At 37.0% G+C, this 72,089-nt stretch overlaps 2 protein-coding genes across 4 annotated transcripts; both read right to left on the bottom strand.

The window, feature by feature from the left end:
• Window positions 1–12,811: 12,811 nt before the first annotated feature.
• Window positions 12,812–40,518, bottom strand: csrnp2 (cysteine-serine-rich nuclear protein 2). 2 transcript variants are annotated; one of them, XM_053482277.1, is made up of 5 exons: window positions 39,762–40,518; window positions 26,331–26,501; window positions 24,891–25,153; window positions 24,207–24,503; window positions 12,812–17,378 (listed from the first exon to the last, which is right to left on the bottom strand). In XM_053482277.1, exons 2-5 carry the CDS (start codon window positions 26,485–26,487, stop codon window positions 16,509–16,511), a joined length of 1,587 nt encoding a protein of 528 aa, XP_053338252.1. In that variant the 5' UTR covers window positions 26,488–26,501; window positions 39,762–40,518; the 3' UTR covers window positions 12,812–16,508. The 2 variants fall into 2 exon arrangements, with proteins under 2 accessions (XP_053338252.1, XP_053338251.1); XM_053482276.1 differs by lacking the exon at window positions 39,762–40,518 and having other exon boundaries at window positions 26,331–26,520.
• Window positions 40,519–48,010: 7,492 nt separating this feature from the next.
• On the bottom strand, window positions 48,011–66,417 carry tfcp2 (transcription factor CP2). Of its 2 annotated transcripts, XM_053482451.1 has the most exons (17): window positions 66,349–66,417; window positions 66,110–66,221; window positions 65,583–65,784; window positions 65,230–65,381; window positions 64,956–65,032; window positions 64,763–64,868; window positions 64,404–64,510; window positions 64,149–64,301; window positions 63,791–63,901; window positions 60,139–60,224; window positions 57,252–57,300; window positions 52,280–52,373; window positions 51,980–52,070; window positions 51,618–51,724; window positions 51,378–51,520; window positions 49,397–49,448; window positions 48,011–49,303 (listed from the first exon to the last, which is right to left on the bottom strand). In XM_053482451.1, exons 3-17 carry the CDS (start codon window positions 65,702–65,704, stop codon window positions 49,266–49,268), a joined length of 1,488 nt encoding a protein of 495 aa, XP_053338426.1. In that variant the 5' UTR covers window positions 65,705–65,784; window positions 66,110–66,221; window positions 66,349–66,417; the 3' UTR covers window positions 48,011–49,265. The 2 variants fall into 2 exon arrangements, with proteins under 2 accessions (XP_053338426.1, XP_053338425.1); XM_053482450.1 differs by having other exon boundaries at window positions 66,110–66,401.
• Between the last annotated feature and the right edge of the window lie 5,672 nt (window positions 66,418–72,089).

The raw sequence follows: 72,089 nt of genomic DNA, 5'->3' as shown, positions 1-72,089 counted from the left end.
GTTTGATTCTAATCTTACCCTCTACTAAAATATGTGCATTCTTACACAATAATTACATTGTAGGAATAAACCATTTCTCATATACATTTGCAAAAGACACAGATTGCATAGTTTTGCAAAAAGTTGGATTAAAAGATTTACAAAAACGAATAAATATTTTAATTGACCAAGAATGTCGGACTATATGACCATTTGTATTAAGGTAATAAAGGGTCATTATGCTGAGAGTAAATGGCAGAGAATGAAACAGAAATATCCTAAATTGCTCAAAGTTCATAAGTCACCCATCAGCTGGAAAATGAATACTTACAGATTTCTGGAACTCTCACAGGTCAGTATGGTTCAACAATCAACAGTGCTCGTTACAGTGAGAGGCTCATTAAAGAGCTGAAGCCTAAACTTTTGATAAAACGCAGAGGACTGCTATCCTGAGGGCGCTTTGTTTTCAGGTGTTTGTTTCATTTGATTTCACCTGTTTAGTTTCCCAGAAATAAAATAGAATAAAATAGAGAATAGAATATCTTTATTGTCATTGGAACTAGGTCATGTTCAATGAAATTAGGTCCTTTACACACATTACACAAAATACACAAATTAAACATTAAACAATTACAGTTTTTTTGTATTAAAATTTATGCATACTGCACCAAAAGTTACATATATCGCACTTTCCCCATATTGTACAAATAATGACAGATATGCACAAGATTTAGGTATACTGCAGAAAGAAATGGGCATTTAATGCTTGTACTGAACTAGGGTAAAAACTGTTCTTCAATCTATTTGTTCTGGTTTTGATTGTTCTGTACCATCTGCCTGATGGTAATAATTCAAACAGAGGGTGTCTTTAATAATACTTTTAACATTGTTGAAGCAGCAGAAATTGTATAGTTCCTCCAATGAGAGGAGAGGGCACCCAATGATCTTATGGGCCGAGTTAATTACGCTCTGGAGCTCCTTTTTTTGTGCGGCTGTAAAGTTAGAAAACCAAACACAGACACAGTATGTCACAATGCTCTCTACAGTGCAAAAGTAGAAGGACACTAGTTTTTTCTGAGAGATGCTATTTTTCCTCAGGACCCTCTCATCTGTATCGTCTTCCCCAGTGGCCCAAGTCACGTCTTCCATGATGTGGACGCTCAGAAATCAGGAGTCTGTGACCCTCTCACAGTCTGTATTCATGAATAAGGGTGTAATGTCCATTCTGTTTTTCCTAAAGTCGATGATCAATTCCTTTATTTTAGACTTGTTCAAAAGCAGGGTTTTGTCTGTGCACCACTGAAACAGCCTAATTACCTCAAAGATGAGCACTATCACTGTGGTGTCATCTACAAATTTTACTATACAAATAAAGAATAAAAAAAAGAATTTGATTTACTGGAGTTGAGTGGGGTGCAGTTTTCATGTATAAAGTGAAAAGAGCAGGGGGCTTAACACACAGCCTAGCGGGGATCCAGTACTAAGGCTGAGAGCTAAGGAGATGTATGGGCCTACTCCAACCCTCTGTGTGTGTCCTCACCAGCGGCGTCGCACCCGTGGGGGATGTGGGTGTTTTAACACCCACACTTTTCCCAGTGAGAGGGTTCAACACCCACACTTTTTCTACAGTTTTCCCGCAGTTTTGAACAAACGCCTTGGCATTCACTCCTCCGTTTCTCCGGCCGCTCTGTGTCTCCGCTCGCTTCAGCTCTTCTCTCCCCTCCCTCTCAAACATGACACCGGCTGATGATTGGCTGTTCTGCCTTAAGTCCCGCCTCTCTCGGTGTGTTAGATTTATCGGTCAGCTCGTGCAGAGGAGGCGGGAACTTATGGTTGTTATGATTATTTACATCTCCGTTTTCCAGCTACTTTGAATTTTTATGCTTTTGAGGGTTTTAAATAATTGATATATGTTTGGGAAGATGTTCTGTTTATGTTTTGTTGACATGTCGAATTTTTTCTGTATTATATTTTGTTTTTTAGACTAATGGTAATTGCTAATTGGGATAGTGTTCAGTAGCTAACTTAGCTAAATTCGGTTATCTGTGTGGCATGCAATGCATAAAGTAACTGTGATGAAGAAGGCGGGAAATTGATGAGGAGGGACAAATTGACAAGGTTAAGCAATGTATTTATGGGTTTATTGCCAGTGCAATTGATTTTGATATTTTGAGCATTGTTTGTTCATTAGCTGACTTGCCTGTTGTGTTTGATTGGATCTGTTGAGGAGAAAAAAAGGGAGAAATAATGTCAGTTTGCATAGCTGTTGACTATGGAAGTGTATTATTTTAATGTGTATATTATTTTAATGTTTAAAAACAGTAAATTGTTAAATTATTTATACTATTATTTATATTATTATACTTTTGTTTATATTATTATCATTATTTAGAAAAAGCTTTTTTGTGAGGACTTTTTTTTTGTTTTATACCTTTAGTCCCAGTCCTGTCAGACCCATGTAACAGTCCCAGTCCTGTCAGACCCATGCCACTATCAAGCTTACCACTGTCCTTTTGTCACACAGTATCATTAAGATGCAGAAAAGAAAGAGGCAGGAGAAGATTGACACATTTTTCAAGAGAAATCCTGTAAGTGAAGTTGAGAGATGAGAAAACATGAGAAAAATGTTGACATTAAACAACAGTAGCCTATTACCATTAGATGCTGTTTGCATTTATTTCATTGTATTTCTTTTCAATATATACTGACCCAAACTCGCCTCAACAGTGTTGCTGTGTGCCGTGTACATAAAGACAAGCTGGACAGGGAAACATAAAAAAGGTTGCTGAGCAGTTTGTCTCTTGTAAGGAGAGCAGAAAGAGCACTTTTGGTTCTTTTAAATGAGAGATATAGTTGGTCATATATTATTTGGTCAGTTGTTGTTGGTTGCATTTATATATGTACATAGTTGTTTATATATATTTTTCTGAATATACAGTATGTTGTTTGTATGAAATGTTGTCTGTATGTTTGGAGTAACAAAATAATTTCTCAGAGATTATTAAAGTCTAGCAAGTGTGTTCTAAATGTGTTTTTAGTATCACTCTAGTATCACTATCACTCATTTAAATTGAAAGCTTTTTATATCTTCTATGTTAATACCTTTTGTACCCTTCTGTCATTGTATTCATAATTTTTATTCTTAACAAACAAACCACATTCATCCCCCACACTTTTGAAAACCTTGCTACGCCCCTGGTCCTCACAGAAAGTCTTTGATCGATAGACGTGTTAAATGGCAGACCTAGGTCCGACAGTTTACACACTAGTCTATGTGGAAGGATGGTGTTAAATTCTGAGCTATAGTCAAAGAAGAAATGCATAGCTTCCTTGCTGTTTCAGATGTGTTAAGAGTTGTTTCTATTGCATCCTCTGTAGACTTATTTGCTCTATATGCAACTTGATGTTGGTCAAAGTTGGGTGGCAAGAATGATGTGATGTGACTCTTTACCTGTTTTTCAAAACAGTTCATAACCATTAGAGTGGCACTGGCTGATAGTTGTTTATGCTAGTGATGGCCTTATATAGAGAACTATAGTGGGGGACTTCTGGCAGGATTGGAAAGCAGACAGTGATAGTGACCAGTTCAAAATCTTAGTAAAGACACTGTGGCTTTTCTTTCCTTTCACTCTGAGGGTGGAGTTACTATTTTCTGCTTGATATAGTGTACCCACCCATGCTGACTTCACCTCAAAGTGAGCAAAGAAGATGTTCAGCTCCTCCGGCAGCAATGTATCACCTTCAGCTGCTTGTAGATTGGGCCTCCCACACCTGCTTTGCGAATACCATTTTGTGTTGTTGCTGTCCAGGTCTTTCTGATCTTTCTCCTATACTCCATTTTGGCCTTCTTGATGCCTTTTTTAGATTAGCTCAGACTGCACTATAGAGGGCTCTATTGCCAGATTTGAAGAGAATGTTCATCTCCTTATGCCACTCCTGTACCTCCTTTGTCATCCAGCGTTTCTAATTAGGAAAATCCCCAAAGTGTTTTTCCACTGTGACACAGACCATGCAATTGGACTAAACATCTCAAGGTCCTGGTGTTCAAAATCTCACAATCAGTTCTGCCAAAACAGTCCTACAACTGCTGATAGGCTTTGTCGAGCCAGATTTGAACAGTTTTGATGTAAGCAGGAGCAGTTCTTCTCATGTATATGTATATGCAGGGATTAAGAGCAGGGACTAGCGGTCAGACTGGCCTAGGTGTGGTAATGGTTTAGACCTGTAACCCAACTTTATCTTCTGGTTGCACATTTTACATGGCGGTGGAATTTAGGGAGCACTGCTTTCAAATCCACATGGTTAAAGTTTCCAGCTGAAATTAACATAGCATCGAGGTACTTGCTTTGCAGTAAGCTAATACTGCTATGCTAATGACTGAGCGCTGCGTTAGCATTAGCATCCGGTGGAATCTGCACAGCAGTTAGCATGACCACATTAAACTCCCTGGAGAAGTAAACAAGCCTGCATTTAATAATCACAACCTCCAGGTCAGGAGAGCAGTACCTGGCTAGTGTCACTGTGTTAGTACACCAACTATTAGTGACATAATAGTCAAGATGCAGTCTTCCTCCTCTACTCTTACCAGAATCTCTGGTTCTGTCATGACACTCTGCTGTGAAGCCTGCTAACTCAATAGCAGAGTCTGGAATGGATGAATGGAGCCATGTCTCTGTAATCAGAATGATGCAGCTGTTCCTGACAGTATTATTTGTTGCAGCTTGTAGCCTCAGTACATCCATTTTATTAGTGAGAGATCTGGCATTATTAAGGAAAAGGCTGGGAAGTGGTGGTTTATGCGCCTGCTCTACAGCCCCGCTTTTGTTTCCTCTTCAGACACTGTCTTTCGGAGATGATGATCATCCATGGAAAGCTTAGGGGTTATCGCTTTGTCCACCACAATGTGGTGTGAAGTGAGAGACTCTACTATAATGCTGCAACCCATTGTAAATCCTATATTTAGGAGACCCTGCCGGTTGTAAACATTGTTTGCCCGATAGATTGTGATTAGGCAAGTGATACAACACACATACACAAACAAACAATAACATGAAGATACATGTAAACACCGCATTAAACTGCTGCGTCTGAGTGCACCACGATCTTGGTATTGAAGTGAAAGCAGCCCTACGATGCACTTCTGATAAAAAAGTGAAGACAGTGGTGTATTTGAGGCTCGCAGCTCAGCCTAAAACATTTTTTATAAGGGAATATGAAAAATTGTTATGATTGTTGACAGATGGATAAAATGCATTAAAAAAAGCAAGAAGATTATGTTAAAAACTTATGTATTTGTCTTTTCTAAAAGTTAATTTAAATAAATTCTACAGAGTGCGGATATTTTTTTACTTGCCCTTATGTATATACAGACTGCCAGTCAAAAGTTTAAACACACCTTTTTAAACCCCATGCTCTTTGCTGATTTATATTTCTTTCCTTTAATGCCAAAGATATCCAAAATGGCCTAATTTGATGTGCTGTTAAATAATTATTTTTTATCTTGTCCAAGGTATATATTATCATATATAATCCCATGACGTGTCTCCATTGGCCTAACTGTAGACTGATGATTTTTTTAAGTCTTGGAAATTACTTTGGTACCCCTTCCAGCTTTATGGAAATCACAATTCTTGATCGTAGATCCTCTCTGTAAGCTCTTTTTGGTGAGGCATGGCTTAAATAATGTATTAAGTAGTGTATTCATCAAACTCAAAAAGTGGTTTTTATTAGTCAAATTAGTCACACCTCCAAACTAATTTTCTTAGCAAAACTCAAGGTATGATAACACCTGACTCCAATTAACTTTTTTTGAGGTTATTAACTCAAGGATTCACATACTACACTTTTCCATTAGCACTATTATTCTCAATAACAACATGAAAGATCAGATTTTTTGGGAGGTCATTATTTTAGCCAGATATTTGTCAATACTTTTTACTTAGATGAAGATCAGATCACAAATTAATGCAGAAAACCATGAAGTTCCAAAACGTTTACATATTTTTGCTTGCCACCCTGTGTGTTGGCAAAAGTATTTAATCACCAATTCAAGTCATTGAATTCGGGTGTGCTTCAATAACTTTCATGGTTACAGGTGTATAAAACCAAGCACCTGCTCAATAAGCCCAGTCATAAAGTTTCTTCGATACTTAATATTCCACAGTCAACTGTTAATGATTTTATAACAAAGTGGAAATGATTAGCAACTCAGCCACGAAGTGGCATGTTACATAAAAACTCAGAGCGCTGTTAGCGGATGCTTAGACGCATAATGCACAGAGGTCGGCAACTTTCTGCAGAGACAATATCTACAGACCCCCAAACTTCATGTGGCCTTCAGATTGGTTAAACAACAGTGCGTAGAAAGCTTTATGGGATGGGTTTCCATGGCCGAGTAGCTGCATCCAAGCCTTTTATTACCAAGTGCAATGCAAAGCATTAGATACAGTGGTGTAAAGCATGCCACCACTGTACTGTAGAGCAGTGGAGACATGTTCTCTGAAGTAATAAATCACACTTCTCTGTCTGGGATTGGCGGTTGTCAGGAGAACAATATAAGTCTGACTGCATTGTGCCATGTGCAAAGTTTGGTGGAGAGGGGATTATAATGTTTTTTTTTTGTTTTTTTCAAAAGTAGGGCTTGGCCACTTAGTTCCAGTGAAGCGGCCCTTAATATTTCAGCATACTTAGACATTTTGGACAATTTCATACTCCTTGGGGACTTTGTGGAAACAGTTTGGGGATGGCCCCTTTCTGTTCCAACATTACTGCGCACTAGTGCACAAAGCAAGGTCCATAAAGATATGGTAAAGCGAGTTTGGTGTGGAAGAACTTGACTGACCTGACCTGATAGGACACTTTTAGAATGAATAAGAGTGGAAACTGTGAGCCAGGCCTTCTTATCTAACATAAGTGTCTGCCATCCATAAAATCCAATTCAACATTTGGAGAGAGGCTAGACAGAGAACAACTACAGGCAATAGTTATGAACAGTACTGTACATGTAAACCCAATCAGTCCTGCAAAACACTAATAATTGCATCCAGCCATGCGCTGGTGTCAAATGAAAATATTCAAATTCTAATTCTAATTTTATTTGTCACATACACAGTCATACACAGTACGATATGCTGTGAAATGCTTAGACAACTGCTCGTGACCTAAGAATATAAATAGGAAATAAATATGAAAATTAAAAAAAAGGGTAAGTTTACTAGAGAACTAGAGAAGAATAAAATAAAAATAAAAATATACAAATAAAAGTTAAAAATAAAATATCTGTACACAAAATACACAATATAGAAAATATATAGAAAATATATGAAAAAATGTAAAACAATAGGAGCAGCCGAATAAATGGTAATAAAAGAATGGAAAACATGCTCTATTCATGACCTAATATGGGTTCCCTTTTCAAATAAGTTATGGACAACATGGGTCATTGACTGTTTTTTACAGTAGACTTTATTTTTAACAGAGAGCAATTGAAAGTAATTCTAGAATACTGGCTTATCTTTTGAGAACAATAGCATTTTTCCTCTGGCTACAAAACAGCAGGAAGTAGCTAGTTGAGTAAAGTGACACAATGCTTCTGTAACCTAAAGATCTCCCTGCTTTCAGGACATGGCATTGCTAAAAAAATGATTGGTTTTCATGGATAGGTAATATTGGTGAACAGGAAAGGAAAGATAAAGTTGACCGGTTTTAAAATATGGCCTGTATGTGTCACCACATCACATGTCATGTAGCGTACCAAAATCCTTTTAGTATGGTATAAAAAATGTTAACTTGTGGTTTTCCCATGTTGCTGCCTTTGTCACAATTACACCAAGACACCACCGTGAATGTTTGCAGTGGGCACAAGACTATGTGACCTGGACAATGCAGCAGTGGTCCTCATTGTCGTCAGCATTGCTGGAGAAGGTGAGGTAAGCGATACATGAGGTGGAGGTGGTGCAACAGTCTGGGCAGGCATCACCAGTCAGCACAAAACAGATGTGGTTATTGTACATGGCTCGGTCACCGCACGTTCTAACCTCAGAGACATCATAAAACCCATCATCATCCCCCAATTCCGCCAGCACACCCCCGACTTTCTGTTCATGGATGATAATGCTCCACCACATCGTGGCAGAATTGTCACAGCTCGCTGTGAGGATAGCTAGTGAGGAGCATGAAACGTCGTTGTCAAGCTGTCATTGCGGCAAATGGTGAAAACACCCGCTACTGACATTGTCAATTTTTGCTATTTGGGGCTATCCCTGTTATTATCTAAATTTTTGGAGTAATAAATATGTTTCTCTTCTAAAAATGTTGTTCTTCTCATACATTATTAGTAATTTCAAAGGGAACATTTACTTATTTCATTCAAATTCAGAGCAAATAGAAAAAAGCACTCATGTAAAAAACAATATCCCTAATTTATTGTGAGTAGTGTATTACACATTGCTTGCATGAGTCACAATACAGAGAACAATTGTAGTAGAGCTGCACAACTGTGGGTGCTATTTCTCAGCTATTCACGCTTCCTGTCCTCTACTTAACATTGTGCTGCCCACCCAAAAGCCGGAAAATCCAAAGGAACACAGATAGCATTATAAGTGACGAGGTATAGCAATACCGGAGAACTCAAAGGAAATGCCATGGCAATATGTAGACAGACGGAGTAAATGTGGAGTGATGGTATACTTGCTTGCTTTAAAACATGTTAAAGACGTATTCCTGAGTAATGGAAGTGAAAGATTAAAACAGTAGTACAGTGGCGGTTTGGCTGATAATCTATAGCATGTATCACTACTACACATTGACTCAAATAATGAAAGTTAGGTTTCATCATTTGTGTTCCTGTTCAGTTATGTTGAAGAATCTACACCTGTTTATTGATTGTGAAATGCTAGGGAGCATTTCTGACCTTCTTACCCAATCCCAACAGCTTGGGAGTCATCTGCCAAGGCACAAACATACAATTCTCTTTTGCAACTTTTTCGCTGTGACACAATCCTCCTGGGACAATCAGTGCTCTAAAAACATTATCAGTCCCTGAAAAGGATAAATTTTTCCCCCCAAAAATGCAGTTACACTGCATGACAATGTACTGACTCCTTTCCTGATAAAATACACCAGTAAACTGTCATTAAAATGCCTTTTTAGTCAGAAGCACTATTAAATAGAGAAAAGTATTGCTTGCCCCAAAATTGATGCTTGTCCAGTTTTGGGGTTTTTAAAATGTAAATTGAAAATTATTTTGTTATCCCTGCTTTGTACTATTATAACAGCCCTAATGTAAAAATGTTTCTTGTAAACGACCTGGCAAAACAACAGTAATAATAATAATAATAATAATGTTTTGGGTTTTTTTTGTTGTTGCCTGAAATCTTGTCTGGATGAAAGGAAAGAGTCCTCTCTGTAAAGTCTTCCCCAACATATCCCAAAGACTGTCAATTAGGTTAAGATCAGATCTACAGCATGCCTATGTCATCAAGAAAAATCTGTTGATGGCCTTTCAGTATGTTCAAGTAGTCAAATGACATCTTTTTACTGCCACATAATATTGCAGAGGCTTGACCTGAGCTACTAAAGCAACCTCAGATATCACTGCCTCCAGAGGCTTGTACAGTGGAAACTAAACATCCGATAGTGTCAAGCTGGACTCATTGGACCTCATGACCCTTTTCCATTGTATAAAGTCTTTTTGCTCCTTGTCTTTTTACTGACTAATTAACAAGTAGTTATCCATTAACAATGTTTTCAACATTAGATTTTTTACAATGCATGATTTTTTGCCCCAAAAGCAAAATTCCACGAAGTTCTTGATTCAGCATTATCCGTCTTCCTTTCTATCCTTGTTTCCCTAGTTGTTTTCTTTGCTTAAAGCAGGTTAATAATTTGACATGACAGGATATTTTTTTTCTCATGCTGGTTTAAAAAAAATATTTATTGCATCAGTTAGTGTTGAAGTGCTGTCAGATGAAACACCAGTCATTACAGCAATATTCCAATTAAAGCTATTTGCTTATTAGAATTTGAATGGTGACTTTACTTTCTTGTTTTTCAGTGGGTAAAGAGTGAAGCAGTATTTCTCAATTATTCATTACTAATGACTAATAGGAGTAAGAAGAGTGTAATACATAAAACCAAGAATAAAAAAAGAACAGAGAAACCAAGAATAAAAAAGAATACAGTAAAACCGAGTAACTTGGTCTGCGAGCATTTTGCAAGACAAGCAACATTTGAAAATAAATTTTAATAAAATTGTACTATTTTTACTACTATTCATACTGTTTACTATAACATTGTGACGATGTGTGTGTGTGTGTGCATGTAAAGCAATTTTTGTCAAAGTGTAGTGACTGTTCTTTAGTAACTGTCCTGCAACAACGGTCCCTGTTAATGCTTTAATGTCTGTTAAAAATGCTGTAGCAGTGTAGGAGGTTAATTCCTTTAACACCACAATGTCACATTTCCACAAAATACTCAAAAGGCGGCAAAAGCAAGTATTGTTAGAGACATTCCTGTTTCCAGAGTCTCTTACTCTCTATCAGAAAGCAGTGATTCTGTTATTGCGTGTGTGTGTGTGAAAGTCGTCCTAAACAGTAGCCCCCTTTCTCCCGTCTCCTGTCTCTGGTCTCAATCATTACACTTACAGTTCTTTTCAAAGATCAAGTGCAGGTTCATTTGTTTTATTTTTACTTATTTATTCATCATTTACTTACTATTTCAGAGGATTTCTCTGCTTTACCGTAGTCCTTAAACACAGCCTTTAACACAGTAAATTACAAGACTCTCTTTTGTTTTGTGCATTCATGAGTATTGGAATTTATGTCAGAATGGCAGTTTTTTTTTAATTAATTTTATTAGATCATTTGAAATTAGAAATTTGTTAAGTATCAAATAATTTAATAACTATATTCACAAGCAGCATGATTAAAAAACCTTTGATCAAACCCAAAATGAGATCTTCTTATATTAATACCCATCAAGACGGGAGATATACTATATTAGGCAGGAAAAGTGAACAAGCAAAACCGTAGGTCTTCTGGGATGTTCCTGGCATGTACAGTAGATACTGCTTAGTACCTACCAAAAGTAGTCCAAGAAAGAAGAACCAGTGAATTGGTGACACACTTCTGGGAAGCCAGGGCTCATTAATCTGCATGGGAAGCAACAGCTCGCCTGTTTGAACCAATCCCATGGAAGAGCTACTGTAGTACAATTTGCTGAGAACTAAAAATATTTCTGGCTATGATAGGAAGGTGTCAGAACCCACAGTGCATTGCAGCTTGCTGTGTATGGGGCTGAGTAGTCACAGACTGGCCGCATGCTGACCGATGTCCACTTTGTCCATGTGACTTTACTGACATACTGTACAGCAACAGAAGATCACACCGGGTGCCAATCCTGTTAGCTAAGAACAGGAAACCAAGGATACAGTTTACATGGGTTCACCAATAAATGTTGCCTGGTCTGATGAGTCTCAATTTCTGGTGTGACATTCAGCATAAATAACATGAAAGCCTGGCTCTATCCTGCTCTGTATCAACTGTTCAGGCTAGTGGTGCTGCAATTGTGTATATTTCCTTTCCTACACTTTGGGCCCCATAGTACAAAATAAGTGTCATTTAAAAGTCACAGCCTTCCTGAGGAGATTGTTGCTGACTATATCTATTGCTTTACGTCCCGCAGGATGAAGTGCCATTTAACAAGGCTAAAATTTCAAACTGGTTTCTTAACCATGATAATGAGTTTACTGTATTCAAATGTCCTCAATCACTAGACCACAGTCCAAAAAAAAAGAAAAAAAAAAAAACACCTTTGGGAGGTGGTGGAACAGATTTATGGATGCAGTGAGAGAGGACATGAAGTTACTTGGTGTGAGAGGGTGCAGAGGATAGGGTTAGATGGAGGCAGATGATTCGCTGTGGCGACCCCTGAAAGGGAACAGTCGAAAGACAAAGAAGAAGAAGGAGGGAGGTGGTGGAACAGGAGGTTCCCGTCATGGATACGCAGCAACTACAGACGCTATTATGTATACGCTAAACGTTTTCAGCACCTTGTTGAACCTATGCCTTAAATTAAGGAAGTTTAGTGGGTAAAATGTGGTCCAAGCCAGTACTAACAAGATACATTTAAGTAAGTGGCTAGTAAAGGTTTCTCTTTCTGGATTACATTACGAAAATTACACTCATCACAATATACATTTTTGATACACAATGTATATTACATAGACACATTTTCTGCACATTTAAGCACACAAGATATTGCTGCCCTCTAGTGCCAAATCATAATTACAGCTAAATATACATTAACACTAAACATTGAGTGTGATCAGTGGTAGCTCCATATTTATCTTTTTTTACTGCAACCAGGTTGCTTAATTTCAAAGCTGTAAATTAAGAGTTTCCTGTTAATGCGCTAGTCACTACAATTTAATTTCTACTGCAACACCTGCGCAACACAGCGACCTGCAATACTCTCACTGTGACAGTTAGGACATCATTCTGTTTTTATGCTGTGTTATGACTGAAGGTTTACAAGACAGCCTGCAAATTATAAAGCTGTCCTGATAGTAGCAAAAGCATGCCCAATCTCCTACCTGGAACCACTCATGAAAATATAAAGCTTTACATTACCCATGTAACGACCATTGCTAAAAGCACTACTTTTATATAAATAAAATTAAATTGAAGGTGATGAGCTCTGCAAACCCTGCTGATTCAATAAAATAATAAATAAGCAGCTTTTCTTTTTTTTTTAATAAAGGGGGAAAAATTATTAGCCCAACAAAATACATAAAGAGGACTGTGCTGGAAATAATAAGTGAACAAATTTTAATTTCATTTCACTTTATTTTTTCACATTTTCATATAAAATGGATATTGTCCTGTTCCTTAAGCAACAATAAGCATTAGTCTTGCAGCTATTAAGTCTGACCTCATTCAGTTTCGTTTATCGAGCATCTTTAGAACGCGTCGCAGACACACATGCTCACGTGCACTCATACGTACACACGCACACTGGATTACATTTAATGCAGTGGTCCCAGAACAAAGCAAGCCTAAAAGAGGAAGGCAGGAATAACAACGGCAACATAAAGGGAAATCTTTTCACATCTTCACACAAATAGTGTTTCCCCTCCAGGCCATGTTTGAGACCACTGGTGTAGTTCATTTTACATCAAGAAACATATCAAACAAAAACACACACATACCAGACTGACCCCACGAGTCCCCCTCACTGCCCACTTCTTCCCATCCCCCAGTGCACTGTGTTTTGGTCTGTAGCAGTTCATCACCCCACAATCTTCAGTGTAATTCATCAATTTGAGGCTTATAATTCTGCTACAAGAGGAATCGCATAGGTGTGTGACACTTCAACATGATTGTACACACAAGGACTCATTGAACATTGAATCAGTCACAGATACAAGACAGGATACACAGTAAAAGGACAAAACAACAACAAAAAAATAAAACACCATTTCAGTTTCGTTTTCAGTTACATTGTGACAGTACAAAGCAAATATACTTTCTTTTATGATTAGTCATTTGCAAAATGGTTATTATTGCAGTTCTTGCCTAAAATGTAATGCTTGGCTCATTACAGTGTTGAGAAGCTGCTGTGAGATGAAGCAACAGTTCTATATGATCCCAAAGGTGATGATCTTCAGTCAAGTTACTCAACAGGAAGTACCGAGTGGTAAATTGAAATAAAGACTCACTATTATCCATGCATAGCTCTATGGATAATTAAAGGAGAATAAATACACAAAGCAATCTGTACGATTAATCCTTCTGCTTACAAAAAGTTTTGCAGTGCTGACTAAAGTGTAGTGTAGTATTCAGATTATTCGATTAGGATCTGCTTGTGACCAGGAAATGTGTTCTTTACACAGCATTTGTACGAATATGTAAACCTAACACAAGAGCACCTTTTTAAACATGATCCATCATACAAACATAAGGTTGAATACACATTCATACAAATATATGAAAAAAAAAACAACAACAACGCACACACACACACACACACACACACTGGTGTATCACACATTCTCCTTCTCTGTATAGTGTATACAGACATTTTTTAAAATGCATTTATAATTTAACACCTTAATCTAATGTGAAATGCACCAGTATTTATATTACAAGCTATGGTATGTTTTCTGTAATAAGGGCAAAAAATAATTGATACTGTATAAAATCTTGCTTGACCATTATCTATTTTTAAAAGCACAATACAAATAAAATTTAGCTGAAATTAAATTTTTTTTCTGCCAAAGTCATGAAGTGGCAACAACCTGAAAAGGCATAAGAAATATATTTTTTGATGAGTTTTTATTTTTACCCTTCTCTGCTTAAACACCTACAGTACATTTCGCTCACTTAACCAAAAATAACAAAATTCAATGCTGTGCTATGGATCCATTGCTGTTTCCCAGCTGTTGTTCCAAGTTTTCACACAGACAATTATTTTACATTTCTGCAGAATAGGCTTATGATGACCAATGACTGAAATCAGTGTTTGCACTGGCACGATGACTTCAGAAAGTAGGATTATTTTATGCTAAATCACTATGCTTGAAACTAACCCTCACAGAGCTTAGAGTTAATGTGAAGTGATGTCAAAGGCAATTAGGCTACGTACACATTACAAGCCAGATTGTTCAATTCCAATTTTTTGGTCGGGTCAGATTTACATAATCATGATGGTTCAAATTTATAATAGAAGTCACTTCTATTGGACTCTGATATGGATGCATCTGCCCTCTGAAATAGCATGTTTGGAGGATGGCAAGTTGTAGCTGTAGGGACTTTTGCTGGCAGTGCTATGAAATCCCCACGTTGCCGGTGCTTGTGCCCCAAATGCCCTACAGGCCAAAATTCGTATTGGAGTCAATTCATTAACGCAGTCAACGCAAATGTGAACATAGGCTTACTTTCTATGACACAGTTTGGTAAAAAAAAGTATATTGAGTGATATATATTTATAATAGCCAAGCTGTGAATTCACAGCCTTTATTTATAAATATTTACTATGATTTAAATCTGAAAGATTTGCACCATTATCGAAAACGTGCATAAAGGTGAAAAATTCCCCCAAGATGTGAATGTGCGCAAGCAGCTAGTTCATTGCGATGTGCTACAAAGGGGTGAAATTTCCACTTCAAGCCTAGCATTGCTCAATGGGCTCCTAATGAGGATACAGTAATTACTGAAAGTGAGAGCATTAGCTACTTAAAAGAGGCAGCACCCTTGTTGGGAAAGACCTTGCATTACAACCTAAACCTAAAAGATACTAAGCTATAAATCACTGTTTTAGTTATATGTGGAAAATGGTGGTATTGCAGATTCTTCCTTCCTTAATTTGTTTTTAGTACAGTAGTAATATTTAATCAATTTCAGAACCTTTGCTCATTTGGCACCAGTTCATACCTTTGCTCTAAGATCTGTGATTAGTTCCATTAAAGGCATCCATCCCATAAATACACTATATTCCCAAAGGTTTGTGGGCACCTGACCATCGTACCCCTGTAGGCTTTTAAAACATTCCTTTCCAAATTTAGTCTCCCTTTGCTATTATAGTACTCTCCACTCTTCCGGGAAGGCTTTCTTATTGATTTTGAAGCATGGCTGTGTGAATTTCTTCCATTCAGTTTTAAGGCATTCATGCCAGGCAACGAGGCCTAGGGTGCATTTATTATAGCTATTCATACTAAATGTATTTCAGTCGGATTGTGGTCAGGGCTTTGTGCAGGCCACTCGAGTTCTTCCCCTCCAGCCTTTCATGGACTTGGCTTGGTTATAGAGAATTGTGTAGCAATATTGATATTCAATTTTGTTTTTGAAGACCCACATATTGGTGTGATTGTCAGGTGTTCAAAAACCTTTTACAATCTAATGCAATGCTTGTGCAAAATAATTGCACATTTTTTAAACGGGTTGCTAAAAAACACTTAAAATGTGCATGATTCTTCATGTCCTCCCCCACCCCCATTACTTGCTCTTAACAACTAGTACAGTACATCAAAAATGTATTTCCAGAGTCTGTTTATAAAGATCAATGCTATCAGCAGCCACTGTTCAGCTTCACTACTGAAATCCTACCAACACCCATGGAGCATTTCAAGCTACTGCGTTATAATTAATAGTCTGAATGGACCAGTGGGTTAATTCACTGAAAAATCAAGGCATCAGCAAAGCTGCAAGGACCATTCTATTTCCTCCTAGACATAAAGGCCACAATTTCCACCAGTACCAAATAGTGAATTGATACCGCAACAGAAAAACTCTGAAATCCAAGGTTATCGAGTCTTCCCTCTCTGCTTTATGTTTTTATTTTAATGTTAGATTATTTATGAATAATTTATTATTCTATTTTTTTTTCAATAAAATTTTGAAAATCCTACATCAAATATAGTGCATGCTTATTTCTAAATACAAACCAATGTCAGTAACTTAACATCTCTCTCAGTTGGTTATCTTGATCTTTACTACAAATCTTGTGCAAAATATCTGCAGCATTGCAAGGCTTTAAACCTCTGGAGGAAGTTTTATTGCCTCTTCCTCCCCCAGTGGGCAAGTATATTGAAAATCTGTGCCATTCGCCCCATGTTCTGAGGTGGGGTTACCCTCTTCAGCCTCTTTAATTATCTCTGGACATAAAGGTTGCTCAGAAGTAGAGCTCTCAGCATAATCCTGCCTGCAGGTTTGGGATTTGTGACAGTAGCTCCTGGCATCTCCTTCTACTTGTCCTGCCTGGAGCTTTTCACCTTTTCTGGGCTCCTCTTCTTGCTTGTCATGTGTCTTAAATGTTTCGGCCTCCACATGGTCTATCTGATAATAAAGGACAGAACCTGGCGTATTGAGACTGTGAGCATCCTCCTGGTTCTCCTTGATGCATAGCAGGGTTGCCCCTCCTGGAAATGTGTCCTGAAAGAACATTTGGTCTACCTCAACCATACTCTCAACCTCCTCCTGGCTGCTCAGCTCCTCGTGCAGAAGACACAGTTTTGGACTAGAAGTCTGCACCTCCTCTCTGAGTGCCTCCTCCTCCTGTTCCCTTCGCCTTTCCTGCTCTTCTGCACTCTGTAGGTGGAGCACGGCTGTCTCATTCTCATGCTCCAGGCTATGACAGTGCTCCTCTAGGAGCTCCTGCTCACTTGAGGGCTCCGTTTTCACCTCTAATGCCGAGCGGGCACATGAAGGACCGGGGTTCAGCTCGGTTTCCTTCCCACATTCTTCTCCGGGTTTGGAGCCTAGTAGGTGCCTCTTCTCCCGATCTAGCTTCATAATTGTGTGCAAAAAGTGAGTGCGAACACGGATAGGGTTGAACTCAATCCGTCCTGCTGCATTATGGCAGCCATCTCGAGAACAGCCACATGGGAATGACATGCGATCCACCTGAGATTGAGAGAGAATAGAGTGGAAAACTAAGAGCATTGTTCTGCCTTTTTCTATTTTAGTTATAAATGCTACAAGACACATTGACATTAAAGTCCCCCCCCCAAAAAAAGTATTAATCGAGTTAGAGCAGAGAACACTTTCAATGTTGTATCTGCTTTATGTTAAGTAATATTAAATGCAGGACTACCATCCAGCTAGAGACAGGGAGAAGAGAAAAACAAACAATATAGAAAGACATGTCAAACAACGAGAAATTATTTGTAGCATCAGGTGAAAAGCAATCGGATTACGAGTATAATTCGTTCCGAAAGCAGGCTCGTATTTCAAAACACTCGTAAATCAAAGCACATTTTCACATAAGAAATAATGGAAATTAAAATTATTCGTTTTACAGGCCAAAAAAATAAATACATAAAAATAATTAACACAAAATATAAAGTAAAAATAAAACAAATTAACCTGCATGTTACCTTAAAAAAAGTAAAAATAAATCCCGACCAATAAGTTTTTCCATTTATGCACACTGGCGCTGTGTGCGCGTGTTTTTCTCTCTCCTGCGCTGCTGAGTGTGTGTTATGTGTGTGCGCGCGAGTGTAATTTGACACCGTTTTGAGACAAAAGGCGAGAGAGAGCGAGAGAGAGAGAGAGAGAGAACCGGCACAGCGTCAAAGTACGCTTGCGCACACACAACACACACACTCAAAAACTGACGCACACTCAGAGAGTGTGTGTGCGCAACCTGCGCGGTGTCAAATTACGCGCACACACACATAACCCACACACACTTTGCAGAGCATGAGAAAGAAAAACACACACAACACACACACTCAAACACTGACACACAGTAAAGGCGAGAGAGAAAGAGAGCGCGTGTATGTGTGTGAGAACCGGTGGTGTCAAATTATGCACGCACACACAACACACACTCTGCAGCGCTAGAGACAGAAACACACACACACACGGATTGATTATACCAGTAAGAGACGAGCGCTAAGACCCAGCAGGGGAGATGAACACCTGCAGCGCCAGAGAGAGAAAAACCGTTGGCTCAGCTCGGTGTCAAAACAAGAAGCGCATGCGTTATACATGATACTCGGAGCTCGTAAACCACGACAACGCTCGTTTTTTAAGTCAAAATTTATTAAAAATCTTTGCTTGTCTTCCGGAACACTCGTAAACCGCGTTACTCGTAATCTGAGGTTCCACTGTATTTATTATTATTATTATTATTATTTATTTATTTATTTATTTATTTATTTTTTATGTATGCACTTGCTTTTATCCACCATTGTAGTGCACTTATTGGTTTGAAATGTTTTAAGATTTCTGGTTAGCTACTCCTAGCATTTATTTAACATTTATTCATACATAATATTTATACTTATAGATTTAAAGAAAACTGGTACTGCTCATACAAAAATAACAATTTCTCTTGAGCATATGCAGGTGGATCTCAATAAATTAGAACATCAAAAAGTTGATTTATTTCAGTAATTCAATTTAAAAAGTGAAATTGAAATGGATTCACAGACTGATTTATTTCAAGTGTTTATTTCTTTTCATTTTGATGATTATGGCTTATAGCTAATGAAAACTCAAATCTCATACCTCAAAAAATAAAAATATTATTTAAGAGACCAATGGAGGTAAAAAAGAAAAAAAAATACTTTTAAAACAAATGTTGGTCTACTGAAAAGTATGAATATGTACAGCACTCAACACACAATGCAGCATGGCAGTGATCAGTCCTTCACTGCTGAGGTGTTGTGAAAGCCCAGGTTGTTTCGATATCCACCTTCAGCTCTTTTGCGTTGTTGGGTCTGGTGTCCCACATCTTCAAATACATAGGTTCTCTATGGGATTAGATCAGGTGAGTTTGTTGGTCTTTTGGCAGTGGGGGCGTGTGCCAAGTCCTGCTGAAAAATGAAATCTCCCAAAAGCTGGTCAGCAGAGAGAAGCATGAAGTGCTCTAAAACTTCCAGTTAAATGGCTGAGCTGACCTTGGACCTGATAAAACACAGAGAACCAACACCAGCAGATGATGTGGATCCCCAAACCACAACTGATACCATTTAAGTTTGCAGTCCAGGTGCAAACTTTACACTGGACCTCAAGCAACTTGGATTCTGTGCCTCTCTTCAACTCCTCCAGACTCTGGGACCTAAATGCAAAATTTACTTTCATCTGAAAAAAGAACTTTGGCCCACTAAGCAAAAGTCCAGTCCTTTTTGTCCTTAGTACAGGTAAGATGCCTCTGAAGTTGTCTCAAGTGTGACCTGACAAAATAAATGTGTTGTAGCCCATGTCCTGGATACGTCTGTGCTTATACGTCTTGTGGCACGTGAAGCAATGACAAATTCTTAAATGGCCTTTATTTTACAGTCCTCTCAAGACAGTCTGTTGCCTGTGCACCTCTTTCTGTGCAGGGTATCAATGACTATCAGGACAAATGCCAAATTAGAAGTCCTCCCCTTGATTGTGTAGCCTACTGAACCAGACGGAGACCATTTAAAGGCACATTTAAATGATTAGATGATTAGTGCGCAACACCATGAGTCTCCAATATTGAACTTTTTCACAATTTAAAATTTTCTGAGACACTTAATTTTGGGTATTTATTAGCTGTAAGCCATAATAATCAAAAATAAACTAAATAAACACTTGAAATATAATCAATGTGTGTAATGAATCTATATACAGTGGCGCAAAAAAGTATTTAGTCAGCCACAAATTGTGCAAGTTCTCCCACTTAAAAAGATAAGAGAGGCCTTAATTTTCATTATAGGTACAGTTGTTTTCAAAATAATAGCAGTTCAACATCAGTATCCAGATCAATAATGGTCTTTGGGAGAAATTATATTTCTTCATGGTAAATATTTTACTTGTAGGTGTAGTAGAGTAATAGAAAACCAACAGACCCAACAGTCATGACTTGCATGCAGTGTGAAGTTCAGTTGGAGAGGTAAATTGTTTTGTGAAAAACAGGTGTCAAACAAGTTCCCCCGATTAAAGGATAAATGCAGGGTTGTCCTGTGCATTTCTCTTTGAAAATCAGAGGAGAGTTTGCCAAAGAACATACTTACTGGCCTAAAGAGAACTGGCGCAATATTTTGTGGACTGATGAAAGCAAGATTGCCCTTTTAGGGTCTAGAGGCCACAGACAGTTTGTCAGGCAACCCCGAAACTTAAATTCAAGCCAAAGCACACTGTGAAGACAGTGAAGCATGGAGGCACAAGCATCATAATATGGGGATGCTTCTCGAACTACGGTGTTGGGTCTATTTATCACATTTCAGGTATCATGGATCAGTTTAAGTACATCAGAATACTTAAAGAGGTCGTGTTGCCTTATGCCGAAGAGGAAATGCCCTTGAAATAGGTGTTTCAACAAAACAAGAACCCCAAACACACCAGTAAGCAAGCAGCATCTTGGTAGACCTTTCTACTCTACTCTTGGTGGATTAACGTTATGGAGTGGCCAGCCCAATCCCCAGACCCTAATCCAATAGAAAACTTGTGGCCTGACATTAAAAAAGCTGTTTCTGTGGCAAAAACAAGAAATGCACAGGAACTGTGGCGTGTAGTACAATTGTCACAGATATGAAGCAGTTCTCAGTTCTCACACACACACACATTTTTTTTAAAGGTAAAGTGCTTTTTTTTTTTTTACTTTATATCTTGTATTAATTATTTTTATGTATTTATTTTTTTGAGCTGTGGAACGAATAATTTGAGTTTCCATTATTTCTTATGGTAGAATTAAATTTGGTTTATGAGTGTTTTGGAATACGTTATGATCGTAATCCAAGGTTCCACTGTATAACAAAGTATTGAGATGAACTTTGGATTTTCTGGATTTTTCTGGATATTTTGTCTCTAATATTTGAGGTATACCCATGATAAAAATTACAGACCTCTCTAATCTTTTTATGTGGGTGCACAATTGGTGGCTGACTACAGTAAATACTTTTTTGGCCAACTGTAATACAAATTTCACTTTTCGAATTTGATTACTGAAATAAATAAACTTTTCGATGATATTCTAATTTACTGAGATTTTTTTTATTTATTTAACATTACCATAAATCAGAGTTAAACTTAGCTATCAAATGCGATAGGACCTCTATCTGCACCCTACTAATAAAGAAAGATTTAACTTTGATAGAGAGATCAAGATAGAGAAAGAGAGAGAGAGAGAGATCTAAAATCTTTTTTTTTTTTTTTTGCTTTGTGAAGACAAGCCCTGTCCAGGACCATATCCAGGGTAGTGTTTGGACTCTGATATTCCAGTGAAACCTTTGAGGCAGCATTATTTTAGGTCAATATAAGCACACACACAAGTACATTATACTGTCTTGTGTGTGTGCTTATATTGACCTAAATAACCTATACATCTTTTTCTGAGGTCATCTTGATAGTCCAATGGTGTCTAGCGTTCATAAACAAAAAACTGTTGCAGCCTTGTTTGCTGTCCAATATATCGGAGACTGAGGAGCTAGCAATCTAATATTAGCTACAAATGTTCAAACCAATAGCCTCCAGAATCAAACAGCTCCTTTCACAATTAAGAGATCTTGACACACTTGCCAAACTGTCAGTCGTTCCAAATTGATGCATCCATTTGTTCAAAATTTTCCACTTTTATTTTCTCCTATTCCTCAAGCTAAAATGTGTAGCTTCTACACAAAATGCTAAGAAATATTTGACAAAATTGAATGGTTCTTTATATCACTAAAAAAGAAAAAAAAATCTGTTCTTAATCCCCTCTCTCGATTTTTTCTCTAATTTAGTCAAAGACGAACCAATTCACAAAGAATAACAGGTTTCGTCCGAGCAACGTAAAATCACCAACTGAACTGTGAGCTCAAGTGACGCAATGTGATGCACTCAGAGGACAGCAATATCCGCTCCTTCTACTTGGGTGAGCTCAAGGCCGTTCTTGATTGGCTGTAGAGCCATGACTGATGTGAGGGCACCTGATGACAGGGTGAGAACTTTACCACTGTGGCCTTATTTTATTTAATTCATAATGGCAACAACTATAATGGTATTATTCCATTTCTTTGCACCAGAGACAAAATATTTAAAAATCCAGTAAGTGAAGTTGTGAAAATTCTAAAATATGTTTTTTTTTATAGTGCCTATGTTTAAAGAAGAATGTACAGTTGTGGCCAAAAGTTTTGAGAACTACATAAATATTGGAAATTGGAAAAGTTGCTGCTTAAGTTTTTATACTGTAATAGCAATTTGCATATACTCCATGTGATATGAATGTTATGAAGAGTGATCAGATGAATTGCATAGTCCTTCTTTGCCATGAAAATGAACTCATCCCAAAAAAACCTTTCCACTGCATTTTATTGCTTTCATTAAAGGACCTGCTGAGATCATTTCAGTAATCGTCTGGAGATCATTATGCCAGGCTGACTGGTTAGAATGGCAGACTTGACATGTTAAAAGAAGGGTGAAGCTTGAAATCATCGTTCTTCCATTGTTAACCATGGTGACCTGCAAAGAAACGCATGCAGCCATCATTGCGTTGCATAAAAATGGCTTCACAGGCAAGGATATTGTGGCTACTAAGATTGCACCTAAATCAACAATTTATAGGATCATCAAGAACTTCAAGAAAAGAGGTTCAATTCTTGTTAAGAAGGCTTCAAGGCATCCAAGAAAGTCCAGCAAGCGCCAGGATCGTCTCCTAAAGAGGATTCAGCTGCGGGATCGGAGTGCCACCAGCGCATCTGCACGCACAGTGAGGCGAAGACTTTTGGAAGATGGCCTGGTGTCAAGAAGGGCAGCAAAAAAGCCACTTCTCTGCAAAAAAAAAATCAGAGACAGATTGATCTTCTGCAGAAGGTATGGTGAATGGACTGCTGAGGACTGGGGCAAAGTCATATTCTCCGATGAAGCCTCTTACCGATTGTTTGGGGCATCTGGAAAAAAGCTTGTCCGGGAAAAAAAAGGTGAGCGCTACCATCAGTCCTGTTTCATACTAACAGTAAAGCATCCTGAGACCATTCATGTGTGGGGTTGCTTCTCATCCAAGGGAGTGGGCTTACTCGCAATTTTGCCCAAAAACACAGCCATGAATAAAGAATGGTACCAAAACACCCTCCAACAGCAACTTCTTCCAACAATCCAACAACAGTTGTTTAAGAACAATGCATTTTCTAGCACAATGGCGTACCGTGCCATAAGGCAAAAGTGATAACTAAGTGGCTCGGGGACCAAAATGTTGAACTTTGCGTCCATGGCCTGGAAACTCCCCAGATCTTAATCCCATTGAGAACTTGTGGTCAATCCTCAAGAGGCGGGTGGACAAACAAAAACCCACTAATTTTGACAAACTCCAAGAGGTGATTATGAAAGAATGGGTTGCTATCAGTCAGGATTTGGCCCAGAAGTTGATTGAGAGCATGCCCAGTCGAATTGCAGAGGTCCTGAAAAAGAAGGGCCAACACTGCAAATACTGACTCTTTGCATAAACGTCATGTAATTGTCGATAAAAGCCTTTGAAACTTATAAAGTGCTTGTAATTATATTTCAGTAAATCACAGACACAACTGAAACAAAGATCTAAAAGCAGTTTAGCAGCAAACTTCGTGAAAACTAATAATTGTGTCATTCTCAAAACTTTTGGCCTTGACTGTAGGAATAACCTGGATGGAACAGGAAGGTAATGTCATCCAGAATGTTAAACAATTTAAATTTTCCAACCACTGTGTCACATTCATTCATTAACACAAATTTGTACATTACATGTTTTTGGGAGGAGTAAAATAATTTTTATGCACAAGCTCTCACACACACAAGCTTTCTGACCTGGCACTTGATGCCTGCTCTGCTACAGCCACACTGGTGAGGGTCACAGTAAAAACGACAGTCACAGCCACATTCTTCACGTGACAGCCGGATGGCACGCAGCTCCATCTTCTCTCGGGCATCAATACGGGCAATACCCGAGGCACGTAACAGTGCCCGTCGCCGCTTAGTAGGCAGTGGCTGCAGGAAGAAACAGTCATCCACTTCGACACCCTCCACATCCAGATCCTCATCAGACACATCATCCAGTGTTAGAAGTTCAGCCTGGGCACAATGCACTGTGCCATTCCGAGTCAACTAGAAATAAATGTTAAACTCCATTTATAACAGTAATACATTTTGTTCAACCCTTTTTTAACTTTAGTTTTACAATTATTCCGTTCATGTTTGCCTTTTTAAATAATTTTTCTTCATTCAACACCTGGTGATGCTACAAGGTACCACAGTAGTGGCCTTAGACAATGACCACATTCTCTCCACACATTATATTATCATAACTTCCTAACCAAATACTTCCACAAATCATTATTTACAAGGATCACTTGATGTCCATTTCCCCTTCCTTTAAAACATTTTGTAATTTTTTTTTACCTTTCTCAAAACAGAAATACCTGCTCTAAAATGCTGTATATACAAACCATAAATGCATCATAGCACATGTATTAGGGAAGAATAAGTCTGAACCTTCATTTTGCGAGCATTCAGCTTCTCTTGACGCAGGTGTTGGCGTAGGACGTGGCGATGGCCGCTTTCCTGCTCTCGAGCGAACTCCCCCAATGTGTACTGACGTATTGCACAATGATGCCGTGCCATGCCCAGTGAGCTGCCACCTTGACTAGGGACACTGGTGAAGCCTTGCCTTCTGGAGAAATAGTAAACTGTCACTGCGTCAAAACGCACCCGCTTATGGCCCAGAGAGGATTTTTGCCTCCTAAGAATGGAGGTGGCTAAGAGAAGAAATGAGATACAAGTGATTAGACCGTATTTACTAACTTTGATACACAACCTGGTTATTACAAAAATATATATTAAAAAAAAAAAAAAAAAAAAAAAAAAAAACACACTGAATTGCATAGATTTTAGTTGATGGTACAGTGGAACCTTGGATTGCGGGTAACTTGGTCTTCGAGTGTTTTGCAGAACAAGCTAAATTTTAAAAATCAATTTTAATTTGATAAACAAGTGAGGTCTTGACATACGAGTAGTACGCATGCGCTACATACACACTACCAGAAACACTGCTCTGTCGAAATTCTTTTCAATGGTAAAATGCAGGTTAAATTGGTTTATTTTCACTTGACATTTTGTATTAATTATTTTTATATTAATAGTTTTGGTTTTTGGGATTTGATATAAAAGCATGCTTCTGGAACGAATTATGCTTGCAACCCAAGGTTTAACTGTATACTTATGCTCTCCTTAAAATAAATAAATCACACTATAGAATTTAATCTCATTTCCACCTAATCAGACAAGCAAAAATCTTCATACCCCCAATTGTTTTTTGTTATCTTGATCATGTATTATTAACCTAAGTACATGTTTGCTGCGGGTATGTATCTATACATCAATATTAATAAATATACATAAGCAGATAAAATACCACTGAGTTTCTGAAGAAGAAAAGAAAGAAGCCTTTCCTGGGTCATTGGGACTATAATCATTAGTGTTAAGGTTAGCTAAGCCAAAATTTGTACAATTGGTATAACTTGGATGAAGGGGAGGGGGGAGTGGGATGCATAAATAAATTTTTATTCTGAGCTTACATCTCTATATACAAAATGCCGTTTCATATATTTTGTTCATGTTCCATGACCTTTCTTTCCTCTAATTTTTTGCCTACTGTAAATTGCGCATGTGTGTGTGTGTGTGTGTGTGTGTGTGTGTGTGTGTGTGTGTGTGTGTGCGCGCGCGCGCTGGTCTTTGTAAGAGTGTGTTCCTGCCTTGCATTCATTGTTCCCAGGCTAGGCTCGTGATCCACTAATTACATTTAATTTCCCATATTTTCATTGACAATAATTTTGATGACGCAACCTATAATTTCATTCCACTAAGCAAAAATGTATGTCCTGGCAGACCAGGCTACAATTGTAAGCAGAACTTTGACCCTAGTTGGCCTCTTACGTGTGAGGGAGCTGCAGGGAGCATTGAGACTATCACAGCTATCCACGCTGTCACTGCTCAAGACGTCATCATCAGATTCTTTAAATGTCGAGCATGGTGAACCGCTGTCCACCTCCTCAAATCTGCGCTTCAGGCCAAGAGCTGATACCGTCTCCATGGAGACCTGATGTTCTGAGGGCAAGAGGTACATACAACTAATAAACCCACAACCATAAAAAAGGCCGAAACATTCAAATTAAGTCTGTATGGTAGTGGTACTAAATATGTACCAAAAAGTTGTACTTTTTTGATATGAAAAGTTTATTAAATCATATTGTAGCTCAGGAACAGCCAATCTGTTTTTAGCAGGAATCTGACATGCTTACTTGATATTTGACAGAAACACAATGACTTAATGACCTAATTAGTTTGCCAACGAGTTTGTCAATTAGAATGCTCAGACCAGAAGAAATTACCAGTTAAGATGCAAACAAGAGCGCAAATGGCAATATAACAAACAAAACCCTGTATATAAAATAAATTTAAAAAAAATTAAAAAAGTGTATTTTACTTTAAAAGCATCTGCTATGCTGGGGCATCTGAAAGGAAGGCCTGTCTGGTGTCAGCATGTTAGCTAGCTAGCACTGAACATTTACTCTTGCCACTGTCAGATCAGGGAAGTTATTGTGGTATTTTTATACATTTGTTTTATAATTTTATACAAAATGTTAGCTCATGCCTAAGACAACCTCGACAAATTTAAATTTGACAGCTTAATAAGATGTATTAGTTAATATTCAATAGATATTAATAATTGATAGCCAATTTAACCATCACAACAGTCATTAGATGCCTTAATTATTTCACTCAAATTGAGCAATGGAATGTAATATTCAAGTTTTTGCAGACACACAAAAATATATTAGAAAATAGGGTGTAAAATTATTTTTTATTGGTCATTTTGCTAAAACTACAAAATCAGCCTTTTGTTCCCTGTCCTGCCCATTGATATTTAAATTAATTTAATATGCAAAATATTTTTGTGAACTAGTCCTAGGATTCTTGACATAAAACATACAGTATACAGTATATATTAGTACACATTTTATGTAACATTTGAAATCAGAGAAAGTCATTGAGAAACCATTCTCAAGCCCTAACAGGAAAAAATATTGATAAATTTTGATTTAAATTTTTATTCTCACAAGATAAATGTTTGTTTTTCAAATTATTTTAGTGTTTATAAAAGCAAAATATTCTGTAATCCACTTAAAAAAAACTGAATATTTCTTATCTAAACCAAGTAGAACTCAACACCATCAGCATTAATACCTCCATTAGGGTGTTCAAAGCTCTTCTGTTATAAAATTAAATATAAAAGTTTAAGTCAAAATGAAAGCATAAATTCTTAATTCTCTCAGTGCTCTTAATATTTCTATAAATTTTGCGTTTTTTTTTTATTAGTTATTTAGAACAGAAAATACTAAAAGTGACGTGTGGGTCAATTAAAAAAAAAAAGCCTTATAACATCTTAACATGAAAAGTTTAAGAGTGAGCTAAAATCTCAAATATATCATTACACAGACTACATTAGGACAACAAATAAAACAAGGATAGCAAGTCATAGCAGTGAGAAATTACTATATATATATATATATATATAATTAATAAATTATATATATATATATCACACAAATATAAACTAGGTTACAAAAACACACTCAGCAAAAATGAGTACACCCCCTTTAAAAAGTAAGATCGTAACATCTCAGTAAACACAATAACAATTTTTAAAACATACAAAACTGAGTTTAATAGCACACTTTCAGCGCATTTCATGAAAGTAGGTTAATATAACTTGCAAAATCACCTTTTTCACTCAAATTAGTTGATGCAAAAATGAATACACCCCAGAAAACCTACACACACACACACAAAACATCTGTACTAAACCTGACCTCAATGATTTGTAAGGACTGCACCAAGTCTTCTAGACATGGAATGAAATAGTTGGCAACAAATTGCAACATGTATCTTTTTCCATTCTTCAAGAAGGTCCTCTTTTAGAGCCTGGATGCTGGATGGGAAATGATGCTCAACTCGTCTCTTCAGAATTTCCCATAGGTGTCGACTGGGTTCAGATTACAAGACATACTTGGCCAGTGAATTACTTTTACCAGTTTAACAGCGGCCTTATATGCGTGTTTTGGATCATTGTCTTGTTGAAAAAGTGCACAGCGAATAAGGACATGGAGTTATGGAAACAACATCTCTTTCAATATTAAGGTCAGCAGTACTTCTGTGAAATTATGATGCCATCATTGAAATGCAGCTCCCAGTTTGGAGTCAAATATCGATAAATTTTGATTAAAATTTTCACTCACAAGATAAATGTTTTTTTTTATTATGATTTTAGCGTTTATAAAACAAAAGCAAAATATTCTGTATTCCACTGATAATAAATAAAATTTTTAAAAATCGGAATATTTGGATGGATGGAGAGTGATGCTCCCAGACACCAGCAGCACTCATGCAACCCATGTACCATGTTGTAGCCAATATGCATTTTTCTTTGTACTCCTCATCTTTGTGACGCCATACAGTTTTGAAGCAATTAGTTTCAAAAACATTTATCTTTTGGGCTTTTTACTTCTTTAACTAACTGAAGTGAACGTGCAGTGTTCAACCCTTTTAATCAGAAAACGCTTCGGTGGAGGGCCTGGACGTCTCGGTGTCTTTGTTAAATTTTTGTATCACTTTTTCTACAGTATTCTGATTGATGAGTAAGGCTTTGCTGATCTTGTAGTGCAAATTAAAAAAATAGTTTGCAACCAATGGTCCACATTTGTGGGAGTACAGTGAAACCTCGGATTGTGAGTAACGCGGTTTGAGAGTGTTCCACAAGACGAGCGAAGATTTTAAATAAACTGACTTGAAAAACTAACAAGTCTTGGTTTACGAATACCGAGTATCACGTATCACGCATGCGCATCTTGTTTTGACCCCAAGCATTAAGTCATCACAACTGAGATAACGTTTTTTTTTTCCCTCTTGCGCCTGGAAATTGTGGGTAATCGTCTTGTAGTGTGCGTCCGTCATCAACGTCCGTGCTTGCTTGTACGTGTGTATATGTGTGTAAGAGTGAGTGAGTGAGTATGTGTGTAAAACATTTTATTTTGTGTTTGAAAGTGCGTGTGTACTGTTTCTTATAACACAAGTGCGCACACATGTAAAGCAAAAGAAAGTCTCATTTGTGGTTAAAAATCCATTTTCTCCCTCTTTGTCCTTATTTGTGCATGCACGTAATTTGACACCGTGCTGGTTCACACTCTCTCTTGCCATTAGTGTGTGTGCGCGCGAGAGAGAGAAGCACCCCCTCTCTGCTTCACACATATACACACACACACACTAAAGGCGAGAGAGAGAGAGAGAGAGAGAGAGAGTGTGAATGGCACAGTGTACACACGACAGGCTGAGGGGCTGAAAGTAAGAGTCTCCCCTTACTATAGCTTTACACACACACGCAGCGTCTGCATGCATAAACGGAAACACTTGTATGTCGGGATTTATTTTTACTTTCTTCTAAAGGTAAAGTGCAGGTTAATTTGTTTTATTGTTACTTTATATTTTGTAATAATTTTTTCATGTATTTATTTTTTGGGGCTGTGGCATGAATAATTTGAGTTTCCATTATTTTTTATGGGTATATTTGCTTTGATTTAGAGTGTTTTAAAATACGAAACGAATTATGCTCGTAATCCATTGTATTTTGTAGCATAGTGTCCCATAGAAAATGCTGATTCTGAAAGGAAAGTAAACGTTTTTACACACAAATGCGCGCACACACTAATATCTCCTTTTGCTAAAATAATATTTTGCACTAAGGAGAATCTCGTCTTTGACAGATCCCCAGGAATACATTAATTTGTTTGCATTGGTTAATCAAATTAAATCTGCGGCATTAATTAAATAAAAACGTTGAGCAGAAGGGACGTTGTAAGCAGTTTTGTGTCAGATTACCTCACAGCTGCCAGTGGTATTTTGGCTATATTGCGCTTTTTCCCCCTCGAGGTGGGTGTGGCTGCTCTGTTGAATAATGTGTACAATCAACGCAATAGTTTACTCCAAATACACAGAATGTGAAAAACACAAACTACCATAACACACCTGCCCAAATCCTCACGAAAGAGAAACAAGTGACACAGCACGGAATACTCAAAAAAACAAAAACGGCAAGTACACTATGAAAACTCAACCTTTAAAAATGGCTTCAAAGTTTGTCTCATATGTCCTGAAGCTAGCAAAGTAAAAAGCATTAATGTAAAGCTAAGATAAAACAGTTGGTTAGAGGATACATTCGCAGAAAGCAAACTTAAGCACCCTGTTTTGCTCTATGATTAAAATGTTAAGTAAAAGTGATGTTATGAACAGTTATGTGCTGGATGTAATAAACTACTTTAAACAAGGAGTGCATTTTGCTGACCACGAAAGAATTACAACTTAGCGTAAACAAGGCATCATATACTCAACCCTACAAAAATACATTTCCGTTGTATTAAGGCAATACAAGTTCTGCCGTACAGAAAGACAGGCAGATGCACGTGTGTGTGCGCTTTAACCTAAAATAATATCACTGATTACATTAAAGCTGATCAGCTTATTTTTAGCCTTTTAACCATTTCTAAAAATTCTTTACCCGTCAACAACGTATACTAATGCTAGGCAATAAAAAAAGTCTATAGATTTATTTAGATAACCAGCGTTATTTTTGCATTTATATGAATTGCTGGGGAATAGTCAATGTTTGTGTATTTATGTTCACTTTTTATTGTCGTGCAATGTGGTTGCACTGATGGTTTTTACAACATTCATTTAAAAGAAAGAAAAAAAAAAAGAAAAAAAAAACATGGTACAAAACATTTTGAATCATAACTCAAAATTATTCATATATGTAAATAATTTTTAATATTAATAATTAATAAAAATATATATAAAGTATTAAATAATGATAATAAAAAAGGATGAAAGAAGGGTTGAAAGTTGCATCAACTTAATGTAAGATAATTGTCAATGAAATAAACAAGAGAGTTTATAGAACCTACCCCTGTTCCTGATTTTTACAAGTGTGAACTACTTCTGAGACATCACTGCACATGGTAGCTTTCCATCTAGGAAGTGCCTGATCGTAGGCAAAATATTATATATATATAGATAAAAAATAAAGGATAAAAAATAAAGTAAAACATGAATTTTCTTTACCACTGTTATTAAAAAAAAAAAAAAAAAACATGCAATTGATTATGAATTGAAAAGGCATTTTACCCCAGCTTAAAAAAAAAGATGCTTCAAAAAGCTCATGCATAAATACTGTCAAACATCTTGCTCTGACCTTTACTCTGTTTTACTACTTCATATTCTACCTTCATTTAAATGCTACAAATATTTAATAAAACTGTTCTTGACATAGCACAATATTCCTAACCAAATAGACACGGACAGATGGGCAGGCAGGCGGAGACATGAATAACTTAAAAACATAATGCCTTTAACATCTGTTGGCAGAGGCTGTAAACAACTGTCAAAGACTGAATGTAAACTCAATAATCATTAACTTAAAAAACAAAGAAAGGTGAAAGATGCATTTTCTTTGTTATTCACTGTATATGCCATAAACAATCTTCCTTGCACAACCCTCAAGAGTGCCATGGCAACAAAGATATGGCCTTTGTACAACAGTGCATTCTCATTCAACCTTCCCAAGTATCTCTAAACATCTTAACATCTTTATTTTAGAATTAGTAGAAAAGTTAATTCATTTATTTCTTTACATTCAGGACAGGACAGTGTACATTATTCATCTGAACAAACTCTGCAACCTTTAAACAATATTTATTACATATTTTTATTTTGGCATCATACTTTTATGGATACAAAGTGATATAAAAAAGTATTACGCTTTAAAACACTCAAGCACAATATTGTACACATTCATGTCCCTGTTTTCGCTCAGTCTCAAACAACTGAGACTATGCCAACAATTAAACAGTTTAAAAAATAAATAAATAATTGAAAACACCATTGTCAAAATAGTTTTTACATTCAACATTTACCCCTAAACATCTAAACTGAAGAAAATCTATATAAACTCTGTATATATGCAAGACGACTTTTGAAAACACATTCATATCGCGCACAAATTCAGCAATAAGCTGCCTCTGTGTGCTTGCAAGCAGCGCACACCATTCCGTTATCCGTGTGGCTTTTAACACAACAGTATCAGCATCTAGTGTGACATATACCGCATACATCTGAAATACCGCACATACCATTGCTTTCAAAACAATAAGTAAACCGAGTGTTGAGGTGCAAGCCTTGTACATAATCAGTAGGTTAGTTACGTATTAAAACTTCTGATTTTCTAGCAGGTTTTCCAAAAAAAATTTAAAAAAAATTAAAATAGCAATACATTTGGTAATATTCTTAATGTTTTGTTGCAATACAGTTATTGCTTTGTTTAAGCCAGAAATTAGGAAAATTGTTCCAGTGAGAACTACACATTCAAATGTTTTAAATAATCTTGACATAAAAAAAAAAAAAATCTTAACAAAATGCCTTTTTTGCAAACCACAAAATTATGAAAGTGCATACAACATTGATGGTTAAGAACCATGACAGGTTTTTTTTTCCTTTTCTGTTACTCTGACTAATTAAATAATTTTAAAAATAAAACATGGAGTTAATAAAAAAAAAGAAAAAAAAAGTGCACAATATAAAGTAATGAAGCATAAAAAATAAAGACTATGCTTCATGACGGCCATGTTGTTCAAAAAGGTCCATTTTTCCTGATAATTATTGAAGGACCACACCGAGAGCTAACCGGTTCTCAGGATTTTTTTTTTTTTGGTTTATTAGCAGCCAAAGAATCAGTGTGGTAAAGACTAATTTAATTATTTAGAGAGTCACACTCTACTGAGCATTTTGACAAATTTGTGACCATGCGATAATCATTTACATAGTTTTGAAAAAGTATGTTTTGCATGTTACACAAATTATAAAAAATATAATAATAAGTGGGTGGGACAAAATGATTAAAATAGCAAATAAAGGTTATACCAAGAAATCAGCACAAACTAATTTTTACTGTGTTTAATTAACTTTCCTTACTCTAATGAACATCAACACTACTGTGAAAATTGGTAAAAAAAAAAAAATAATAAATAAATAAATCATCATCCTGGGATAAGCAATATTTTTCCACATGTGAACACTTTCTTCTTTTACCCCTCTTTTAAACCATCCATCCTCTCTGTCCAAAATTCTTACATGCTCATCCCCAAATGTGCAGCCTTTGTCTTTCAGCTGATTATCACCCCAAGATCTTGCTCCTTCTATGAGGTACATGCTCTTTTGTAGTGGTTTTGTGTCTCAAGAGTAGTGCTCTTCTTCACTAAACTGGACAGTATACATTATATTGCTCTTCTTTTGTTTTCGAGTCTGGCATTTGGGGTCCATCCATCCATCCCCAAGAAGATCAAGCCTTCCTTTTGTACATAATCAGTACCAGGAAAATCATACTTAAGGACTCTTTAGTCTCTGTTACACCTTTACAACTCTCTCTTGGTTATTATTATTCTTTTTTTTTTTTTTAACACCAACCTCCCCATTCCCCAACGATTCTTCCTCCTACTTTCACACAGGGTTGTTCACGTAATGAGCATTTTGAGGCAGGGGAGGATCCTTTGACCCTAAAAGATACAAATATGTGGAACTTGCCAACTGCCCTCAGACTGAAGAAGGTTCCTTGAATGAGTAGTGAAACGATTCTACCAAACCTTAAAAAAGGCCAGTTGACATGACTTAACTCCCAGATATTTTTCACAATTTATACAAATTGTCACAAATTTAAGTGGACAGAGCTAAACTTTCCAAAAATGTATTGTATGTATATAAAGAAATGTTACTATAAATAATTGTACACTGTTATAAATGAATAAATACTGTTTATAATGTCAGAATATCTCAATTTAAGTATTTTTTGGAAGTATTTAATAGAACTCAGCAGAAGCCATGGAATAAGATTTTTTTTAGGACCTAGGGCAGTGTTATGATCTGGGGTAGCTTCAGCTAGTTAGGTCAAGGTTCAGCAACATTATGTGGCAATGAAATCATCTGATAACAAATGTACTGAACGATCAGGTAATCACATCAATGGAGGTTTTCTTGCCTGGTGGGAAACACTTTTGAAAGTAGTTCTAGAAGCATGAGTAATAATTTTTAGACATGAACTGGCCACATTTTATGTTGTAATCAAAGGTCTAGGTGACAATGAAATCTAAGCTAAGAGACCAGTCAGTGTATGTAAAGCTTCTGATTCAGGCTAGATCGAATCACTAAAGGAATTTGATGATAATTGAGAAGAATAACAAATGAACCAGTGAAATAAATCTTTGTAGGTGAACTAAACTTCTGCACAGCTGCACATTATCAGCTATGAGTATACCCATTTAAATCTGCAAGTTACTGTTATAAACAGATTAAAATAATGTTAGTTTGCAAGCTAGCCTATTGGTTATAACAGAACAAAGAAGTCTAGAAATAACTATGCTTGTCCACATTAGCTGCTATTTAGAGACACTAGGCATTACTGGGGTATCAACAGCTAGCTAATCCCACTAACATTTCTTATATTTCAAACTTCTACAGTATCACACACAGTTTTATCACACAACTTTTAAACTTCCATTTTTCACCAGAGCATAAAAGTGAAAAAGAGCAAATTGTACCTTGTCTCAGGGCAAGTTGAAATTTTTTTTTTTTTTTTTTTTTAAAGGCACAGAAGGACTTTAGGAGACCGATGTAGAATTTCACATCCACATTCATTCCTAGTGTGGAGGTATGGTTAAAACACTTGCTTCAAGAAATAATTGCGTCAGTTATTAGGTTTATAGCAGATTATAAAGGTGCTGGAATAGCCAGAACTCAACACCATTTAGATGATATGGGAGGATTTTAAGAATGTCACAAACAGTAAGTGTAAAGAAGGGCCCAATTATTTCCTAAACAATGTGGGACTGAAAATCCTGCAGATTTTGCATGTGGCAGCAGGACAATGCATAAAGAATTGAAGCAAGCAGCCTTAGGTAATGTTCACATAATCCATCAGAACGGTGCACTTTTTTTGATGATAGGTCAATGAAGAATAACCAGACGAAAAGATAAGACAAGGCATCCTATTCTCAAGCTGACAGAAAGCCTACAGTCACTCAACCATATTCTGTACAACTGTGGTGAGCAGAAAAGCATATTTGGAAAGCATATCAAACCCTGAGGAGGATGGATTACAACACTAGGAGACGTTGTTGGTATTTACCTCTTTAAGCCAAGAACAGAAGAATAAGGCTGCAGAGAGCACAGGCTCATGAAACCTGAGAAACCCGGTCTGATAAATGTTGAGGTCAGAAGGTCAGAATAATAGCATCAATCCATGGACTTAAAATTTTAACTGTCAAGACTGGTGGAGATGGTGCAATGGTGTGGGGAATGTGTTCATGGTAAACTTTGGGCTCATAAATACCCATCAGTTGTAACTTAAATGTCACAGGCTATTTGTGCACTGTTGCTGACCATGTGCCACTCTTCATGGCCACAGTTTACCCATCAAAAGTACGCAATGGCGATCATGCAACCTGCTACAAAGGACAATGAGTGCAATATTTTTTCAGTAACCCTCCCAGTCACTTGATCCAATCCAAAACACCACTATTGGAATGTGGTAGAAATGGAGCATGAACATGCACCTGAAAAGCTGTATGAATTGGATGATGCGATCATATCAACATGGACTGCATGAAGTCCATGTTGTAAAGAACTGAGGCTGTTATGTGGGGAAAGGGAGGCCCCATCCAGTATAAAAATAGATTTCAGGGTGCCCAATGAGAGTATATCACCTGTGTGTAAAAAGAAAACTAACAATTTAGAGAAACCTTCACCTTCTACATTTACCTAAACTATTTTTAAGGGTTTTAGAAATTATTTTTTAATAATGATCTCGAAAAAACGTTTCTGGCAAAAGACTGAAATATTAGTTTAGCAGTGTGGAATTATTAGCCAGCTTTGCAGACAACACAGATTTCCTTTCATTTTAACTGAGAAAAAAAAAAACGTAATTTAAACTTTTGAAAAAAAAAAAAAAAAAAGGGTTAACCAAGTGCTACAAAAATAGTAATTGGGCCAGTTAATTTGTGCCATTACTATTATGGTAAATAATTGAGACTAAAAGCTTTTTTTTTCTTCTTTTTTTTTTTCCAGGTAAAACCTCCAGATATTTAAACATTATTTAAAAAATACAATTACAAACATTTGCTATTGATGGCAGTTATTCCTACACAGGTTTCTTTGCACAGCTTAGAAAATAAAGTAAAATGTTTATTTAAATTATAATTTATATAAAAGTACAAGCTTTAGATTAATCAACATAGATATATTCATTTGTTAAATGAAACACTGACTATACAGTTCCCCTTTGAAATTTTTTTTTACATCACTCATCCAAATCAGCTGTTTAGCATGTTGCTAGCAAAATACCAACAATGGCGACCACCAGTTTTCACTTTGTCCGACATGGCGAGATTGGGCATGACATAATTCCAACCAGAACATTACGACTTGGCTTCATAACTTTAAATAAACATGCTCATCTTGCGCATCAAACCTGTATTAGGGTTCAAATACAAACTCTGCCATAAGTAACGTGCTATGTTTATTTCATCCAAGAGCACAATTATTGTGAGCAGCACAGACATTTGGTTAGAACTTTACAACCATACATGGATATTAAAAGAAAAAAAGAGAAAAATATATAAGTCTGGACACCTCCAGTGTTTTTTCTTTTTTTAATATTATTTTCAACATTGTACATGTAATACTGACATCTAAACTATGAAAGAAGTCACATAAAACCATTAAACGCTCTGATGGAACTGGCCCTCATGAGGACTGTCCCAGGAAAGGCCTACCAAGAGCTACCTTTGCTGCAGAAGATACAGTAAGTTCATTAGAATGACTACCCTCAAACTGTCAATTAAAAGCACGTCAGATTAGAGTGTACATATATACGATTCTCAGTTCAGTTGGCAGACATATCCACTGATCAGAGGAGACTGCATTAGTCAGGCCTTCATGATAAGTGACGAGAGTGATGAGAGACTAACCACCAGGTCTTTGTTGGACATAGAGAGGGGGAACAGATGATTCCTGAATGTGTGGTTCCCACTCTGAAGTATAAAGGTGGAGGTGTTATGGTGAGGGAGTGCTTTGCTGGTGACTTGGTCAAAATTTAGGGGCACACTTAACCAGCATGGTTACCACAGCATTTTGCAGCGACATGCCATCCCATCAGATGTGCACCTAGGGGAACCGTCATTTGTTTTCCAACCAGACAGACAATGACCCCTTACACATGTCTAGGTTATGTAAAAGCTATTTATCCCAGGAGGACACGTGCACATATACATAAACATATATAATGCCTACTTGAACTTGAAACATGCACAATTTTAATTAGAACATTTGAAAAATCATATAAAAACATTATTTTGAATTAATTGAGAAAATCACTCAGCATTACCTCAGACTGGAGTAAAAGTTCAACTGTCCTCAAAACAACCTGAAGAATTCAACCAAGATATTGAAAATGCTTCGTGACAAGTCACAAAAATGCCTTTAAACAGCCAAGACATATCCCAGCCTTAATCCCCCTAGAACACCCATGGTTGACACTCCCCATCCTATCTGACAAGATGGGATTTCTGCATGTTCACTTTGCTTTTGCCTTTAAAGTCTAATTAAAACTTTTCGGTTTTCCAGATTCTGCCTCGACAGTCTCATACTTTGGTCGCCAGGAACTCTGTTAACTGTTTAGACAAAAATGTGGTCAATGTGTCAATGTAGTAAAGTAACAATGAAGTAAGAGTTTATAAAATTTATTCAGTTTAATGGCATGGCTATATCATTAAGGACAACAGTGTACCATTATTTTTGTCCTGTTCTGATGTAGTATGGTGTGTGCAATCTCAACAAAAATAACCCTGGGTTATTAATAAACAATTAGGCCTTTCCAGATAATTCCAGATACCTAGCTAGTGATTTAACCACACACATAAGGCACTTCTAACTGCATTTACAGCAATTTTTCACCATATCTAATTGGATCCACAGTAATGAATTCATTACTGCCTTCAAGAAATTAAAGAAACTGTATACATGCTAATTTTTTAAAAATAGGATAAGCTTCTCTCAGATCTAGGGCAGGGCTCTTCAAATCCAGTCATGGAGGGGCAGTGTCCAGCACAGTTTGTATTTCCATCCAACCATCTAGGAACCTCTGCAGTCCAACTGTCATTACCATTGTATTTATTCCCATGTTTACAGCCGTTGCTGTACATTCACATGCGCATTCACACACTATGGGCAATTTGGGAATGGCAATTAGCCTAAAATGCACGTCTTTGGACTGTGGGAGGAAATCCAAGTTCACGAATGAGGCGTGGGCAGAACATGCACACAGACCCCGAGGCGGGAACCGAACCCAGACCCTGGAGGGGTAAGGCGACAGTGCTAACCCCTAAGCCAATGTGCCTTCAGTTGTAATTTGTAATTAACAAAATCTAATTATGCTCAAACATGTTTCACCACATTAATAGACATACAAATGAAATGAGGTTATGGCACAACAAAAGGTAAAAAGATTATACCTTCTTCCTGGATTACAGTCACAATTTTTGCAACATCTATGACTGGCTATAAGCACTGCTACAGTTAATACCCAAATATGTCCACAAATGCCGAACACACGCACAAACCAAACTGGGATTTATGTGGAAACTAGACTAAGATGCTGCAACATGTTTACATTACTGAAGTCGATGGACTGGTAATTCTGACACCAGAGTACGTGGTTTGTGTGTGTGTGTGCGCGCGCGTGTTTAGTGCACGAACACGTCACACGTTCTCCTAGCCAACCGGACACGCCGATGACGTGACGCTGAACAACTTCGCAAAATTCATCTAAATTTCCAAAACGGGTGCATTTGTGAAACTGTGTTAGAAGACGAAGAAGAAGAGAAAAAAAACTACAGCTGAGAAGTGAACACGGGTCCAACATGGTGGAAGGCAGTAAGGACTACAGGACTATACAATGACGGAACAGGCTAGTCAGCCTGAGAGATAAGATCAGAGTGTCCAGCTGAGACAGTTGTGTTTTTGCTTTGACCCTGTATTAAAGCAGAGTGAGGGGTGTGAGCGCAGGAGCTATGACAAGGCAAAATCTGCGTGAGAAAAAAAAAAAAAAAAAAACATCCAGGGTGATGGCCATCGGGTTCTCACTGCTTCTGTTCCTAGCTTACAGAGGAAGCCAATCCTGGGTGAAACACAAAACCCAATAAGAGTCCTTACCTTATATACAAACAGAAACAGCCTTTGAGTCAGAGAACCCGCTGCTCGTTCGGGTCGGCGTCGTTTCCTCCGTTCGGATTATTGTTAGTGAAATTCCCCGGTGCTCCACAAGGTTAGCGGGACAAAGGCGACTTCAGCCCAGGGAGAGGGGTCTCATCAGAAACAGCGGTTTGCTAAAGCCGACTTCTCTACACAACAGCATTAGGACACATTAGACTGTAACAGAGCGATTATAATGCAGGACTGTGGGTTGTTCAGGCTGCATTTCACGGAGTTTGTGACACAGCCATAACGCGGATATGACTTAAATGGTGCAGGCAATAGGTGGAGTTCTTTACAAACGGAAACACAGCGTCAGGTTATAATCTCCGTCAGATACACCAGAAAGCTAATAGTTCACGAGAACGCGCAGCCTTCACACGATGAAGAATCTGAATTCAGCAAACAGCTAGCGGGGTTAAAATAAACCAAACCGAGAGTAGGCCAGTTCGAGTCCATTCTCTTTCTTTAATAGGCGTTTTTAACACCGAAATCCCCAATTAAAAATCAAACATTGATATATTAAGCCGGTGACGTTTTAGAACAATAGATCTTTTATAAATATGTTTGCCAAACACCAGGAACCAGGCACGTTACTCCAGCTCCTTACAACCTAACAATAGAGGATGAAACGCTACACGATAGCGTTATATACTTAGTGTGACGTCACGGGTACGCTGCCTTGGAGGCTGCTGGGAACTGAAGTCTATTTGCAACATTCAACGTAATCTAATTTTTCTAAAACGATAGTTAATTCACCACGGTGGCTTAGTGGCTAGTACTGTTGCCTTGCAACTCAAGGTTCAATTCCGGGTGTGCATGTTCTTCCCATGCTTGGGTACTTTGGTTCCCTTCCACAGTCCCATTGCCATTCCCGAAATTCCCATAGTGCATGAATGAGAATGTGAGTGTATGTGTCAAAAAAGAATGTAAAAAGAAAAATATAGGATGACGGATCCACGGACATTCACTAAGTGTTGCCTACTTACAGCTTCTTTTAGTTTTGGGAGTTATTCTGGTAAAATGCATGCTCAGTTCGGTTAGTATCAGGTCTGGTGGTATGGCCTCTATATTTCTGTAGATTTTCTATCTTCTTGGAATGGTGGATTGTGATACCTTTAGCTCTGACCTGTGGACCACACTCACAAAAAAACGTTTTTGATGTTTTTTTCTGCTGTTTTTCTTGGGTGACCTGTTTGATGTCTGCTTTTTATATACATATATAAACATAAATTGAGAAACTGTACTATATAGATAAAATTAAATTGAATTAGCACACCAGTGGTTCAGGACATTGCACATTGTTGTATTGACTATGCCCAGTGTTCACTTACTGGGACTGATTAATTGTCACATTTAGCTGAGCTTCAATATATATATCAGGCCCGTAGCCAGCCTAGTGCAAGGGAGGGTTCTTTTTTTTTAAAAAAGTGGACCTTTTTTCTCAGCATTTTGTATTTGAGTATTTACTCATTTTGTATTTTATTTTGAGGATTAAATACTGCATTTTAGTGTCATGTGCTGGATTAGCTTTTCTGCTGGTATCATAATGTGCATGCTTTTGATGCACCAAAAATATTTACTACAATGTTGTCAAATTGCTTATCAAGATCACGTGCAACTTTTTTCACTTCAAAAACACACCCACACCCACAGAGTTCAAAAGTTTAAAAACCACACTAAAAACAGAATACATTTAAGGAATTTTTACCGGAATATTCTTAAACTACAAATTCAACTTCTCTCATCAACATGCTCTCTCATTTCTTTGTCTTTGCCTCTTCACTTTATTGAACTTATATAAAATATATTTAATATTCAACGAATTGTTATTTATATAGTCTATTAATTAGGCGAAATATAATAAAATATGTTAAATTCAACCTTTAAAATCCCAGTCATATATCATAATTCAATCTTTATTGGCATGTCAAGCATTTACAGTAGGCTATCATTTACATTCAGAACGTAAAGTAAAGAGATCGAAATGAGGAATATAAACAAATATAAATATATGACCAATAATTATCTAATAATAATAATATACAAATATTACGGGGAAAAGACGATCAGTTAATGTACTTACAAGACTGTGGGATGGATAAAAATAATTTTTTGTGGGCTTATTTTATTTTATGTTTTATGTAACAATTATTAATGGTAAACTTCATTTGAATGCTGTCTACACCGCGTATAGACAATAGAGAGCATCGCCTATGGTTAATAGAATAATTTAATAAATTTACTAATTTTAATTTATTAATTCAAAATAAAATGTTAATAAATCCTAATACTATGCATGGTCAAGCAGGTTTGTTTACGCATTGAACTCGTCGTTCTTTCTTTTCTTTTTTTTTGATGGATTAACATTATTTAACATAATAAATTCACAGATCCATCAGATAGGCTACTGTCTGTTAATGTTTATTTAAGATGTTACAGACTTGTCATAGCCATTCAGACTGCTCAAGAAAAGGCACAAGAGAACTATTCTGTGTGTGATGTGGGGTTGACGATTAGCTACCACTTAACTAGCGTTAGCAATTTGATCTTGAGGTAGTAACAGACTTACTCTGTTTGGCAGTCTTTTTAAACATATGTTCAATATTCTCCGATAGTGACGCTGCTGCCTGCTTTCTCTTCCGTCTCTCCTGCTCTTTCTGACCCATATATTATACACCGCTGGATGCCGCCGCACAGATTTAAAAAACGTCAGTTGCTGCGCAGGTTTGTCACGTCGCGTTTTTTTTTTTGTAAATTGTTTTGTAATAAAGTGTTATTTTAAATAATGCCCAACAATTTTAATCTGTCTCAAAAAAAAAAAAAAAAATTAATAATAATAATAATAACAAAAAATTCTGGACCTTTGGCAGTGGGGGGTGGGTCGTTCGAACCACCCGAACCCCCCCTGGCTACGGGCCTGTATATATATATATATATATATATATATATATATTTTTTTTTTTTACTTAGATAGCTCTCTGGTCTTAATGATGGTATATTATTTTTTGGATGATTATGGCTTATAGCTAATGAAAACCCAAAATTCAGTATCTAAATTTAAATTTACTTAAGAGACAATGAAGGAAAAAAAGCTTTTTAAACATAAAAATGTTGGACTACTAAAAAGTATGAACATGTACAGTACTGAATTCTTGGCCGGGCCTTCTTTTTATGAATTACCGTAGCAATGCGGCATGGCGACCATCAGTTTGTGTCACTGCTAAGGTGTTATGAAAGCCCAGGTTGCTCTTATACCTGCCTTCAGCTCTTCTAGGATGCTGGCTGCTTGTCAGTACCGCGTATTATGAAAACTACAGCAGGGGGCAGAGCCTTTTTTTTTTTTTTTTTACAAAGCCCCAAAGTTATGGAATAGTCTTCCCTTATGTCTGTGTCCCCCTCCATTAAGGAACTGAAATTTATTTTAACTTAAACACATCTCCTGTTATACTGAACTTCCAGTCTCACACAGTATGATGCAGATCAATCCCTGAATCTGATGGACTCCCAGTTGAGTCTGGTTCCTCCTACTGCCATCTCAGGTAGTTTTTCCTTGCCACTGTTGTTGTCGTCCTTGGCTTGCTCATCAGAGACGATCTTATAATTTCGATTCATACACATTTCGTACAAACTTAAATAATTCTTTTAATTGTGTAAACCCGCTTTGCGACAATGTCAATTGGTAAACGGCTATACAAATAAAATTGAATTCCGATTTGTTGGTTCTGGTGTCTCGCATCTTCATCTTCACAATATCCCATAGATTCACGTCGGGTGAGTTTGTTGCCCAATCAAGCACAGGGATAACATGGTCATTAAACCAGGTATTAGTACTTTCAAGGCTGCAGTTTATTCCTGTTGCTTTTTTTTGCTTTTATTTAACTTTCCATTAATGTGCTTGAACTTTTTTTTAAATATTAAAATTTTTTGAGATACTCAAGTTTTTATAAACTGTAAGCAATAATAATTAAAAATAAAGGAAATAAGCACTTGAAATATATTCAGCAAAAAAAGAAACATCCCTTTTCCAGGACTGTGTATTTCAACCATAATGTTGTAAAAATCCAAATAACTTTACAGATCTTTACTGTTAAGGGTTTAAACAATGTTTTCCATGCATGTTCAATTAACCATAATCAATTAACTAACATGCACCTGTGGAATGGTCGTTAAGACCTTAACAGCTTACAGAAAGAGACTTGTCTACCGACTGTGAAAAACACCCAAAGAAAGATGCCCAGGGTCCCTGCTCATCTGCGTGAACGTGCATTAGGCATGCTGCAGGGAGGCATGAGGACTGCTGATGTGGCTAGGGTAATAAATTGCCATGTCCGCACTGTGAGATGCCTAAGACAGCGCTACAGGGAGACAGGAAGGACAGCTGATCATCCTTGCAGTGGAAGACCACATGGAACAACACCTGCACAGGATCGGTACATCCGAATATCACACCTGCGTGACAGGTACAGGAACACACAATCCCTCCATCAGTGCTCAGACTGTCTGCAATAGGCAGTCCATGAGGAGGAGATGCACTGCAGTACTTCAAGCAGCTGGTGGCCACACCAGATACTGACTGGTACTTTTGATTTTGAGACTCCCTTCATTCAGGGACACATTTTGAAACATTTTTAGTCTATGTCTTATGGTGTTGACTCTTTTAGTGTTCATACACATATTTACACATTAAGTTTACTGAAAGTAAAAACAGTTGAAAGTCAGAGGACGTTTCTTTTTTTGCTAAGTATATATCAGTCGGTGTGTAATAAATCTATATAATATACGAGTTTCACAATTTTTTTTATTTACTGAAATTAACTTTTTCATCATATATTTAAATTTATTGACATGCACCTGTGTATTAGTTTTTTTCCCTTTACTTAAATATTGACGTAAAAAATGTATATTACATGTGTAAGAATGTATGTTAAAATAACAGAAAAAAAATATATAAAGTCACTATAGCAAGTACGATGTGTTGCATGAACATTGAAATAATCGACACAGTCAAGGCTAATTATGTGTACATGCCCATCTTTGGCAGATGCTAATATATATTAATGAGCATAAAAATGAGACAGTCATATAAGGTGTCAAAAAAAACTCAAACAGGTGAAATTTTTTTTGCCAGATTCTGTAAAAAGCAAGTTGGCTCTGTGTTCACCAAGGTGGTTGTTGATTATAATGAGGTCACAGGTCACAAGATCTCAGTGCCATTAAATAGAGGTTGGGCCTAATTAGCATGCTAAAAGTACAGGCAAAGCAATAACTATCACTCATTTTCATAAATTTTCCTTTTATTTATTGTGTACGTGTATAGTCACAATAAAGTCTATATTCTTTGTGAGTGTTTCTTGCCAAAATACCCACCCTTACTCTGCACAGCTGGAAAATAAAAAAGTGTTTTTCTAAAACAACATTGTTGAAAAAAATATATATATTAATATGTTTATATTGACATTAAAGACATTTAATATGTTAATATTTGAAATGTGTGTCTAAAATAGGGTCATTAACTTTCATGCAGGTAATTCAACCACTGCCTTCCGTAATAACATTTCTGGGAACAATAAGGTCTGGTGTAGAATAGCACTGAGCCTCTTTTATGTGGCCCCTTTTTAAAAATTCTCTTAAGTTTTTGTGCTGTTCATTCTAATTAGTTTTTGGTAGCAAGTGATATTTAACATTTCCACTTTCCCCTCAGCCTTTTGTTCATGAAACATGACTTAAATTTTTTTTCATAGATTTTAAATTAAAATAATACAAATCAAATATCTACATTATTTCCCCAACAAATACGTACCAACTTGCCAATAACTATAATTAATTACACATACAATGTGTTACACTGTGATAACCTATAGTACAGTAAATGCATTTTTAAAAAAATCAAAAGACAATAAAAAAAAAAACATTATGCACAGTAGTACAGACATGATAAAATCTTCATTAAACATGATCAATACTATATTCTTTAAGGATCTTTTTAAGTCCTCAATCTCTCTTTGACTTATATCTCACCATGAATTCTTTTGGTCTTAAAAAAAATAAATGAATAAAAAAAAAACGAGAGTGAAATCACATTTTAAATTTTTTTCATGACTTTTTATATATAAAATGTGATTCTGTGAATTAGTAAAATGATTTAATTTTTAATTATAAAAAAAATGAATTATGAAAAAAAATTAGCATTATTATAAGCTCACTGAAAATGGTAAAAAAAAAAAAAAAAGAAAATGGGTTAGACAAATGTATTTTTTATTTTATTAAACATGCTTCTTTGAAGCAATCCTGTCCCCTGTATGGCATTTTTGTCACCCAACGTAACAGTGCAGGTGTCGCACCAAAGGACATTTAACCTTTTGTGTCAGGTAGGAACTAGAAACATCTTTGTTAGTTTCAACCTGTAATTTAAAGGTAGCAAGAAATGTTTGAACAATTTTAGTTAAACATATAATTTTTAATAAAAAATATATTTTACCTGCCACACCAAAGGACAAAAAAGTAATACATTTAGTGGTTCAAATGTAAAGCTAAATATTTTAACAATTCTGAGACAAACACTTACTATGTGTACAGTACATATAAGCTTCATAAGAGGCTTCAGTAACCTGATCTTTAATGGGGTACTTCAACTAAAGGCAGTTGTCCATGAAATTGCTGAATTTAACATTAGAATATGGTTTCAGACCAGAGGAAATGGTTTTCAGGGACAAAACATACCCTGTTTTAATTAATGCTTTTAGAAATATATGGATGTAAAGATTGTCATTTGCGAATATAGACACTTTTAAAATCATGACAGAGGTATTTATACAAAATGTAATTTAGAAAAGTTATAATTCATTGAAGTTGGGACACCAAAAGAACAGTTTATAGCATTGTAAATAATAAATTTACTAATTATTTACATTTTTGTCTTGTGGGACAGTAAAATGCCATATCATGTGTGGCATGGTCAATTTAATGTTGGAGGTTTCATGGCTAAATTTGACCAGCCTGGTGGCCAATCTTCACTGATACCACCAGTAAGAGCAGAGTGTGAAGGTTTAATTAGCAGAGTTAATGTTAATTAATAAACAGTTTTGCTTACAATATTGCAATGCACACAACATTAAAGGTGACATATCAGAGACAGCAAGTCTTTGCGATGTATTAAGAGCCATGCCATCCAGGGTAATGTCAGCATACCACTAAGAAGGACGAACCACATCCAACAGGAGTAACTGTGGATGCAAGAGGAAGCTGTCTGAAAGGGATGTCAGGGTGCTAGCCCAGATTGTATCCAAAAAAACATAAAACCACAACTTCCCAACTCACTGCAGATTTAAATGTGCACCTCAATTCTCGTTTCCACCAAAACTGACCGTTGGGAGCAGTGTCAATATACATGGCCGGGCTGCTATAGCCATACCTTTGGTCACTCGTGCCAATGCCTAACATCGGTTTCAATGGTGCCAGCAGCGACAATCTTGGGCTGTGGACAATGTGAAAGTATTGTTCTCTGATGAGCTCACCTTCACTGTCTTTCCCACATCCGGGAGAGTTACAGTGTGGAGAAGCCCCGAAGAAGCGTACCACCCAGACTGTTGCATGCCTAGCATGGGGGTAGATCAGTGATGCTTTGGGCTGCAATATGATGGCATACCCTAGGCCCGATACTTGTGCTAGATGGGCGCGTCACTGCCAAGGACTACCGAAATATTCTGGAAGAACCATGTGTACCCAATGGTTCAAACATTGTATCCTGAAGGCGGTGTCATGTATCAGGATGATAATGCACCAATACACACAGCAAGACTGATGACAGAGTGGTTTGATGAAAGTGCCATGGCCTGCATTCACCAGATCTAAATATTATTCAGCCACTTTGGGGTGTTTTGGAGTAGCGAATCAGGAAACGTTTTTCCACCAGCATCACATAGTGACCTGGACACTATTCTGCAAGAAGAATGGCTCAAAAATGCCTTTGGCCACTGTGCAGGACTTGTATCTGACATTCCCAAGATAAACCGATGCTGTATTGGCTGCAAAAGGAGGCCCTACACCATACTAATAAATTATTGTGGTCCAAAACCTGGTGCTTCAGTTTCAACCCCTATATATACGATTGAAACAATTCCATAGGTGGTCCAACAAAATATGAAACTGTATGACTTTTTAGCAGCTTTTCAGGCAGCATCTGGATAAATGACAATTAATCTGAAATCTACTCAGTACAAACTGTTAATATTTAATGAGGTGCTGCAAACTGGTTGAAGCAAGGCTGACACACAAGCAAAAATGTTCATGGGTAACCTGTTTTAATTGTTACAATGACATGATAAATAGTGAACACAGATGATTCTTTGTTTTAGTGACTGATGTTTTGCACATATCCAACATAGCTATCCCGCTTTACCTTAAAAAGCACTTAAGAAATATGCTGTTCACACCAAAAAAATTTATTAGAATGCACCCAAAAAAAAGTCTAACAATGATATTTTTTGGATGAACAACAAAATTGGTTTACTTACATAAAACATGATAGAAAAAACACCTCGTCTGAATATATCTCTGTAATAACTTGTTCTAATGAATAAGCCTGTATTAAAAGATAAGAAAAAAAAAAAATCTGAAGGATGTAAAGAACTGGTGTTGCCATTTAAGCCCAGTGTCTGCACAGTATAGTGAAACATTTAACAAGTAAATGTAGTGTAACCATTTATTTGACTGTTGTGAATCAGCAAATGAATTAAAATTTTAGAATTGAAATACAATAAGCACCAAGAAAGTATGTGTTACTTTGTAGAAAACACTTGTTTAAATAAGCTAAAGAACAGTACCTAAAAGTCATGCAGCAGTGCTACAAGCCAGGGGAAATTACTGAAAGAATTTATTTTGCTAATATAAGCTAACCATGCAACAATTTTGAAACAACTGTTTCAGTGAGGTATCAATATAGGGGCCCCATCAGGTCTAATTATTGATTACACTTTTACTATGATTTTTGCCTTGCATGGTAGATAATAACTTGAAATATTAATAAATGGTGGAAGGTTGGCAGGGGATGCAAACGAGTTGATGGACCATGTCTGCTAATGCTATTCTACCTATTTAGTCATTCTTAGGCAGCAGGCTCTGGCACACCAGTGCTTAGATGTATAGACATTAAAAAAAGAGATTCTTTTAAAGAAAGGATAACTTAAGCAATAAAATGCAAATGAATAAAATCAGCTGTCCAATAGTACTGGCAGTACAGACACTCAATGGAGAATAAAACAGTAAGGTATTATAACTGGCTAGATGCAGTTCCACTTTACCACAGTGGCCTCTATTGCCTGAACAATACAATTGTAAAAAAACAAAAAAACAATCATAATCATAAATTCCCGGAAGGGTGAAGGCAGGGACTGTGTGGAACCATACCATTTAAGATTAATCTGCTGGAAAATGGGTGCCAACTTCTCCGCCCTATGTGCATTCTCACTTCAAGATGATGTGATAGCCGTCATTCGTCTCAGCTACAAATTCAGAAACAGACAAGAGATATAAACAATGTTAGTTATTCAGGAAAGTTACCTGCATCTATTTAATGAATGATAGATTCTCAGTACCTTTCATTGTGTCCAACACAAAACACATCTCGTCCTGAAAGTTCTGAATCATCTGTGTGGGAGGAAATTAAAATGCAGTCATACTACAGAAGAGTTAGAACACATGTTCAGAAGACACAACGGAATCTTTAAGGAACATAATGCTATACATGTCTAGCAAATGTAATGAAGGCAGCAGAGCTTGAATTCAAAGGCAACATTAAACTCAAATCTCAAAACCTCTTATTTCGAAAGATTTACACAGTCAGATCTGGGTGATGTACCATCAGTGTTACAGGTTTTATTTCTTCATATTTACATCTACCGATGTAGATGTATAAAATAAAGAGCACTTAATATTTGATTGCATATCTTTGCTTGCAATAACTGCATCAGTCCTGCAATCCAGGGACATCAACGAAATTTGCATTATTTATTTTGCAACTCCACACTTGCACTGCAGAACGTTAAGGCAGAGGAAATAAAATGGCTCCCTGAGTCACTTAATGGCACTTAATGAGTCTAAGTGTGTTTTGAGTCCTTTCTTCCCACATGACAAGCATCATCCCAAATGGAATGGACAGTTTTGTCATTGTAAACTTAAAATGTCTTTTTGTAAACTTCTGAATTCTTCTGTTGCTAGCATAATTAGCTATATTAACAATATAAATACAGTACGTTTCAGGAACAGCCATGCGAGTCCAGGTTGTGACACTGCCTTGTAACATACTTTATGTTTGAGATCATGTGTAAATCACCCGTTACACAATGGCTTTATGTCACTTTTGTCAAATAAATATTGGACTCATCATTAAATCCTTTACCTGGGAATTAAATCCAATCTCTACTGCCTATTTAAATTTACTGTGTCTTGACAGATGATTTAGATATTGCGAAACCCTCAATGTAATCTGGTGACTTCTTGAACACACTACTGGATAACTAAAACTAGACCTACAGTTAAGAAAGCAGATTCAGATCAAGTTGTGTTTAACAATTTTAGATGTGTATCCCTGTATCCTAACAAGGTAATCCTCAATGTTACCTTGTAACAGACTCATCTGAAAGCATGAGATCAGTTTTTATTTGCTGATGATGCACAACCTCATATACATGTCAGTGGATGCTACAGAACTTTCTATAATTAAAGCAAAACAAAATGGACATACTGTAGTAGTTAACTGCAGTAGAAAAACACATAAGAGAAGACTTATTAAACAAGCTTATCTCTATTCATCCATAAAACCACTGATTAAAAATCAGAGTTAAACTTTGATCAATATCTCGAAGGTTGCATAATTTAAGGAACAGTGCAAAAGTTTGTAAATTTTTACCCAAATATGTTGCATAAAACCTAATAATGCATTTCTTACGAGCTCATGAAATTGCTCGCAATTACTACTCTTTTCCTCACAAAAATGCAGACCTTATAGAGACCTTATCCCTTCTTTTATGAAGGAAGTGCACTGGCTGGCCCATGAGATCCAGAAGCCATTTTAAACATTTTAATGACATTGCTCTTGTATATTAAGAAGGCCACTGAGATTACACCCAAAATATAGATTCTTTTTAAAAATCAACAAATACTCACATCAAGAAGCTTAAAATTGCATTTAGTGTCCAGAATGTAAGTGTTTTTTAAAATATTTTATTTAAATGTATAAGTTGCATTATAATTGATTTATTGTAATTATATTTATATATATTTATTATATATTTCCCCTTGTGGAGCACCACTTTGAGCTGCATTATATGTTTAAAAATTGCTATATAAAAGTGTATTATTATAATTATTATCAACAAATGCAGTCCTCACTGGCAAAACACAGGACTTTATCACGCCATGAATCAAGATGTTTAACCCATCTAGATTAGGAAATTCAAGCTGAAATTCTCATCCATCATCTTATATGCATCTGTCAATATCAAACCGTAGTATAAAGAAAAAACAGCAATTTTTCGAGTTGACGGTATAACACTTTAAAAAGCTGTGAAACTGCACCTCATCGCTGACAAGAACATGAATGCCTGTGGGTCCCTGCTTGAAGATCTGACTGATCTGGCGTGGAGAGATGTTGAAAAGCTGAGCCAATTTCTCAGTCAGCTCGACAGCTGTTAGATCCTCCAGGTAAATAGCATGGTACACTATAGAGATGAAACAATGGGGAAAAAAGCTGTTTTGAGTTTGTTTTGATAAAGCTGTAAATTTCCTTGCAATACTTCCACATAATTAAGGACGCACCAAAAAATGTATTGCTAGCACCATCTCCGTTCTCATGTTTTTGCTGTTGATCTCGTGCTTGCTGAGACTCCTGGCACACATAGATAGTGAGTCTTGGGCGAACCACCCTTAATAGGCATACAAAAAAAACAGACAGTCAGCTATGTATAAGCATTAACAAATACATAATCATGAGTGTGACAAAACATATATAAATCACCATTAAAAAATATAACACTTTGTAGTGACATGATGAGCAAGTATCAACACACTGTATAACTACAGTACAGCTATACATGTACGATATACATGTACAATATACATATAACGCACATTCTCACAAAAATGTTGTGGCTGTGTTTAGGTACAGAAAACATGTCCACCTTCCTTTCAGGGAGTTGAACAGTCGTATACCATCGGCTGGTCCACAGATCTGAATGACGTCTTCTCTAGTTAGTTTAAGCAGGTCTGCCCCTAAGGTATAAAAAAAAGCATTATTTTGCGCTAAAGAGAATCAGCAACCAGGTGATAAGAATTCATTTAATTGTCAGAAAACATCTCTTCAATCCCATAATTAGTTCAATGTAACATAGTTGATGGTGAATGTCTTGAGGTAGATGAGTGCAAAAAGCACAGATACAAGAGCTGTGTAGTAAGTTATGCACTAGTAATCCGTGAGTTACCTGAGAAGTTTGTGAAGAGACGACAGAAGGGTGAAAAGCGGTTTCTATGGAGCCACTGCTGTGCCTCTTGAGGTGTTGCAGTGGGTATTAGATTCTGTTTGTTCAGGATAGGGAAAAGAAAGCAGGTAAGACTTAAGATTATAAAGTTGGTAAAATGTTTATTTTATTCACCAGCCTGTTCTGCTTTTCAGACAAAGATGGACTGATGCCTCTTAGATATTTTACAAAATAAGAGGCCAATCTCACAAACCTAACAAATATGAATGCTTCTGCTCCCGTAGTAGCCAATTACATTTTATATGTGTATATGGAAAAGATTTTAATGTTAATCATATTGTGGACAATACTGAGGCAAATTGCCTCTAATTGACTATTAATTATATTATAGATGTTTATGACTTTTTCATTATTGAGTCAACACAAAACATTTTAGGTTTTTAAACAAAAAAAATAATGTTCAACAAACTTTTTGTATGTCAGTCACAAAAATAATTACAAAATACACCAAACGCACTACTGGTCATTAGCTGTGAAAGCACAAGAAAGTGTGAGAGTCTATGGTAATTGATGTACAGATGCAACCTGTAAAAATTGTACCTGAGACTAATGATGCTTAAAAAAAAAAAAAAAAAAAGCAGCACCTTGTCATACAAACTATTCATTAGTGGGCAAAGTACACAAATTCTGTTCTTAATTATAAGTAGAGATATTCTACATAGCATTTACATTCTCCTTAAGTAAAAATACAAAAGTACCTTAAATTTTACTTTAATGTCGAAAGTACTGACCTTGTATTGGCTTATAGTAGCCTTTAAGTCATAGTTATATATTTTTTTAAAAACTCTCTCACCATGCAGAAATGTAATGAGGTATAAAGTAGCAATATTTGCTGTAAGATGTAATGAAGTAAAAAGTAAAGTATCCTTAAAGTATCCTTTAATAAAACTACTCTAGTAATGTACAGATGATGTGAATGTGCATGAAATATGTTTCCATACAGTGATAAAAGTAAATTTACTTACATAGCTACTTGCCTCCGCAACCTCTGAGTTTGCATGTTCCTTTTCTTAAATTTTTCCTCCCCTAATTTAGTCAAAGCCAATTCCCACCCATCACTAGGACATTCTCCCATTAAGGCAACAACACCCCTCCAGGGCAAGGGCTATATAGAGGCTATATTCTCCAAGACACATAACGCCAGCCAATTACATCTTTAATACTGCTTGCTCATGTACCTTAGGGAGTGGTGTAACACTCTTAGAGGAAAACTAACAATGCCTTGCTAAAAACAATTAAGACTCTTAAACAACCATTTGCCTTGTACTTTAAATATAAAAAATGAAACTTTGCTTATTGTTAAATTTCCTTCAATAAAACTGCTTTCGCTTACATAAGCACTCAGATTCCCATGATTGGTTAGCATTGCCATGATTGATGTAAGAATGCTAAAATCTCTATCTCTTCTTCCACAAAGAAAGTCTGGTCAATCAGCTCTCTCTAGACTTCCTGGTTGTAGAAGGCTACATCACCAACTGGGATTCGAACTTGCAATCAATGAGTAATTTCGCAAGCTCGTTACCATTGCACCAATCAGGAGGCCCTAGTGTGTCACTGTTTCTTGACCATTATACTTATATTTGATATAGTTGTTAATGTAAAAATCTTTAAATTCGTTTACACCTTTTTTTCCCCAGGTTAACTGGTAATTGAGTTATGTATATATTGACCCTTATTTAGGGCACTGGTGGCTCAGTGGTAGGTGTTTCTGCCGCCCTGAGTTTCCCAGACAGGGCCCAAACCCAGCCACTTGATGCAGTGCTGGTCTCAAGCCCGGATAAAATGGGATAAAACCTGTGCTAAGCTTGTATGTGCAGACAGGATGATCCACTGCGGCGACACCTTGCCAGGAGCAGACGAAAGACCAACAACATACAAAGGTTGGACAATGAAACTGAAACGCCTGATTTTAGACCACAATAATTCATCAGTATGGTGTAGGACCTCTTTTTGTGGCCAATACAACATCAATTTGTCTTGGGAATGACAGATACAGGTCCTGCACAGTGGCCAGAAGGATTTTGAGCCATTCTTCTTGCACAATAGTCAACAGGTCACTAGGTGATGCTGGTGGAGGAAAACGTTTCCTGACTCGCTCCTCCAAAACGCCCCAAAGTGGCTCGATAATCTTTAGATGTGGTGACTGTGCAGGCCATGGAAAATGTTCAACTTCACTTTCATGTTCATCAAACCACTCACCACACCAGTCTTGCCGTGCGTATTGGTGCATTATCATTCTGATACACAGTGTTACGTTCCAGAACATTATTGTGTAGTGGTTGTCTTGTCTGTTGCCCTTTTTGTTTTTTTTATGTTTCTTAGTGGCTCCATCCAGTGCTTGCTGCTTCTGAGTGGCTGCTCTACATCTCAGGGCTGCAACCAATCCAGTCAGTCCACGCTTCTGATTGGCTGCATCACATCCCAGTGCTTCGACCAATCCCCATCCTCCAGCTGTCTTTTTAAGAAGCCATTTCAGAAAGTAGAGGCAGTCTTGAGACTCACTTTGTGCTGGCTATACTGTTTGTTTCCCCAGCCAATAGGCTGGAAATGTTTGTGGTTGAGAGACTGGTTTAGGGAAGTAAGCCACGTGGTATACATTTCAACATGTAGGTAACCAGCTGTCTAGAGATACACTAGGTAAGAGGGTGTGTGCCAACCCATGTATCCCTTTTGATTTAGATAGTGTAGCTAGTTAGGATGTTTTTGCTTACCTGATTATTATTATTTTTTTATTATTCTTTTTCGATTTTTAGAGGAGACTAGATGGGGGGTGTATTAGTGTGATTAGTTAGACTGGGTTTTTTTTCTTCTTGGTTTATTTTCAGCAGCACCCATCGCTAGTCTCTCAATTAGTGCCTCCCTTCAAACAACTGTTTTAATTTGTAAATATTTCACTTGGTATCGCCTCTTGCACTTTACGTAAATAAACACCCATTTGCTAATAAAGTATTGAGTGTGTCATCACTTTGGTTCCAACCCGTGCTGGGAATTCAACTAGCCAATGTCTATCAACTGTAAATGTGCGACCCGTATACCCCTAGACCACCAAGGGTCGTAACACACAGCCTTCAGGATACAATGTTTAAACCATTGGGTGCACATGATCCTCCAAAATGGTTCAGTAGTCCTTAGCAGTGACGCGCCCATCTAGCACAAGCATCAGGCCTAAGGAATGCCAAAATATTGCAGTCCAAATCATCACTGATCCACATCCATGCTTCACTCTGGGCATGCGACAGTCTGGGTGGTACGCTTCTTTGGGGCTTCTCCACACTGTCGCTCTCTCGGATGTGGGAAAGACTCATGAGAGAACAATACATGTTTCACATTGTGAACAACACAAGCCTTGCCATTCCTTTTGGAGGGAAACACATACTCCGATATTGATTAGGCCCCCCTTTTGCCAACAAAACTGTGCTGCACTGTATGTTCTAACACCCTTCTATTAGAACCAGCACTAAAAGCTCTTTTATTAGATTATCTATTCTATTAAACCTACAGAGACTAGCCTTCGCTGCCCACATGCATCAGTGAGCCTTGCCTACCTTGTTACCAGTTTTTCAAATTTCCTTCTTGTGACTTTTAGTAGGTCCTGACCACTGCAGACTGGGATCATTTCACAAGAGCTGCAGTTTTGGAGTTGCTCAGACCCAGTAGTCTTGCCATCACAAATTGGTCCTTGTCACAATAGCTACACATTCAATACCTTGATGCAATGGCACCTGGAAGTGGGTGCATATTAAAAAAGAAAGGAACCTGAGGTTTTTCCTCTTCTACCCAACATTTTAATTTAATACATTGTGAAGCTGCCGTTTAGGAAGCAGAAAGAAATTATCAAGCGTAAGAATTTGAGTGATATGACAAAGGGGCTAAATTGTAATGACTAGATGACGGGGTAAAAGCTCTGGAGCATTGCAGCTCTTGTGGGATGTTCCCAGTCTAGTGGTCAGGGCCTATCAAAGTAGTCCAAAGAAGGAAACCGGTGAACATGTGACAGGGCCACCGGCAGCAAAGGCTGCGAAGGCTGGCCTGTGTAGTCCGATTTAATGGAAGACCTGCTGTAGCTCACATTGCTAAAAAAGCTAATGCTGGTTCCAACATAAGGTGTCAGAACACACAGGTCATTACTGTTTTGGTGGCAAAGGGGGGACCTACTCAATTTTAAGGGGGTGTTATGGCTGATTGTTTTACTGTCTTATATGTTCTTCATCAGCTAAATATTTTCACAGTATATTTACTTTCAGTTAATTTCAGTTTATTTTACTATAAATCCTACACTAGTACACAAAATGTAACATTTTAACATTTTATAAAGCTTGTGTCTTTATATTGTTTTTATCGTGTAAAGAGAATATTCAGGGGAAAGGCGATAACTAAAATTTCCCTTTTAAAATTAATAAAGTACTGTACCAATTCTTCTAGATCCAGCTATCATTTTTAGCAGTTTATTAGCTGGTTACAATGGTAATTCCATCTAAATCATTTATTCAATTATCACTCATTCTGCACAATCTGACAATGTAAATTAAACTTTGTTTTTGTCTTTCTGCTGCTCTTGTCAAGGGGTCACCATATCGGACCATTCGACCTGCACAACAACTTTGGCACAGGTTTTTCATAATATACACTTAATTAATACATTATATACATCCACCTTCCAATAAGCTTTTGACAGCAATTGTACATCCTATATTGTGTGCTTTATGAAATGGCCTGTGTTTGTTGGTATAGGGTAAGCTGTAACAATAAATCGGTGTACATGTAGTATATTGTGTAGTCATAACATTACTTTCATAGTATATATCAGAGCACTTTAAATATAAAGTGATTGTGTAATTAAAAAAAAAAAAAAAAAAACAAAGCAAAGAACAAAACAAAAAAATAAAAAAACTAAGCAAAAAATTAAGGCACTTACATCTGCTACCTGTACCACTGGCTCTGGCTGGTGATTCGGTGAGCCATTCCTTGACACAAATGCAACCAAATGAGAAGCTTTATGAAGGTTCAAAAATAGAAATAGTACAGACAAGCTAAAAAATAACAAGCATTAAATTACATACTGGCCCTTATTTATTAAAGCTGTGTACAACAAAACTTCACTAAAATTTTCACAGACATCCTTATTAAATTTTATATTTAATAACTTCTCAGTCTAGGATGTTGATTTGCAAACATGAATTAGAATGTGCAGAAGTGGGTCTTTATCAGCTTATTAAACAAGGAACAGCCATGTGGAAAGCTGCATTGGGTTGCTGAAGGGCAGAAAGGTTTGCATGTATATTGCCATGAAGAATTTTAAAAATTGGTTTATTTGTTTTTTAGATATCAATAAGGTGAATTTAATTTTTTTTTTCAATTTTTACAAGTCTACTTAAAAAAAAAAAAATATTGGGATTTGTTCATATTAATGATGTGTTGTGGCTTTTCAACATATTCTTTCAACACCTCAGTCAGAACCATGTTGGATTTTCACAATGCCTGATTCCACATGCCATTTTTCAATGACCTTTAAGCTGCTGCACTAGCTGGGGATTTATGATGGAAACTTGACTCACATATTTATTAATAGTTGTTAAGATCTAAAATCTCAAGTTTAATCTGACCTACAGTATCATTCAATTCAGGCAACTAAAAATACAGCACATTTTCATAATTGCCTATATGATGTGTAATTGTCTATGGGTTATTTGCAGGTTTGTTTTTTTAAATAGGCTTTAAAAATAACAGCAAAATTAATGATTGATATACCCATTCATTTCTCTGCTGAAACTGTGTTAATTTAGTATTTAGTGGTTTAATATGTAGTGTTACCTTTGAAGTTACAAAAAATATTATACGACAAATTAATGCATCAGATATAAAGTTGTTCATACAGATTTTAAAAACATTCTCGACAAATAGCATAACAGCTTCACAAATTAAATGTTTAAGTCATATACAGTACAGTGGGGCAAAAAAGTATTTAGTCAGCTAACAATTGTGCAAGTTCTCCCACTTAAAAATATATGAGAGCCCTGTAATGTTTATTATAGGTATACATCACCTATAAGAGACAAAATAAGAAAAAGAAATCCAGAAAATCACATTGTAGGATTTTTTATTAATTAATTGGTAAATTCCTTTGTAAAATAGGTATTTGGTCACCTACAAACAAGCAGGATTTCTGGAAATCACAGACCTGTAACTTCTTTTAGAGAATCCTCTGTCCTTCACTCATTACCTGTATTAATGGCATCTGTTTGAGCTTGTTATCAGTATAAAAGACACCTGTCCGCAACCTCAAACAGTTACACTCCAAACTCCACTATGGCCAAGACCAAAGAGCTGTCAAAGGACACCAAAAACAAAATTCTAGATTTGCACCAGGCTGGGAAGACTAAATCTGCAATAGGGAAGCAGCTTGGTGGAAAAAAATCAACTGTGGGAGCAATTATTAGAAAATGGAAGACATACTGGCCAGGGGTAGCTCAGTGTTTAAGGCATTGGACTACGGTTCGGAAGATCCCAGGTTCAAACCCCACAACCACCAAGTTGCCACTGTTGGGCCCTTGAGCAAGGCCGTTAACCCTCAGTTGCTCAGATGTATAATGAGATAAAAATGTAAGTCGCTCTGGATAAGAGCGTCTGCCAAATGCCTAAATGTAAATGTAAATGTAATACAAGACCACTGATAATCTCCCTCGATCTGGGGCTCCACGCAAGATCTCACCCCATGGGGTCAAAATGATCACAAGAACTGTGAGCCAAAATCCCAGAACTACACGGTGAGACCTAGTGAATGACCTGCAGAGAGCTGGGGCCAAAGTAAAAAAAGGCTACAATTAGTAACAAACTGCACCACCAGGGACTCAAATCCTGCAGTGCCAGCAGACATGTCCCCCTGCTTAAGCCAGTACATGTCCAGGCCCATCTGAAGTTTGCTAGACAGCATTTAAGATGTTGTCATATGGTCAGATGAAACCAAAATAGAACTTTTTGTTAAAAACTCAACTTGTCAGTGTTTGGAGAACAAAGAATGCATCCAAAGAACACCAAACCTACTGTGAAGCATGGGGATGGAAGCATCATGCTTTGGTGCTGGTTTTCTGCAAAGGGTCCAGGACGACTGATCCGTGTAAAGAAAAGAATGAATAAGGCCATGTATCGTGATATTTTGAGTGAAAACCTCTTTCCATCAGCAAGGGCATTAAAGATAAAACGTGGCTGGGTCTTTCAGTATGACAATGATCCCAAACACACGATCTGGGCAACGAAGAAGTGACTTTGTAAGAAGCATTTCAAGGTCCTGGAGTGTCCTAGCCAGTCTCCAGATCTCAACCCCATGAAAAATCTTTGGAGGGAGAAAGTCTGTGTTGCCCAGCAACAGCCTCAAAACATCACTGCTCTAGGGGAGATCTGCATGGAGGAATGGGCCAAAATACCAGCAACAGTGTGTGAAAACCTTGTGAAGACAGAAAACGTCTGACCTTTGTCATTGCCAACAAAGGGTATATAAAAAAGTATTGAGATAAAATTGTTATTGACCAAATACTTTTATTTATTTTATTTATTTATTTTCCATCATAATTTCCAAATAAATTATTTAAAAATCCTACAATGTCATTTTCTGGATTTCTTCTGGATTTTTTTTTCTTATTTTGTCTCTCATAGTTATGGTATACCTATGATGAAAATTACAGACCTCTCTCATCTTTGTACATGGGAGAACTTGCACAATTGGTGGCTGACTAAATACTTTTTTGCCCCATTGTAAATTCATCATTTAATAGCATAATAGAAATCCCAGGCATGTGTGATCTTACCCTTCAGTAGGGAAGCTGTTGTGGGGGGTGCTAAAGCTCGGTGATGGAGAGTTGCTGACATATGTGGCCTCAGGCCATGGTGAGCACTAGAGAAGAAGACCATTTCAGTAATTCACATCCAGTTTAAAATTTAACAGATTATTTTTTTCTGCAAATCACTGCAATCAATTGGGGCCAGTAGTCTTTTCTATGCTAAAGCTACACTTTAACACCACACAATAGAACAAGGTTGTTAGAAAAGCAAGATCAGTGGATAACTTTAAGCTAAGACTAGAAAAGAAAAAGGATGTCCAACATCAGTCACACATTGTATGGAGGTTTTGCAAGCAGAAAAGCATGTTCAGTTGCAGACTATCATAGAGCTGCTGCTTCCGGACATCCTTTGTTTCCAGGGCCACACTGTTTTAACACTTCTTTACTGTGCCTGGGGACATAATTGGAATACTTGCTTGAATTGTCCCTTACCCAATACTTACTCTTCATAACAGATCTACTATTCATGTACACTAATCATTGACTCTCATCTTAGTCTTGCATCACTCAGTGCATGCACTGCTGTCACTTTAATTGCTATATCTCAGTTGCCAATCTTGATTTGCCTGTCCACTAAATATTCATCCTCGCCTACCGATATTTCGCACATATTCATCTCATTCTTATATATATATATATATATATATATATACACATATACATATATACACACACACACACACACACACACACACACACACACACACACATAGGCCAGAACTCGCTCTTTCAATTATATCTTTATGTTTCATACACTGAAGGATCAGAAACCGGTCTCAGAAAAAAAAAATTGTCTATATGTCCGTATGTCTGTCTGTATATCTGTCAATCAACAAGGTGTGCCAAAGAGGCACAGAAATTATAGTAAAACACCCTACAAAGCGCCCAAGTACTCACCAAACAGAAATGAACGTGGAACACAGCATGGCTTACTCCAAAATAAGGAACAGTAGCCTATGCAAAGTGAAACACAACAAACCTGCCAAGAGAGGGCCGTCCACCAAAACTCACAGACTAAGCAAGGAGGGCATTAATCAGAGTGGCAGCACAGAGACCAAAGGGAACCCTAAAGAATCTGCAGAGTTCCACAGCAGTTTTAAGTTTGCCAAAAGACATGTGGGCGACTCCAGAAATGTTTGGATTATGGTGCTGGTCAGATGTGACTAAAATGTAGCTTTTCGGCCACCAAAGAAAACGCTAAGTTTAGTGTAAACCCAACACATCCCATCACTCCAAAAACACCATGTTTTTCAGTAGCAGGGACTGGGAAACGGATCCGAGTCGAGGAAAAGATATTGCTAAAGCAACACTCGAGTGGTTTAAGGAGAAACATTTAAATGTGTTGAAGTGGCCTAGTCAAAGCCCAGACCTCAATCCAAGTGAGAATCTGTGGTCTGACTTGAAGATTACTGTTCACAAGCAGAAACCATCCAACATAAAGGAGCTGGAGCAGTTTTGCCTTGAGGAATAGGCAAAAAGCCCAGTGGCAAGATGTGGCATGCTCATAAAAGACTTATCCAAAGCGACTTGCATCTGTAATTGCCACAAAAGTTGGCTCTACAAAAGTATGGACTTTAGGGGGGTGAATAAGTATTGCACCCTGACATTTTCTGTTATTTTGTACTATTTGTTGCTTGCTTCACAACATTTTCGTAGCATGTTCTCTAAAGGAAATGATGCAAACCTTTAAACAATTTTATTTCCAGGTTGTGAGGCAACAAAACATGAAAAATGCCAAGGAGGGTGATTGCACAGTACGTTTATTCTTTTCCTGGGAAGTTTAAAACCAGTTTGTCACATGTATTCTAAACCCGTGCTGCTATTTACGAGCAATAATGTGAAGCACCACTATGAAATAAAATGAGTCTTTAGAGCAATCAGAACTACAGCAGGCCGAAATGAGGGCCATTAAAATACCCAAACCCAGTGTTATGCACTCATATCAAAATGTCATGTAAAAGTGATGTTATAAACAGTCACATGCTTAATTTAATAATCTACTTAAGCTTCTTAATAAGCTTCTAATAAGCAACTTGCTCAATGTAAATAAAGACCTGCGCCAATATACATATTAATTAGAAAAGCAAACCTGAATTTAGTTAATATTTTAGTGGTATAAGTGAATTTTAACAAGTTGTTTTAAGACGAACTTAATCTTTACTCAATCTACTTTTTTTATTTCTCTGTGATTCACTCTTTGATTACCGAGTATTTGACTGACGACAAAAGAAGTACAATTTAGTGTAAACAAGGCACAAGATACTCAACCTTACAAAATGTTATTTTCTTTGCATTAATAATTAAGGCAGAAAGTCCTGCTGTATAAAAAAGACAAGCAGACATGTATATGGGCTTCAACCTAAAATAATAATAATATCAGTGATTACGTTAAAGCTGATTAGCTTATTTTTAGCTTTAATCTTTTAACTATTTCTACAAACTCTTTTACTGTCAAAGACAGGTACTAACGTACGTGGTGTGTGTGTGTGTGTGTGTGTGTGTGTGTGTGTGTGTGTATCAGTAAGATACAGAGGTGGCTGGGAAAACGGAAGTTTGGAGTTCCCTGCTACTGCTACCCCATGGCTTCAGATAAGTAAATAACGATAGATGAATGAATGGACAAATGGATAAATAAATGGACACATTTTCTCACACTTTAAGGCACTTTTTAGCAATAACCACTGTTAAAAGTGCTATATACATAAAATTTAAGTTAAGGGCCAAATTTTGATAACCAAATGACTTGGTCAAAGTATCTCCAAAATGTCAATTATTTTGGTGTGTTACAGGTATGTAGTGGTTATAAGCTACCAAAGGTTGTCTAAGGAAGGCCAACCGGTAAACTGTCATACAGACAGCCGGGTATATCTGCATCCCTTGGAGAATAGGTAGCACGGGGAATAAAGAAAGCCGACAGGGGCATCGCTATTCTCTTGAATATGGTGTGCTTTAAAACCTGGCACTTATGTGCATGCTACCTTGACGTGTACCACCTACATAAATATTGTTGCTAACCAAGTCCACTCTTTTATGACAACAATATTTCCTAAAGGCAGTAACCTCTTTCAGCAAAATAATGCAACCTATCACACCGGAAAAAATCGTATCACTCCAAGTTTGTGGCTATACATCATGCTGCAATGCACCATGTGACCTGACACCTTTCTATCATAGCCAACATGAGATTTTCCAACAATTTGTGTTACAAATTGTGTTCCAGTAGCCCTTGTGAGGGGCTGAACCATACTGGCCAACTTTTGGCTCCCACATCCCTAAATAAAATTTTGGTTTGACCCTATCGCTTGGTTACCAGCTGTCCTTTATTGGACAACCTTTGGTAGATACTAAGTGTGGAAAAATATAAATGTTAAAAATTGTTAAAAGGCCCACCTTGACTTTCTTTCATGTTATTTTAATGTTTTACTGGTATAAGCTTATTTACACTTGAATTTAATTGTGTTTTTTTTTTTTTTTTTTGGAGATGCATGTTGTAGCTACTGTTATTGCTGTTTGTAACAGTATTAGTTGCAGGCCTAAAATAGCAGAAATACAGGACATGCTCTGATGCAATGCCAATGAAATATTGCTGAACAATATTACTCAATTCCCAGGCACAAACCTCAGTAAGGATAGTGGTTTCATATGATGGCTGGTATTTCTCCTTTTCTTGTGGAGCCCTTTTCTCCATCTTTTCTCTGTCAGTCTTCTGCTTTCTGTCAGCACCTTTGGGCTACAAACAAAGCCAGCTTTAGTACATTTTACACAATATTTTAACTAATGAAAAGTAAATACTTGAACAAGTACCAGAATTAAATATGTGGTAGGTGATGTTATAAAACATGTATATCATTGTATTATCCTGTAAACATGGATTGAAATACAAAATACAAAAGGTTTCCATGTCCACAAATGTCTATACACAATATGGAAGTTCTTTATATATTAAAGGTACAAAAAGCGCTACATTCTGTTCTTACTTTAAAGACTTTGATTTGGCAGCTGGCAGAGTGCAGATGCTCCGTGTACTCTCCTGCTTCATTCTCTTTGAATGTGTCAATTTGGATGCGAAATGGGACCCCCTTCTCACCACCATGCTTACGCATTGTGAACTCTGTGCTGATGCAATGAACCTAACAACAATCAAACAGCTTTTTACTACTACTATATGTACTGATAGAGTCTTTTATATTTGTTCTGGTACAAGACATTAATACATTAATTAAATAAAACACCTGGATAAACACTGAAGTTCGCTTTGATGGATCCCATAGGAACTCCACTGTGTTAAGCTGTGTAGGGTTTGCCCTGGGATCCACAATCCCAACAGACATGGGAATATCTGAAAAGAATGATGAAAAAACATATTTTATGCGGGATATTTGATTAAAACAATAATCAGGTCATCATAATTCTAACATCCTGAAGCTAAAAATTATCAAAAATAATACTGACCATTAGCATGTATTTCAGACCCACCAACGTTCATTACTGACATATGTGGAAAATCTACACAACACTCTACAGCTTCTTATGCAAGTATTCTGGTATGCACACACTAAAACAAGAGTCAAATGCATATTATTATACTTACCAAGGTCCAGGATTCGATCACCTGGTCTGTTCCAGCGCCAACCTTCTAGCTGTTGGTGCTCAGTGTACTGCAGTCGTCGGTCATGAAAAACCACACGAATTATGCTCTGGATTGACACAACCAACACAGGAGAAAGTAAGCCATCACCACATAGGCATTGTCCTTTATGACAAATATAAAAGCAAACTCATACCTTGACCATTTTGCCTGTGATCTCTGGAAGCTCACCCATTTTCCGATTGTCCAGCATTCGAATTTCATAAGACTGCCCTGCATATACAATGTTAGGCATATTAGTATATATTTCATTGATTTAATAACTGAGAGATTATTGGATTATCAAAACAGTCCTAGTTGCAGCCCTATTGATTATGCCAACTAACCACTGCGGCCCTATACCAGGCCATGTAATCACACTGGAGAGGGAAAAGATCCTGTAATGCAGTAATTCAGATGAATAAACAGACCTTGGTTGAGGTAGGTGAGTGTCTCATCATGTAGTTTGACAGCTGGTGATGTGGCAGCACAAAGAACATACTGGAAGGGAAGAATCTTGTTTTCATTGTCAGGTGGTAGATTGGACTCTTCCTGCTTAAAAATGGGAAGTGCCAGCACATCACTGTAAAGTTTTGAAAAAGAAAAGGGAGGGAATAATAATAGACAAAGTTTAATAACCGTCTAGAACATAGAATATGCTAATTTTTACTGCTTATCAAATGTCTTCTGCGTCTCTGTTGATTTTCAGAGAAAGTTTCTGTACTATGCATATGGTCTACAACGAGACAAAGCTCTTGCTGCAAAAATGTGAACTATACAGTACCTCATACTGTAGGCTCCAGCTCCAAGCTCCTGGCCAATTCCAGACAGACTGGCATCAAAATCCTGCACCAGCCCAGACTCGATCACCTCATCAGCGAGGGGCAGTTTCAGTGCCCAGGCCATGATGATGAAGGGCTTATTTAGTGTGCAATGACCACAATTAACAAAAGTGCCCTAGACACCTAGAGCGGTATCAGACGCACCTGTCACACAGAATACATTATTTTCATGATATTCCTGAGAGCACTTAAGGAGAGAAACGATATAAATCATACAGGTCATCATCCGTAATTTGAATGTTAAGTACACGATACGAGCACCAGCACAATATACAATCATAAAATCTATAATCATTTAAAAGTTAAGTGATTTTGAACTTTTCCTGATGTAATTACATGTGCGAGGCTAAAGAGAACCTGGCGATGGTAGCAATTACTTTCCCATACACAAATCAGTTTGGTTCCCAATTTCACTAAGTGCTCACGACAATCAAACACGAGAAGCAGGCATAACAGTTTAAATACATACTTGCGTGACGCTCGCTTTATTCGGCTCAGGGGTAAAATAAAGTTAATTGCGATGCCTTGGACCCCTCTTCACGCCATGTTTTAATCCGCCGTCTGAAACAACTAGCTGGTGTCTAGAGGAGAAACTGTTACCGTAAGTTATCCTAAACAGTTAAAGTAAGTTAAATAAATATTACTTATTAGGGGAAAAAGAGAGACTGAAGAGACTAATTCATAAAAAAGTACATTTAAAAGACCGACATGTTTGTTTATTCCTTCGGTTCACTAGCGTTAGTGCCGTAACATCCGCAGACGTTTTCTTCGTCGATTGCATAAGGTTTAATAGGCTGTAGCACATCACTGCCCCCTATCGCTTTGGTGACACATTTTCTTTCTATTTTCCTTACATTTATCATGTGATGTGATGTGATTTACATTTATGTCATTAGACAGAAGTCTCTTAATAAATACATTTGTAGTCAGATGTTCTTATACACTCATCCGGAACATGAATGTGACTGCATTATTGCATGCAATTTTTTTTTTAAATCAAACCCATGACAGCAAAAACTGTCATACTAACTCATAAGTGACTGCCATATGTATTTAAGCTCATTGTACAAAAATGAAAAGTGCAGTCACTTAGTCATATTATTTAAATGAACATAACAGGCACAATCCTAGTATATATTCAGAAAATATAGTACAGTGGAACCTTAAATTGCAAGCATAATTCATTGCGGAAGGTGCTTGTACATTAAAACACTTGTATATCTAAGCAAATTTCCTCATAAGAAATAATGGAAAATCAGATGATTCATTCCACAACCCAAAAATATTCGTATAATATAAATATACGTATAAATATATAAAAATATATAAATAATTATTACGAAATGTAAAGAAAAAAATTAAAATAACCTGCACTTTTCCGTTGAAACTAATTCAGACAGAGCAGTGCTTCCATTAGTGTGCGTGTGTGTGTGTGTAGGTGAGTGTATGTGTGTGTTTCTGTGTGCAACGGAAACACTGCTCTGTCTGAAAAATTCTTTAACAGAGAACCTCTTTAATGACACTCGCTTGCTTTTGCTTTACACACGAGCACACACGTTGTCACAATGTTATAATAATATGTAATATTAATATAATATATAATGTATATCAAGATTGTTGAATTGTTTATGCAATCACATGATTTATAAGACCCCCCGACAGCACTAAAGCGGTGAAGATGGCTGTTTTGTTAACTATTATTTTTGGCATGTAATTTTTTAGTTTTTATATATATATATATATATTTAATAACATGTGTTTCAATTATCTTACAGGTATTTTAGACATTTAGCATTATATACATGAGGCTAGTGTGTTTCCGCGTATCATTATACTGAGGCACCCTGACATTACTGAGGTGAGTTTAGCTAACGTTTGGTACATTTTACAGGAGTTAGGGAGCAAAACCTTTATAACTGCATCTATCTTTTCCCCCACTTTGCCTGGACTTTTGCCCAGCAAAAGTGTCCTGCTCCACACCAACACACACGGCCGTGTAAGTGCTCAGCTAACGAAAGTTCAAGAAAAACCCAGAAGTGCTTAACAGCTTAGGAATAGCAGCGCTTCAGTACTCGGTAAGATAAAGGAATGTCCGTGTTAGTTTGGCTTCAGAGTCGCTGATGCTCATCTACGGGTGTTATATTAGTCATCTTATCTGTATGAAAACCGGATTGAGTAAATACGAGATTAATTTAAAACATGTAACTCCAAAACATGTAATTACCTCTAAGAATGACAAAATAAAATGCTTTTAAATATGAAACATTACGTAGTTTTAACACATCATTAGAATTCCAGAAACAGTATTTTACACTCTCTGGTGGTATATTACGGAGCCCCTAAAGGGACGTAGGTGATTTATATATTTTTTCCTGTATCTGGTGCGCACCAGATATTAATTGGTACTTCCCGTGGAGCATTACACCTGGAAAGACCATTCGGAGCATTTTGGTGTGTGTTTCTGTGCTGAAATGACATCAAATGAGTTAGGTCGGATATATTTTAACCTGGGACTTCATTATAAGGATATTGCTAGTTTACTTGCAAGTCGTCACCGTTATATTGTCTCCGAAAGACATTTAAAACGAATTTTGAAGTCTTGTAACCTGTTTCAACGCAAGGGATACACAAGTTTAGATCTGGTAATTGATTTCATTCATGAACAATTACAAACATCTGGCCAACTCCACAGGTATAGGTGGATGTACACTAAATGCAAAGAGAATGGATTACACGTCAAAAAAGAAGACATACGCATAATTCTACAAGAACTAAGCCCACGCAGCGTTGAACTCAGAAGAAGGAGACGGCTCCATCGCCGAAGCTATTTTGCAAAAGGGCCTAATTATATTTGGCACTTGGACTCTTATGACAAACTGAAACCATTTGGTATCTGTATCAATGGCTGTATTGACGGGTTTTCCAGAAAAATCATCTGGATGAATGCATTTACTACCAGCAGTGATCCAAAAACCATTGGAGGCTACTACATGGAGGCAGTCGAGAGATTAGGTGGTTGTCCAAGAATTGTCAGAGGCGACCGGGGCACAGAGAATATTAAAGTCAAAGACTTTCAACGTTTTCTCCGTCGCAACATTCACGACGGGTCTGTTATTGAGTGCTACATTGAAGGGTCAAGCACAGCAAATCAACGAATAGAATATTGGTGGGGGTTTCTCAGGAGGGAATCAATGGAGTTTTACATCTCTCTGTTTGTTGATCTAAAGGACTGTGGTTTGTTTGATGGTGCATATTTGGACAGAAGTCTAATTCAGTTCTGCTTCATGGGTATCATTCAGGTAAGCCACAGGTTTATCATATTGTTATGTTAAGTCTTTCATTATAAGCTGCGGCCCACAAATGCTTGTTTTTTAACAACAATAATTCTTTATAAAAAAAAGAAAAAATTGCTCTAACAAGGTTTTTGGGCATGAAGGCGGCGTAACGGTCATATACATTAGATTTTTTTTCCACAAGCACATCAATAAGTAATGTATTTGTTTGATGAAGTCCCTACAAATCATAGGAAATAAACAAAATAGCACAGAGCAGAGTGTATAGGATCAACAATCGTCTCTGTATTAAATGTGACATTTTTCCTGCTCTGAATGAGAGAAGACGCGCCGCGCCTTCGCGTCTTAAATTAACAGGAGGAACTGCCGTTTTACTCAAAGATAAACTTCCAATAAACACTCGAAATATTCAAATCCAAAGATGAAGCAGGCTGCAGCATCAATATAAAGTTTCCTCTAAATTTTAGGGTTTATCTCTATTATTCTGGAATGTTTTTATGAGAAATTAAAAAAGTTGCTAATCATGCTATGCTCTGTGATATTTTGTTTATGTTCTTTAATGTCTTGTAACTTAATAAAACAAATGCATTATTGATGTGCCTGTGAGCAGAAATAATGAAATAAATATTACAGTACATAACAGTCTGGCAGAACCTATTCATGCTTAGAAAAGCTGTGCCCTTAATTTGCTCATCTTAAATTACATGGTTTAATTTGAGTGCTCTCCTGACTTATCTAAAGCCAACGTGAGAATAACAAATTGCAGATATCAATTAACTTGTTTTCTTACTTTCTTATATCCTGTTTTTTCAGGACGAATTAGATGAGACTATGCGTGTGTGGGATTCACACGTCATCAGACCATCGAAGAATGACAGGGTACCCAGTGGTCGGCCCCGAATCATGTACATGTTTCCAGAACTCTACACAACTGATGACTGCATTTCTCCAGTGGAAAGAGTTGATGTTCAGCTGTGTCACAGTAACTGCACATTTCGACCAGCAGTGCCATGTGACACAGACATCTTCAACATCTGCAACATTCTTATGGAGGAGTCACAGATGCATCTTCCAGCTGATGCTTATCAAGCTGTGGATTTATATTTGCATTTGAGAAATGAGATAAGATCCGCTCTCTAATTTGAGATGTGTATCCATCTAAACTGATCAAATCACAGAATCAGACATTCATCACTTTTATTTACCAAACATTCCCAGTTAAGTTTTGTAGGAACTTAACTTTGGACAATTTTCCTTTAGAGAAAGGATTGATCTGTTGCTGTGTGCACATTGACTGCTCTATAACAGTGCTATGGGACAGATATTAAGAACACTTGCAACATTGTTGTGGGGCAGTTGAATCTTCAAGTGGTTGCTTGTCAAGAATTGTATTTGTACCTATGTTTGAGGAATTACAGAGTATTAGCTCTTCTCATTTTTTCAAAAATGACACCTAAATTAGTTGTACAGTACAGCATAGAGGTTTTACTTTGTCTTTACATCAGTCATGAACAGGAAACAAATAAACCCCACCACAATAAAGTAAATCAACATGGCAGAATATGAATGATGAATTCAATTTTTAATTGAAAATATTTTGCTCTTAACAGTTATTAGTATGTTGCCCATATGAGGCAAAAACAGCCATAAACAGCCATTGGAAGCGGTATGTGCAAACAGAAATTATTTTGTTGAACACTGACATGAACTTCTTCCTGAATAACAATCGCATAAAACATGCATATGAAAATGGTACATGACTGAAAAAGGGATGTTTACCTATGAGAACAGACCTTTCTGACTTATCAGAATGGTTAACATACACTGTCTGTTGAACTTTAACAAAGTGTCAAACATAGAATGCTGACAAATATTACTGCAAAAACATCTACAATAAGAAAATGGCAAAAACCTTTCTTGTTTCAAATTTCGTAAGATAGGGCTATATAACCAAACAAGAAATGAATTAGGATTTGTTGAACAACTAAGAATATACCTTTTAATAGGGAATTTTTATGTCCTATTGACATAAAAATATCAATAGGAAAGATGCAAGATCCCTTACATTCACTACACAATATCTATGGCGAAACAGTCGCCAGATAGGACATTGTCAAGCTCTTTACGAAGCTCAGGGTATGAGCTGTATGTGCATGGCAACTCAAGAACTGCTCCACATGTGTGTGCTACAGGTCTGCGACTTAAACCACACAATCTATTAAAAGTTACTTCGATTGTGTCTTTGCACAGCACAGTGGACCCTGTGCAGAAGCATAAGAATATCTCCAGTTTTCTTTGGTCGACGCTTCTCACATATCGTAACAGGTGGTTAAGAGCTGTCTGCTTTTGTGGATTTAGGTTTTCACTTGATGGCTTTATCATCTGGGCCACTTTCTTGTTAGTTGGCGTCTTAGATTTATAAAGTTCCATAATGCTGTCTTTGGTTATGAGCGTTGGCACAGCATTGTGAATACTGGAGTAGAAACAGTCAATTATGAACTTTGGCTCTTGAATAAGAGCTTTGTGTGCCATTGTTAAGATGGCAGCCCTTAAGTTATCTTTAGAGGGCAGGCAGTGTGAGCACATCCTTAAGAAAACTTCAAGTAAATCCTCCTCAGCAGTTTCGTCCATGCTACCCTCTAATGCTTTTGCAACTGATGCTCGCTCATCCACTGAAAGAAAGTTGGCAAATGACATCAACAAGAGTTCTTCATCCACTGAACTAACTCCGTGACAACAGGCAAGAACAAATGCTGGTGAGAGTCTGATTGGTATGATGTTGTGGTCCATGTATCCTTTAACCACACTCTTCCGACAGCTTGCCATTCCTTCTCAGAATAGTCTGGTCGTAATCTAGGTACTCGTTCATCTTCTCCCTCACACTGTTCCAAGAAATGTTCCCAGAACGCAGAGTATGCTTCTCTGGACACACCTTGACTGTCCACAGCTTTCTCATTTGTGAACTAAATTTTTCAATACTTTGGGTTCCATGAAGACATTAAGGAGATCGTCAACTATGTTTACTCGTCTTAATTTTACTTAATTTTTAATTTCAAATTGTTTTGATCCTGGAAGGTCGTTTGATGATACATGTCCGTCATTCAGTGTGGAATGCTGCCAGATTTAAAAATAAATTAGATTTTTCAAAATTAGATA

This window comes from Clarias gariepinus, chromosome 22, assembly GCF_024256425.1.
Source record: "Clarias gariepinus isolate MV-2021 ecotype Netherlands chromosome 22, CGAR_prim_01v2, whole genome shotgun sequence".
NCBI lineage: Eukaryota > Metazoa > Chordata > Actinopteri > Siluriformes > Clariidae > Clarias > Clarias gariepinus.
This window is presented reverse-complemented; position numbering and strand designations above follow the sequence as displayed.

Excerpts from the sequence above, each read along its gene's own strand:
- tfcp2 (XM_053482451.1), bottom strand. The coding sequence starts at position 65,704 with ATGGCCTGGGCACTGAAACTGCCCCTCGCTGATGAGGTGATCGAGTCT. Across the intron at positions 65,382-65,582 it reads GCTGGAGCCTACAGTATGAG|TGATGTGCTGGCACTTCCCA; the intron begins GTACTGTATAGT and ends AAAACTTTACAG. Across the intron at positions 49,304-49,396 it reads TGTGTTGGACACAATGAAAG|CTGAGACGAATGACGGCTAT; the intron begins GTACTGAGAATC and ends CTGAATTTGTAG.
- csrnp2 (XM_053482276.1), bottom strand. The coding sequence starts at position 26,520 with ATGTACCTCTTGCCCTCAGAACATCAGGTCTCCATGGAGACGGTATCA. Across the intron at positions 25,154-26,330 it reads TCCCTGCAGCTCCCTCACAC|CCACCTCCATTCTTAGGAGG; the intron begins GTAAGAGGCCAA and ends TTCTTCTCTTAG. Across the intron at positions 17,379-24,206 it reads GAGCAGGCATCAAGTGCCAG|GTGGATCGCATGTCATTCCC; the intron begins GTCAGAAAGCTT and ends TCTCAATCTCAG.